The sequence below is a fragment of the Leptosomus discolor genome, chromosome 4 (genome assembly GCF_034619465.1).
Source record: "Leptosomus discolor isolate bLepDis1 chromosome 4, bLepDis1.hap2, whole genome shotgun sequence".
Classification (NCBI taxonomy): Eukaryota; Metazoa; Chordata; class Aves; order Leptosomiformes; family Leptosomidae; genus Leptosomus; species Leptosomus discolor.
Window position 1 is genome coordinate 56,265,870 of NC_141394.1, and position 72,089 is coordinate 56,337,958.

A 72,089-nucleotide genomic window follows, 5' to 3' on the forward strand; every position below is an offset into this window, starting at 1 on the left:
AATATTTGCAAAGCAGACAGCCTAAGGATTACCTTGCTCTCGTATACTTGCTTTCATATATGTTAATATGTTGAGCTGTCAGCTAGAGAACATCTACTTGGATCCTTACCTCGGTGTAGCAACGATGGCTAGAAACAAGAGAAGAGCTTAGCGCATTTAGAAATAGAATATTTCCTGTACTAAGATGCAGTCTTATTGCTGCTAACACCTTGAAAGTAAAGATGCAATACTTGTGTAAATCAGAACGGAGCTGCATTCCTTGTCTGTTCTCAGACTGGCTTAAAAGTTGTATTGCTAGCTGCCTGACACATCTCTTATACCAGAACGCATTATATCCCTGAACTGACTCCTGGGCTTGCCTTAGTAATGTTTTCATTCTGTCACCTTTAGTGCTTCTAGGATGGTTGGAGTGAGCTGAGAAGCCAGACCCAAAACCCTAGCAAAGATGGTAAACCAGGCAGTAAAAACATCATCATCTTGCAAAAAAAGTTTTGGTTTGGTTTTAGTTTTGTTTTTCATGCAAGTTGTTACAAGGAAAATACAGCTGTTATTTCATTGGCTTATAAGGAGAGAAAAAGCTGTTAATTCAGTTGATGACAGGGGAGAAAAGAACTTTTCTAGTAGTGGAAATCCGTCATAGTTTTCTTGAAAAATATATAGTGCCTGAAGAATGCTCTATTTGTGAGCATTATATGTTCCGTGTTTTATTTTGTTATCTTCTAGTCTCCCAGAAAAACTCCTGAAAAAAAGATTCTATAGAATGTGACCTTTTGCTTTCATCTTTTCTCCTTCTAAAAAATAAAATTAAGGAGGTTTTGCCTCATCTTTGCTTGTAGGAGTTAAGTGCCTCTGTCAAGGGTAGTACCTTGGCTTGGACATTCTTGAGGTTTCTTGCCTGACGTCTGGACATAAATCAGGAAAGAAATTATATCTAATGTATTTGTCTCACTCTGAATTGATTTTCTGATTGCCTGAGAGGTGGGAAAACCAGATTCAAACCCTTATACCAGATCAATGAAGAACATTTTCAGTTCACTGAAAATGTTTAACATACTTCAATGAGTTATAGTAATTTGGCCATGTGGTACATCAGTGAAAGAATAAGTGATATGGACCAACTCATCAAGCAAAATATCTTTTCGAGAACGAAGACTGTGGAATTACACTATCACAAACACACCGGTATTTTCTTCAATAGAAGTTTCCCTCAAGGACGAATTTGCTTATGCCATCTTAAGTGTGGTATTCACTACTGTGAATGTGCTCACTCCCTAGATCTATAGCATGTTAACAATTAAAAAAAGTAAGTATTCATACATCAGGAACGCCAACATTCTAAGCATCGGTATTCTGCTTTATGCTCTGTTTCCTTCCCTATCATACCAGTCTGGATTGCAATATTAGCCAGAAATGGACATTACATGACTGTATTAAATAAAACAAGAGAACTGTATTTTCTTTCTTTTCTTCTTACCCATGCAGTAATAAGTTTAGCACATCTGCTATTCAGAATTTTATAGCTGGGGTGCTGCTAAGCATTATGGATGTAGAAAATTTAATCTCTCTTGTTATGCAGAAGATCCAGACACTCCCTCTCAGCCTCATTGTAGAAGCTGTAGGAGCAGTAGGATCTTACAAGCACATTCAAGCCTCCACATTCATAGTATATGCGCAAGTCCCTTAGATTCAAATGTTTGAAAAGATAAGTTAGCCCAACTTGTCCAAGTCTCCAGCACCAGCTACCACCCCTAGACATAGTAAGTGGAATGGAGGTGGAGGAAATATTGTGGTTCGTTGATTCAGGTGAGGGAAATAAGGCATCAGGAAACACAAAAGTTATCAGAAGGGGCTTTTTTGCAAGCCACCTTTTGTGTAGTTGTAGCTATCCTGCTTTATATGCCTCAGCAGTGCTGTGCCCAAAACACTGAAAGGAAAGCTGAGTTTCCCATCATAGACAAATTAAGGAAGGTTGTACAGGGAAGAGGGAAGGGATATGAGGTTCCCCCACCAGCGTAAGCACATCTAGTAAAGCCAACTGCACTTACCTAAACCCAGTCAGCAGAACTCTGCAAGGAATGAGGCAAAGAGCAAAAAGTGACACTACTTAACATTTGCTAAATCAGTTTGGGCAGGATGAAATGCCTACCATGTAAGCCTTTTCTATTCAACACCAATTTCAGCAAGCTGCTAAACCTCTGTATTGTTTGTGCCAGCACAGACTGGCAGCAGGAAGAGGAGGAGGATGTGCAATGTTAACATGAGCAGAAGGTGGTGGCTCACTAAAGTACCCTGTTAAAAAGCACTCTGTGGAAGTGCGTGAATGTTAACACACTTCCAAACTGGAATATATTCAATGTGGAGAGCCCACATTCCATTCAGACTAATTGCTGACTAATTCTTTTGTGCTTATGTTGGGGAAACCCACCAAAAATGACAAAGTTATATACAGTGCTGGAGTTGTCTGGGCATAGTCCAGTGGCCCTCCTGGAGAGAACAGATGTCCTAAAACACTTGTGCCAGGTTAGCCATCAAACCACAATAGTTACAAAGCTGCAAAAGCAGAAATCTCGTCCTCAGTTACTTTATATGTAATCTATATAGCTATCTGGTGTTCTCACTTGATCACTATAAGATCTACTGTGACATGTAGGATCATAAAGCTCTAAGATAGTACAACAATGGTTAACATCTACAGTATTAAATGTTTATGTAACTTTGTCTAACAACATTAATTCAGTATGAAACACAACACAGTACTAAAAGAGAAAGCTGATTCGTGGGACTTTTAAGAAATGTTTCTGTTCTTCTATTGCCACTTAGAACTCAGGCCAGAATTATCCATAGCAACTTTTCAAGGAAGTGTTAAGTGGCACGGTCTTGGGCTAGTCCATATCACAAAATCTTTAGTCTCACTGATCTTGAAAGCAGCAGCTACTCCATAATCTGAAGGTTAAGTTTCATTTTGCTGTAATCTTGAGGGTACGACTCAGAAATACATACTGTTGCTGATGATCCCCTATAGAAAAAAGGACGACTTCACACTCAAAAGGCTGAGAACATGACAGCTTTTGCAGACTACAAATCTCTCTATAAAGTAGAAAAACGCATTTCAGAGTTCATTATACGGTCAGTGACTTAAGTTTAAACAGCTCAAATGATCAAACCAGCAGAAGTATACTACAAATCGATTTTTATTGACTGAATTGGATAAAGAGATTAATTTTTTAAAAATCATATTACAAACTGGTGCAGTACCATAAAATCAGTTTGTACATGTGGAGACGCCATTCTTAGCCTGCACAGCTTCTGCAGCGCTGTAGCCCGTTCTCATTGCAAGCAGTACACTTGAGGGCTTTGAATGAGTCCGTAAAGCAGTTCCGAAAGACAGACATCTTGCTCCCATGGCACGCTGAGCACGGCAGGAAACCAAAACCCCCACAAGAGGGGCACTCATGAGGATGCTGGACTTTCTGCTCAAAGGAGAATGTGAAAAAGACAAAAATGTTACCTCATCAACCACCATAAGCTCTAGGACAACAAGGGCTCCAGGATAGCTGAGAATACTCATTCTGGTTCCCATCTTGAGCAATACCCACTGCCCTATCCCAACGTATACCACCACCATGGAAGACCGCCAGTGCATCTGCCTTTGCCTTTGGTCAGATCCACGTGCAATGGTCAGAGAGGCTCGCTGCAGGTTCGTCAGTCACATAATACCTTAGTGGCCTGTGTTTGTACTTGCCAAAACACCTAGCTAAAGGACAGCTTGCATACATTACTCTGATGTAGTTTAGGTCTAGACCAATTCTAGGAGGTATTGCAATTGATTGAATCTAAACTCCAGACAGCTTATGTTGATGTAATATTTTCTGTGCTGTATGTTAAGATGTTATGACTTTTAGCATTTGCATGCTCATGCTGAACATATTGTTCCTATTACAGTTAGAGTCGATCGTATCAAAAAGAAATTCATAGCTTCTGACAAGTAGTGCTTGAGGAAATAAGTGGTGTATTCAAATTTATGCATGTAGAATGCTGAAGCTTTAAGTGTAAAGAAGAAAGATCATCAATATTTAACAGTCATACCTGGAGAAAAATGCTGCAAGCAAGGCTTGGACTCCCTCAATTATCCTAATCTCTGAGTAAAACATTAATTTTATTCTATTTTGTATTGAGTTGAAGACAATTGAGAACAGAAGAAAAGATTTCAAAGACATTTTTAAGTTTTACTTGCTGAAAATGTTGTTAGTTTGTTTAATGTTTGCCTTAAAGTTCTGTATCAGAGAAATGAAAGGTACACCATGTTGGGTACTTACCACAGCACAGATGTGTGGCTTTAACATTGCACTGTTGAGTAAAGATTTTACAGATCTATTTGCAAAGGAAGACAAAAATCCATACAATTCCTGCTAGTGCTAGTCTGAGGAATTATGCACCACTAAAAGATTACTCACAAATTATTACTAGAGCATATTAAACTATGTAGATAACATAATCCTTGCAGCTTCATCAAGAAAACTGAAGAGATTTTTGCAAAGCCATTAATAATAGCATTCATCTACTGTCAACTCAGATGAACACGCAAAAAAGGCGCTTTTTCTTTTTTTTTCCTGTAGCTCATAAACTCACTGTTCTTCAGAAGAGACAAATAACTCCTATTACTATTAACTTTTCCAAGGGCAATGTCTGGAAGTATTTAATGTAAAATTAGCATTCTTTTTATCTCAGGAGTGTCCACATCTGTCATAATTTACGATGGCAGTTTACTTCATTGAACTGTATTGCAAATAATCTCAAAATTTTAAGATAATAGTATTTTTATCTTTACATTCATTATTGCTTATTAGGCTTATAAATGACTATATTTTCATGTATTTAAGAGAACTAACAAAAAAGAAATGCAAAATTGCTTTAGCTCGTTTGCTTGAACAATGGCCATTTCCTTCTTGAACTGATTACAGTTTCTGCATCTTCAGTAGTGAAGAAACCTGACTGTCCCTTGCAATTGTAGCAAATCCATTTTAAAAAAATAATAATTAAAAAAAAGGCAGTGAAGCAGCAATTGTATTCAGCAAACAGGTATCAGTCTGCCATAGTCTGGCATTGTTTGTCTTACAGATGTACTTTCTGTCCCAAGCTTAGGACATGCACTGGACTGGGTAATGATGTTATAGGTCCCCTCAAAGCAGGATCTGGGGACTTTTCATTCCAAAGCAATGAAAAATGTTAAGGAAGTATGTTAGCTAACCTTTTTAGTCGGACAACAAGAATGCTGCACACTTTAATTATATGCATACTTTTGTTTAATATTTTCTTGTTAGCTATTCAATATGGTTCAATGGCCAACAGGTACTTCTGCACTTTATACAGAAATACACTGAGTCACAAGGCAAGGCGAGTTTTGCAGAGTTAAGGAACAGGCCAGACAAACGGAGAAGGTACCACCTGCACTGAACAGGGGCCAGGTAGTTCATGATTAACTGGATAGTGTTAAATCTACCACCTGAATAAGACAGAGGTGAACAAGCCTTGTCCAGCCTGACTGGAACTTTTGGAGGAGTTCAAGATTGGAGACTGGCTATAAGAAACCAACATGCTTCACAAAAAGAAATACTTGTCTTTTGGTAAACTCAAAGCTGTAATGTTTACAAAGAGTTACTGAGAGCATGTTAGGAAAGCGTATGCTGTAGTTTGGCTAAATGCAGGGAAAGAAAAACCTTGGGGTTAAATCACCTAGATGTAGCTTTCTTTTGCTCTTTCATCAGTGTCTTTTACGAATATCATATCCTCATTATCTATTTTTAATATTGATGCTACATACTTCTGAAGTTTATGTGTTGTCTTAACTTGGTTAGGGGTGATTTCAAAATAACAAGGTGATTAATAGCAATACATTCCTTTTCTAAGGACAGAGCTGTCCATATAACCCAGACATTAATGTCACGTTTCCCCAAAATGTTCTTTGTGGTTGGCTATCAAAGGAAAACAGAAAATGCCTTGAGCAGCCAATAGCACAAGACCAGCAGAAACGTGATGACCAGTGGAGATCCCAGCTTACAGGAAGGGCATGGGAGCAGACCCACACTTCAAGTGTCGTCAAGGGAGCCTACATCAACTGCTCACAGTAAAAGGCGAACTTGTCCCAGAGAACTTCTATGGATAAAGCAGACTAATTGCTGGAGAAAGGCGTGACAACCTGTAGTTTGAAATTTGTGCAAATTGGTGTAATTGGAAACTTCCAGCATTTGCCCAGGTTTTGTAGACGTCCAGCTTTAGGTCTAGCCAGAATGACGATGTGCAGATTCCCAGCACATAGACTGCAGTACACAGAGAAGTGGTGCAGCATCCACACAAGAAGCCTGACTCCCCCAGGGCATGGTGATGGTGAAATACCAAAGATTATGTCAAAAGTCATGGAAAAGTGAAAATGACTTGCCTTTGCTGCTGTGGCAAAATCAAGAGAAAATGGACATTTTGGTTTAGTGTTATCACCATCCACGTTTTCTCAAACTTAATGGGCTGTGATACTATAATACCATTCATTCAAAGAGAAAAACAGAAGAAGTATTTTTGATCAGCAGTTTATAACAGAAGAGAAGGAACTAGTAAAAAAAGAAAATCTACTCAATTACAAATGTTCAATGTATGTTGCTAATATTTATTTGCAGAAGTACAATTACCTCAATTTTGGTTAAGAGATCCTGCAGTTCCCCAGATTCATTCATTAGTAAAATTTTCTCAGCACCCTATTAGTAAGAAGAGGAAAAAGGTCAGCCAGTTTAGCATGAAAAAACAGAGATGATTAGAAGATTTGCTCTTGAAAATTTAAACAGGCTGAGGACAAATTTGACTCGCATTAAGTATTTTGTAATTAGGTCAACCTTAAGAAAGCTAGAAGGAGAGGAGAATCTAATCGTAGTTCTGATAGCAGTGCCTGAAGTTTGCTACCAAGTGTGATATCGCATCGCCTTTTCGTAAAAGATGACACAGCTTGGAAATTCTGATTGTGTTAAAATAAAAAATAAACATACCCTTTATTTTACAGGGTATGTTTCCTGACAGAATAAAAAATATGTCTAGTTACTGTGTCAAAAAATACAGTTATATAAATATACAACACATCAGAGAATGCAGCACAATGAGAGGAGGAAACTGTATTTCAAATATTCTGGCAGCTGAGCATTGAATTAAGACATAATATGCCTAATGTATAACACAAGGAGAAAAAGGGTAATGAAAAGACTGTAACAACATTAAAGTCAGACACAACAATGAATAATAATTTAGCCTGAGTACATTAGGTCTCTGAGGGGTTCTGTGATCTGAACCAAGGCAGTACTGAAGTGTTTTTTTCTTTTTTCCTCCTGGAAGTAAATGCTAAGAGATTATTGCAGGCAAAACTATAGTATCAGAGACGATATAAAACATTTTTTCCCTTTTCTTTCAATTAGAGGGCCACATTTGAGTGCTTACACTTCATTTATGTAACCAAATTCATTGAATACTAAATATTACCAAACACACTTTTAATTAGTGGATCACAAGAAACAAATAAAGGTGAGGAAAGTGAGGCCCAGACAGAGGGAACTGCACGACCTTCACTTGCTGCTAAGGGTGATTGGCCACATCTAGACCAGGTGATGGGTTCATGCCATTGTGCTGCCCCAGTTTGCTAGTCTCTTCATGCCCAGACTGTTAAAATTCATCTTTGGGTTTGACTCTGGCATGAGACAGGAGGTGGGCTGGGATGCTGGTACATGGCTGAGGTGCCATGGGAAGCTGTCACACAGCTGAGGGGGGATGCTGGTAGAAGGCTTAGATATGCCATTATTTTGAGCTGCTCACGGTCAGCCAAAGGGGCTTTCAGCCCCAGGTCCCCACCAGCACTGCTCTCCCTGTTACGAGGAGGTACAGGAAAGGCTCTTGGGGAGCACAGGGAACACATATGGGTCACTAATGTATGTTAGTGTCCTTGCTGAGGACTGCAGAGGCTATAAGTGTGTAGCTCAAAAGCCAACAAAGGGCCACAAAACATTGCAAAGGATTCTATATTACACCCTTTGCCTATAGAAAATCTTTTCACTCTGGCTTTGTACAAAAACCCAAGCACTTTTGACTCTGATGACTTTCATTTCAGTTAAAAACCAAAATATTAATATTTTAGTGGATGTGAGTGCCACTTTTTCAGTGGACACTACTCTTACAGTGCTACAGTTTCAAAGAGATATTTTTTTAAAAGAGAAGTATCTACAAGGTAATTAGTTGTGTTTAATAGTCACAGAAGATGACAGGAGACTCAGATCAGCTAGCCTTACTTGTGCTGACTCTTCTATTGAAGTCTTTTATAGATCATGGGCACAGATTGTACCAGCTTAGACATAATGCATTAGGCTCTCTGTGCCCCCAGCAGAGCAGCTTTTAGCAGCCTGTCAGCCCCTTCCACACTTGCCCTGTAATCTTTTTCTGCTTTCACACAGAACAGACGATAGGATCGATTGGCACAACACAGCAAGGGTTTGCCAAGGTGGCCCACAAAGTATTAGCTCTGGGCCTGAGTACACTGCAGCGGCTTAAGACAAAGCTTGCGCTGCCCATCTAGTGCAGAGACATTAAGGATTTGCAGCTTTATTGATGTAATTGCAGAACTGCAAATTCCCTAAGCTTGACAAGCCCTGGTTTGACCCCGGTTTAGGAAAGGATCTCTTCTCTGCAGCAACAGTTGGCAAAAGCATTCTGCTCCATGTAACAGTGACACTGTATGATAATGCTGACTGGCTTTTACAGCAGTATAATTAAGTCTGACAGGTTTCTCCTTATAGATTCATATTTTAAATGATTTATATTTCAAATTACTTTATGTTGGCCAGCTGTGTTACTTTCAAAGTGGAAAGCCTCATTACTACAATTTTAAAATTAAAAACCAAATGTCCAAATGGCTATCAATATTTTTAAGTGTTTCAGCGAGTCTTTTCTCATTGACTGCCTCAAGTGAAATATGCATAAAAGATACTTTGCAGAGGTTAACCTTCCCTTTGGATCTGTGAATCTTAACACACAGAGTCTGTAATTAATAGAGTAATTAAAGGAGATGTTAAATAACTCAAATAGCTGCTTTCTGACCAGAAATTGATGCCTTTCTTTTTCTTCCTAGATTGTGCTCAGTCCACAATTTATTACCCACAAAGTGATGTGAAACATTGAAAAGTCCATCCTTCCTAAGACTCACATGAGGAGCATGAGGGCCAGTGGCCAAAATGTTTAGAGAAGCAGCAGGGAGAAGTGAGTTTTCAGTTTTGTTAACCAGTTAGATTTCAAAGCACCAGCCTGTGAAACCTTTATCTACTAACTTCAACAGCTCTCTACCATGGTGGAGGAGCCCAGGGACTGTGGTCAGGTCCTTCTTTTGGCAAGGAAATGTCACAGACTTTGCTAAACCACTCTGCAGGTCTTCTAGACCATTTTCATTCTCCAAAATATTTTCCCAATTTTCTCTTTAGAACATCCAGAAATTAACACCGTATTTCAGATATTGTCCCACTAATTGCAGAACTAGGAAAAACCCAAGGTCCACTAAGTTTCCTACTGCCCCATTTCTGTCCTATTCTGTTGCTCCCAGCAACCCATCTGTTGCACACTTATCTTGGATGTAACCCATTGCCATTTTTGCTATGCAATTCTCCATCAAGGACCACACATAGATGTATGGCTCTGCATTTGGCTGTACTAGAACACCTGCAGATTTTGGGAAGCAGCCTCTCTTCCATGTTCTTCCTTATATACAGAGAAAAATGGGCACAGCATTGCAACTTGTCTCTTGTGGACACATCTGCTATGCAGATAAATTGCATCTTTTACTTCCTTAAAAACAAAATTAGCTAAGTTTATGGGTGAGGTCTCTAGCTAAGGCAGCAGAATGCAATCACATGCCTTATCATTACTGGATCTGCTGTGTTTTTTCACTGTGGTTTACTGAGGAGACAGGCTGTATACACCTCTGTCTTTGCATAGAGCTCACATGCTCTTTAGCCTACAACACTACACCTCCCACAAGGAGGTGCTCCCTGGGAGCAGACATGCATGGGGTATGGTTAAATGCCTGGAAAACTGCCCATAAACTGAGAAAATTGACACCGCAGTGTAGTACCAGCACCAGAAATGTTGGATCTGACATGCGAAGAACTGAAAGATTGATGTGTACAGAGCTATCAAATTAATTGAACCCTGCTGTTCCTGAAATGCGAAGTGGCAAAATGGCAGAAACAAGCAGGAAAATGTCAGGTGACTCAATGCAATAATTACGTTGTTTTACTGCCACAGAGCCATTCATATCCACTCCATCAAGTGGACACCAGGAGAACATGTTTAACAAAACATGGAGACAGTTGAGAGCTACTAAACCTATATGGGCACTAGAAAGCAGCAAAAAGGAAACTGTTAATTCTTGTGTAACAAAAAATATGTTACACAGGTATTTTCTAAAAGCCAGTTACAAAAATAGCCTCATCATTCTTGGGAAATAATCATAACCAATGGGTCAAATAAAATAATTTTACTGTAAATCTCATGCTGTGGTGGATTCACTACAGCTGGGAAAACTAAATAGGAAGCAGTTTCTTCAGGAAAAAGAATTATTAAACTCACATATTTGGAAAAGACTCAAGTAGATTTGTATGGCAAGTGAATGCTGGAATTCAATCACTTATTTAAAGTGAAAAATAAATTGTATTTTAAAACTATTATGCAGTGAGCTAACATATTTACTAAGGATGACTCTATTCGCCTTTTTTTATGTGCACCTCTATTCCAGCAGAGTGGGTCTTTGCATAACACAAACCTCTAACAATCCTGAATGTCTTTGTAAAAGAGCAAATGAATGCTCCAATTTTTTTATGTGTGGCTTCCTGTTTTTTGGAAGTAATTTTTTATTCTGCTTTGGTGTCCCAGCAGATGGCATAATTCCATTTCAGATGGAGACAGCCTCAGGTGAAAAGGAGGGATTAGATCAGCTGGTAAAGAGCATGCTGCAGAAAGAACCTGCAATTTCCTGACAGACTGATATTTAGACAGTATGTGTCAAGAAATCAAATGATTCAATCCTGAAAAAAATGAGAAGATTAAAAAAATCTGCTGTACTGCAGCACACAGGACTTTGCTTGACAAGGGCTAAATATGATTTTTCTATTGCTTCTGCCCAAGTCACGGGTTTGTTTCATTCTTCCTGTGCTGGCAATGATAAATTCCACAGCGCTGTGAAGATTTATCCGCACAGCCTGCAGTGCTCTAACAACCCTGTCCGTGCTTCTGAACGGCTTGAATTCTGTATAGTCTGTCAGATGCACATATGTTGTGTTCTGGTGCTTTTGTTACATTTATCTCATTAAAAATAACCTTGTCCTTTTCAAAACTGTTCTTATTTTAATTAGGGGTTGGAGGTTTTTTTCTCTTTATGACTCATTGAAAGGTACGTGGCTCAATATAGATTCTCCTTTGTATTGCTACACGCAATCTCCTTCAGGGAGGGTTTTGCCAGGAAATAAATATTCAAAATTTTAAAAAGAGAGACAGAAAAAGAGAGAGAAAAAATATATCACATGATTAACTTACTGACACACCAGGCTTCTAGATGCCTGTGTTGCATTTGCGTATCAGAAGATAATTATCATAAAAGGCATTATAGAAATGTCCACTGTTACCAACGAGACCAAATTCTGTAACTAATTCTCAATCACATTTTAATGAAACACAAGCCCAGCACAGGTTCCAGCCAACTTACTGCCTTTGGAGTCACTGATGCATTGTCTTCTTAAGGTGTCACATCCACCAGACACTGACATAGCTGTAGGGTAAATATTCCGTTGCCAGACCTTGTCAATATGCAAAGTGCCCCCCTCCTTATTTCTCTTCCTGAATGAATAAATGCCAACCTCTCTTACGTAGCCATATTAAGACAAAGAAATAAAAATGGCCATAAAATAAGGGGTTTTGCCACATTTACCAAACAGAGTGTATAGACACAGGTCCCTTGCCAATGTGAGTGACAGGTTTACCCTGGAGCTCTCCTTTCCCATCACCCTTCCAGCTATGGTTCTTCAGTGGGCAGCCACAGTGGGCTGCCTGAGTTACCTCCGTTCACACTGAAATTGCTTTTCCCATCCTGGTTCATCTCAAATAAGCACATTAGAGAGCAATGCTGCGGCAAGCAGCAGTGACCCCCAGTATGATGAAGATGATTAATGGAGAGCAGTGGAGGGCAGAAACCTGGTCCGTGAGCACAGGCAAGAGGCATGCACCCACACTGGCAGAGCGCCCTGCCTGGCCACAATGCTGCCTGTGAGCAGAGCAGGCATCTCCTGGACTGCTCCCTGCCCACAGAGCAGATTCTGCACAAACAATATTGCTCTTCAGTGGAATAACTTTAATCCTCTCCTGGAGCTAGAGACTGTTCTGTTTAACCTCAGTGTGCCTCATCAATTTAATAAAAAAAAAAAATATTTTTTTAAAAAAAAATAAATTAAAAAAAAAGACAAGAAAGAAAACACCCCTCAAGTCTGATTTTTTCTGGTTTTTAGCAGATCAATATTTTTTCTTTTCTTGTGTAAAACAATGTGAATGTAGTTGCCATGCTGTAATAAATGTCTGTAGACCAGAATACTGAATTCTTTTTTTATTTTTTTACCTACAGGAGGTAAAACCTGCCGACTGCCTGTCAGCAGGTAGTTGGACAGCTGGATTTGTCTCTCCCACAGACAGCTATCTTCCTAATTCACTTGCCTTCTTTCTATACCTCTTCAAAGTATCTCATACAATACTTAAATATTTTTAATAAGATTGTATTGCTTGTTACACTGTTGCTCCTCTGTTAAAAGACAAGTTTCCCATGATCTTCCAAAAAGAAAAGCAGCAGTGAATTAATGGACCATCCATCATAGCAAAATGGCTGTAACCAGGCTTCACCTACAGCTGAGCAAATAATTTATTCAATCCACTTCAGTATTTTAACTGAATTCTTTTGACAAATTGATCACACGCAGACTGAGATTTTCTTGGAGTCGGTCATAACTCACTATTTTTGTTTTTAAAATGATTATTAGGTGAGCGAACCTTAGTCTGAATCCTGTAATTTTAAGCTGTTTTTGAACGAAGTACTTCTGCTCCTGGCTGGCTGGCGAACTCTCTGACTCAGGTTTTTGATACAAGCATCCTCTACGATCAAGTAAATGTCACTGTCTGCTAATATTCTGCACACAGGCAATTTTGCGGTTGCTGTAGTGGTCTGAGCCCTGTGCCAGCAAATGTGTTTGTTACAGTGCTCGAGGAAGCCTGCCTCGTGCAGAGCACACAGAGGGCTAGGAAGGGGATGGGGAGAAAGGGGATTCAAGTGTTTATACAGACTCAATATCAATTATGTCTGATTGTTGATTACATTTAATTTCATTACTTAAATCTTTTGTGAAAATGAAAGTGTTAAGCAATACAAACACAGTAACCCCACTGTGTTTAAATATAGTTTGCCTTCACAAATCACAGTCTCACTGTTGGTGCTAATTGCTAGTTCTTAACCGCGCGAGACAAGTACCTTCTCTGAGCTCTCAAGCTGTTTTCTTTGTGCCACTTTCCAGAATCTTTTTCTTTTAAACTCTGATTTTTTTCAGTTTCTGAGAAATATATTTCAAAAGTACAGGCTGGCCTTAATGAAAAGGTGATTTCAAATATCAACAGGCTTTTAGGCCAAGTACCAGAATAGAAATTTGGATTATAATTTTCCATTTGGAGTTTATGTCTTACAACAAGGAAGAGCTGGGCTGTTTTTCTCTCTTCTACTGATAGACTCTCCTGAAATTAAGTATTAACCAATTCTGTACCTAAAACAATGTACAGTTGATTATAGATCCTGATACAGACTGTATCACATAAAATTCAATCCATGTTTAAGGTCCGATACCTCAAGCTGTTAGTTTCATATTCAGTACAGATATTTCTAAACGACAGGTTTATACTATGTGTGTTCATCTTTCTGGGCCTGTCATACATACTAGTTCCCACGAGGAAAAAAAAACAGTTTCTCCGATTTTCACGGTTTCAGCTACAAAGTTACGCTATTTTTTAAGAAACGTGGGATAGCTTAGGTTGTATTACTGCCTTTTATTCCCTTCCTAATAGCCTCTCCCCGGTTATCTTTTGCATCTTCAGATCAAACCTATCAGTGTGGATCTGTGCAGCACATACCACAAAGGGATCTCTGTCTTTGATTGTTCCCATCATTCCAGCATTGCAAGCAATTTTCTAAAAACCCTCTTTCTCATTCATCAAGATTTTTGTCTGTCCTTCCAGAATGCAGAATAAAACATAGGCTCATGCTTTACTTACCCCAAGATAATGACCATCAATAAACACAACAGGGAGTGAGGGAACTTCACAGACCCTCCTGCATCTTTCGTCTAGTTCTTTTCCATAATCGCTGTTCAGAGCAATGTTTTTTTCTTCAAATTTAACTCTGTGATTTTGAAAGATCTTTCTAACCAGTTCGCATCTTTCAAAGGTGGTTCTCACCACACGAAGGCTGGTAGTATAAATTACTATGCGGCCAAATTCTAGCACTGTGGATACCTGGGAAAAAAAAATAATAGTTCCCATTACATTAGGTAAGGTGTTAAGAGCTTCCAAGTATTGAGTAATTTCATTAAAAATATTACTTAAGCAAAAAAATTGCATCTTGAAAACACAATCCAACTTTCTACTTTTTGTCAAATGTAAAGATGGAAGGGGAGAAATTAAGTTCTTGCAATCACCAACTTAAAGCAATTTAAGCTGTTTAAGTAAGTAAGGTGCAACTTCACTTTTTTTTGAAAGTTTTAGAGGTGGTGAATCAAGTCAAACACTTTCAAGAAACAGATATATTTCAAATCCTGGTGTAATTCCGAATGTGAAAAAATCATCACCAGTTTATTGATATCTAATTCTATTATAACAGTGACTCATGTTTACACAAACGCAGTCTGGTAGTACCAACATCAAGTCTAAACTTGCTAGCTTAGGTATTGTTGACAGCCTCCTTTGAGCAAGGACGGGAGCCTAAGCGTTATCACATCCACATGGGCCAACATTAACTTAGAATACTTTAAGTCTCTTCACATTGAACTAGATTATGACTGCAGAAGGGACAGACGTATTCCTAATTTTTAGTGTAGATCCACATCAAACTATTCTAACATCCGACCAACAATAAAAAAGTTTATTTTGTGTGTATTCAGTATCCAATTCAAAGCCCTCTGCATCTAGGGGACGCAGTGCCCTTGGCTGTAAAAAGGTTTGACTTTTTACCTCACTTCCTCGTGTGTAAAGGTTTATGCTGCATCTTTCCTTTCTGGAATGAAAAACTACAGGGTTTAGTTTACCCCAGAGACTGGTACATTTTCAAATAGCCTGAGAATTGTGGCTCTAAACAAAGATATTATGTTCAGATAAATAGCTAAAATCCTAGCTTTTTGAAAAAGTGGTACAGCTTTTCCAAGCTTTTCAAATTATACATTATGCGAAACATGTAAATGCAAAACAGAAGTCATTACAAAAAGCATATCCTGCTTAGAAAGGTGTTTACAAGGTTTGACATATGGTGAAGAGTTCTCAGGAAAAACACTTATGTTTCACAGATCACTTATAGATCACTGGAAATGTAATTGCAAACATGTGTAATGTAACGGTTTTCCATCTCCTGTTCTGGAAAGGAAGCATGTTGTGATACGTCAATATTTCTTTCTCTTTGAATGGATGTCAGAAATTCAGTTTTAGGAACAAATGTTATAAAAATTAGGCTACTTTTCTCCAGCCTATTTTCTAGGTTGAAAATCTGTTATACTGCTGCCGCAGCATTGACTCTTCTCCAGCATATTTTTCACACATTGCAAGTGAGAGGATTAGCTCTTCCTATACTTAAAAGACGACTACCCTACATAAACACTGCCAAATATTTTAGTTTGGGTTCCTGGAAGGAAGAGGAGTTCATTCTTTTCAGCAGTAACCAAAAGCAGTTCTTAAAATATTCCTTTAAAAGATAATTTCACATACTCATTGTTTCCTCCTCTTTGGAGTGAAAGCACATTTTGAAGCGGAAAACTATTCAACAGGATGGAAATTCTTGTTGCTACATAGCTCTAATCTCTAATGCTGTTTGTTCCCAGACACCAGAGGCTGGCAGTATAGATACAGACAGTCATTATCTAGCAAAGCATCAGGACTGTGGTGTCCCTACAGCATACAAATAAGCAGCTGAAGAGACGGAAAAATGGAAAGTTGTAAAGTGATCTGGAAAGATATCAAGTGGAAGGTGTCTACACAGAGTCACTTTTATGTTTATTCCTTTATTTTTTCCTAATGTGGCAGTGAAGAAATATCCTTGTTTGCCCTTCAAAGATGTATCACGAGCATTGACTAAATAATTCTTTAGGGAAATTTTAGTAAAAACCTTGTTTTCTGTGCCACGAATGCACAGAACTTATCCTTGGCAGGACTCTATCGTTTATCCTTCCTGTCACCTGCATAGAACCACACTGGTGAATAAAAATAGGAGTGAAGACAATTAGAGAGATTTACAGGGTTTTTCTTAATGAGAATCTGTGCTAATTCTTATTTTGCTACCCAATTCAACAGCTACAGCCTGTAATATTTAGTGACTAGAATACGGTCTTGAAGTAAATCAGCAGAATACTGTTTGAACATTGGACACCGTGCTTTTTCTTCCTAGGCTGGAACTGTGGCAAAAACATAATAAATTACAAACAATGTAAACAAACGAATAGAAAGACATTTTAGAAAATGAACTTTTACAACTTTGCCTAAGAAACTTCAAATTAGAATCATCTTATATAACTCATAAATGCACATAAAATTTTAGCTGAAGTCAAACAGAAGGTAATTCTCTGGTTAATGGGCATGACAAAACTTTACTTGGGCTGCAGAAGTTGGGCAGATGAACAAACTTACATGGACCACTTTCTCACACTTCCTGTAAGTTTCTCATTGAAACCTGAAGCTTATGGAAATCATTTGTCCTGAGGTGTCAACTTTTGTGTCAGATTCAGAAAACCCTGTGCATGTGGGCCAAGAGTGTGCTTCAGAGAAAGTGTCCATGTCGAAAGACTTCCAAGGAAGAGATTTAAGGTTTCAGAGGAAAATTTTAAAAGTGTAAAGGTTGTTTTAGTAACAATCCTCTACATGATTTACAGCTTTTAGTTTAACAGGACAGTGCTAACATCTCCCCAAGGGTCCAAAGGCAGTATCTATTTTACTGCATCAGCCTGAAGAACTTGGATTTTGCTTGGGACTGTCAAGCAGGCAGCAACAGCAGTAGCATGACTTGGACCACTTCATAGCACAGACATCACTCCCAGTGACTCAGGAACAGCTGTCCCTTTTTTCTCAGTCTAGAGATAAAAAGTAATTGTTGCACCAGTTCAATCCTTGCTTGAACAAGAGAAAACCAAAAAATCTTTTCCCAGACTTCTTTACTGGGTAGATCATGGCTTTTGCAAATGAGGACTACACTTTGGTGCACAACGAGGGGAAACCTATCCCTCTGCCGTCCCACTGCCATCCATCTGACATAGCTGCAGCTAAATGTAACCATTAACTGAGCAAGTCTTCTGCAAACAGCATGAGGAATCTCATCCCATGAGACTAAATAAATAACCTTAACATCAAGAGAGACCATAGAACAGAGAAAGAAGCTCCTGATGAAAAACAGAAGGCTTAATAGAGCAAGCAGATGAGCAACAAAACGGGGATGCAGGGTACTGAAAAAGGGCTGAAAAAACAGAAATAACCAAAAATAGATAATAAACCAAAACCCAAAATGTCAGGATACTGACAAAGGAAGAGTAGTACAAAACTAAATGTAGAAATAAATACATGAAAAATATGACAGAAAAGACAGACAGAGAAACAAAAGAAGGTAAATGATAAAACAGAGAGAAGGTCACTGAAATATGACCTCCTGAACCTTTTTCAGAAGAAATCCTGGTAGCCAGTGTAAGTGTACAACAACAAATATATTACAGAATATGTGAGTCTCCAAGTTGTTTCAAAATTTTGAGGTATTTTTTTTAGATTTGTGTTACTGGAGCTGCATAAATATGAAATATTTGGGAATCATACTCCTAAAACTGTGTTTGCAAATTTACTTTTTCTGTATAACAGCTGCCATGACAATAATAACAAACTTCTCACTAGCTCTGAAAATATAGTATAACAGTCAGGTGTTTCCATGGTCCTTCTGAAAGCCAGTTAAATATGTATGCCACAGAACTCCCACAGACGTCTCTGGGTTCAGACCTTCCCCACTGTACCCTATCCCTGACTTCTGGACCCAGCTGCAACTGAAGTAGCAGCAAAAAGAGTCTGTGTTTCTCCATTGGTCCCGTAGCTACCCTGGCCCTGACCAGTCCCTCCAAGTCTGAGCAGATATCACTCACGCTCCTATTTGTGAGGGGAATTTATAAAATTAATTACTGAGTAGTAATACTAGATTGTTTCTTCATCATATTTGTCATTAATTGCTTTCTCAAGGCTATGGATTTTCTTTAATGTCTTTTATGGGATTGTTATGTCTGCCTTGCTGACTTTGAGAGGCTTTTTATCTTTGGACCAAAACTCACAACCTGGATATTTTTGCAGCACAGCTAAGAGCTGGCCAAATTCAGAGCAAGTGAAGTGATCCAAGCCAACATTTTTCTACTTGTCATGTAAAGACCACTGATGGACCTTGGGGCACAAAATGATTGCCTGCAAAACAGTGGTAACATTTTCTTTTTGAAAATCTTTGTATATGACCATGTTTGCAAGCAAGTAAACAGAGAAGCCCAGCAGAAAGAGAAATAGTCGTGACTTTAACCTCATTTTTATTTGGTTGCAAATAAAACTGTGACAGCAGCACTACAAAAGTAGTCATGGGATTTATTTTTTTTAATCCTCTTTCTGGACAGAAGATATAAACATGTGTTTTAATGTCATTGATGTGAAAAGAATAGCTATTTACATTCATTTCCATATATAATTTATTTCAGTGGTGGTGTCACCCACAAATTTACACTAGGTTCGATTAAAGTACAAAGTAATTAATGCAAAAAAACCAGCCCACCAAACCCACTCTATACTCCACATTATATGCATTATATGAGCAACTGTGTTCTAGCAAAAGCAGAATATTTTTCTGCTAAGATTAATGAGCTGATATGGAACTTTGGCAAAAGCTGAAGTGTTAATGCCAACCTTTATCACATATGAGAGCTTTAAAGGTTTTTACTACATTCGGATATAACATTCAACTAATGTTATTCATGTGGTAGTGAATTGCTTCTGTGACCTAAATCAATGGCTGATATACCCTTCTCTGTCTCAAAATATCATCTTTCAACATCTCAGAGTGTTCTCCTGAAATATGCACCCCTTAGCTCTGTAATTAGATACTACCCGACTGGCAGAAGTATCTGCTGTCCACTGTCAGCTGAGGCAGGAATCTAGAGCACATTACAAACCCTGTGTCAGAAATGCTCCAGTGAGCAAATGCAGCATCCACGGTCTAAAGAAAAAGTTGAGCAAGAGGAAATGAGTGTGTGTGTATATATATATATATATATATATATATACACATATATATATATATGCATGTAGGCAAGTATGGACATACATATGTATTTTTATGTAAGCTTGCATATCTAGAGGCTTTGAGTTAAGCTGCTAACTTCATAATTGGTATTGCATAGCTTGTACCTTGAATTAGTATCAACAACTGAGTGGCAAGAAGAATTATGGTCTAACACTAATTTTCTGACCACAATCTGTCTTAGACTTTGCAGTTTTATTTTCCACTCAGAAACAGAAGAACAGAAGAAACAGAAGTGAAGAAAAGAGCTACAACTTTCATGTTGAAGAATTTCTGCAGGAAAAAAAAAAATCAATTTAAACGTTTCATTTCTGCAAGACTGAAAAGCTTTTACTAGCTTTTGAGTTTTAAAAGACTTTTAAAATATATACTGAAACAATGAATACTTTCTGAAAGATTTTAAAGTAAAAAGCTGTCACCAAAATGTTTCAAATTTTGTCTACATAACCTTTCATCAGAACATACGTGTTTTCCAAAATGTATAGCATATTTTTCATCATGTCACTGTTTAGACGAAAAAGTGCAACATTCTTTGAGATGGCTGGAGATTGGTGCTCTGTGTTCTAGTGAAAACTATAATATTTGCCATTACAACAACATAGTACAATGGTAATCGACCTGTGAGCCAATCCCTTCTGTCTGTCATTGTTGGTTGCCTGGTTCAAATTAAAGATTTAATGTCATTTTTCAGGAAGAATTGATTCACTGGCCAGAAGACCTCTTTCAACAAACAGACCTCATTGAACAAAGTAAAATGTTTTTCTTTGGCAGGTAAGATCTATTCACTCATACAGGAGGAATTGCAAGCAGTCCCCAGCTGTGGTGTGCACTCTTGATATGAAATCACATTCTCTTCCACTTCACTGTTTGCAGTTCCAACGCTCCATGGGTTCTTACACAGTAAAGCACAGTATGCACTTAAATTTAAATGTAAGCACTCTCTTAAGTGCTTTATTACATTAAGGCTGTAGTCCTGTTGCCATTGTCTTCAAAGACCTGGCACTGTATCAATATTTGGGGAAATACAGAACTTGAACCTTATTAAATTCAGAAAACTGTGTATTTTAGTAAAGCTCAGTAGAATAAAGACTAAATTTCTGCAACAATGCAAGTCATAAACTCAAGTCAATGCATTCTCACAAATACATTGCTTCAAAAACACTACACTTTTTCTTATCCAGTTAATTACAGGGACTGTAACTGTAGGACTTGGAGCCTGTGACCCCTGGGATAGTGGAATGATAAGCCCAGTTATGATTCTTATAACCATCAGCAAGCTGGGAAGGTCTGTCAATACCAATTTAAGAGTGAGGCCATCAAGAGCTGCATTCCTAAACAAGGTAGCCAGAGAGTCTAGGACAATCCCAAATACGGGAGTTTTGCTTTCCCCAAGAAAGTGGTCAGCTCACTGTTTTTCTCAGCTTTCAAAATAGCACAAATACTTGTGTGTCTTTTGTCTGCCCATATTCTGGCACCTGCCTCCCCCACAAACAGCATCCCTAGGAATATATCATTTCTGAAAGCTCTACAGGAGCGCAGGCTCCTCTGCCTAATTGAGTGACCCAACACAGGGTATGAAACATCTCATTTTTTCCTGTTTCAGCTTCATAAGGCTAGATAACTCTGAGGAGCTGTTCAAAGTTATAGAGAAGGGCTGAGATCCAGCAAGAACCTGAATTCTTTGATCTTCTAACTCCTGGGCAAGTGTTGCTGCTCTTATCTACACACCTGCCACATACTGCCAATTGTAAAATAGCACAGTTTTACCTCTTCAAGGTCGGCATCCTCAAAAACGTTCATCAACTGCAGCGTAAAATAGATATAGGAAGTCATTATACCTGAGACATCGGTACAGTATATTTGTATATGTCTGTAGTTCATTTGTGCTTTTCAGGCTGTATATCAGTTTTGAGGATATCAGGTGAAAATAACAAAAGTAATAATAATATTTCATGTAATATTTATACATGAATTTATACATATTCCTTTCATCCTAAAATCACTTGACCAAATACTAAAAAAAATACAAGAGGAGGGCTTTCCATTTTCTGACACCATGCATATGTGTGCTGTTACCCTTTCTGTTCCTCAAATGATACAATATAACACCATACCTTTTTTTTTTCCTGCCACTGCAGGCTTTCCCACGGATCTTCTGGCAGGGGTCACTGTTCAGGGAATGTCAAAGTGTTTTCATTTCAAAGCAGAAAAAAAGTACTTATAATACCACAGCAAAGGAGTACAGGGCATGACACTGCCTCTCCCTGCTCTTTGTAATGCTTCAGCTATCAGCAGGTTCACAAGGTACAAAGGCTACAACTGAGCTCACCTCCCAGTGTCCTTATCACTGCTCAGACAGCACACAACCATACAACCAGGCTACAGACTGCTCTCAGGTCACCAGAGCTCAGATAACAGAACAGGCTATCTCCCTAGGGTTCGTGGTCTCTGCTAGATGGTGATGCCTCTGCTTGTGTAGACTTTCTAAAGTTGAACTGCCTGCTATAAATCTGGCACTGACTCTAGGGAAAAAAGCAGCTCCTCTTCAACAAGACACAGTGATGCTGTGGAAGTCAGCCAGGGAAAAATTTATTATGGTGTTCAAATTAGTCAAAAGAAGATCCATATCTGCCCATGCCTAATTGGATTTTATTTATCAGGCATTGGAAGGTCTATCAGTATTTTCTTATCAGTTTATTTATGCCATTCTGCATATGATAGCAACAAATGAAACCATTGAAATTCAGAAGCAAATTGAACCTAGTCTTCAATTCTCCCAAGAAGAAAAAACACTGTGATATAATACTTGGTTCTCTCATTTGCTTGCTTGCTTCTTATTTATCCCTCTTCATATTTACGAGTTCAACATCTCCAAAAAATTATTCCCAGAGAAAAAAGAGAGAATCTCTGGGAAGACCCTTGGAAATGTTGCATAGCTTTGTAAGAAAGGAGAAGCATTTCTTTGCTGAGCCCATAATGACTGAAGGGGAAGAAGCAAGAGCTACGGAAAATAGTTTTGTCCTCAGCACTTTACATGAGGCACTTGAAGCTGTTTGAAAAAGGAGTGTCCAGCAATATCCTTTCACATCATGCAGTTCTTTGAACTGTTCCTGAATTCAGCAGAAGGGGCCTGAAGCCAGACAAGTTGCACCTAGACTGTGCTGTAACACTGATGAAGCTACTTGTGGTAGTTTGGCATATGGGGCATAGGTTAAGACAGGCAATAGCTGAGCTGTTTACACGAGTTGCGTGTTTCTGTCTTCTGTATCTTAAAGTCCTCATCAAACTAGTAGATCTCATCTTTCCTTTTCTTTCCAAAGGAAATACAGTGACTCTAAAAAAAATGGTAGGGTATTTCTGATCCCTGAAGTATCTTATGCTGCATAGTCAGCACAGTAATATATTTTATACATTTATATAAAATGTAAGCATTTAGAGGATCAAACCACATCTCAGCAAAGTATTATCTCTCACATCCCTTTTTTTGGACTATTGCATCTATTCATGGAGAATAACAGAAGAAATTATTACAGCAAGGACTAATAATGGCCAAAATATTGTTCTGAAAACAACAGATATCACAAAACTGCCAGAATGTGTTTTTATTTTTTCAATTTCTGTGCAAAGCCCTCATATATAATCCTGGTGCATTGCGGAAAACTTTCAAATGATACACTCTTCATCAAATACTGCTTATGTATCTATTAATGTAACTGCCTAAAATGTTGCTTATAAGTGAAACATAATTACAGTGTTAATTGACAAAATTATATTACACTGTCCTTAAAATGCAGTTGAAAAATCTTCCTCAGATAATCTAGTGATGGCAGCAAGAAACACATCATGGATATTTCTTACTTAATTGACTTTATTCATCTTCTTCATTATTTAAAAACCCTTCATTGTTGCAGAGATCTCTGAGTTTGAGATCCCATTTGCTAGCATCCTCTTCCCCTCTCATCAGCCTTATAAAGACACCAAGAAAAATACAATATTAGGAAGCACAAAGCAAATAGCAATAAAATATTAGAGCCAGACAAATGGTCCCACAGGTAATCTTTTTAGAGTTGGCCTGTATAAACTTTGGACTGCCGATAACTTTGAAACTTCCACTACCAGTACAAAGAAAATGTTTATGACTCCATCCATGTCAGAAAAATTCGACATGTAATTCAAGACAGCGCAATTTTTTTAACAGTACTAACCAGAGAAATGGATTTCAGAAAATTTTTGTCAACCAGCACAGTCACCATGCAAAAACAATATGTAATTATTTTTTAGGACAGACAGATTCAGTTCTTTGCCATTTACAGCAGGAAACTCCCAGTGCAATTTTAAGGCAGCAGTCAGGAAATAACTAAACCAAGCTTCAGCAAGGCACATGATAACTTTCCCCTTCATTTGCAAAGCATGCTGTGGTATCTTACACACTGAAATAGAGAGTTGAAACCTGGTATAGTATCTTTCAGCCTTATTATGATCTCACCTACAAAATATGACTCTGGAGCCAAATATTTTCTGGATTAAGAAGCACTTAAAATCAGGATTTGGGTGTTGTCCCATTGCTTTACTTTCTTTGCATATATCAATCATTATAAGCCATTGAAAACATTACTCTGGGATGATTGGTTTATATCCTTAGTTTGACTAATGACAGATACATTTGGAGTTTTTTAGCCAGTTTAAGTTGATTACCAAGATTCAGCCTTGTAAATGTAAACGTGATGGAGGGAATGCTCTGCTATTCACAAGGCATTCACTATATAAAGTGAAAGAAACTGCAATATTTCCTAGAATACACTATATAAAGGGAAAATATTTGTCACTAAGAAGTTTGACTGGAAGTAAATTTCATAGAGTGATTTTCTAGCTCTTGGACCTCAATTCCTTGAGCACACCTCAGTGATGATTCACCTGGATAAAGTTCCATGGGAGTTTCACAGTGTATACATTTTAGCAAATACAATGTTTACTTGTCGGGTGAGCAAAATGGCCTCAAACCACACGGGAAGTACACTTGTTTTTTCTGATATTGATCTTCATCTTCGCTGAGAGCTTGATTGCATCTCAGCCTTCAGTGGCAGGGTCATGGCAGAATCCAGTCTTGTTCTTTCTTCTGTCAGTTCAATAGCTGTAATGTCAGCTGTGAAACGAACTGATCAGAAAGGGGAGAGTAAAGTTAAAATTGCTTTGATGATGCTCATCAAACAGCCTGTCCATCTATTACCCTCCTCGTCCCTCATCAGTTCATTTCAGAGTAACAAGACTTCCTGTAAAAGAGAGAAGGTGCTGGGATTACTTTTGCTTATAAACATAGTATTTGCAAAATGGCTTTTTGGAGTCAGTGAACAACACTAACGTGTAAGACTTTTTTTTTTCCAGCAAAACAAACTCAGTTTTTCAGTGGGGAAATGTTGCAGTTTCTGATAAGTATTTTTCACTTTTTGTAGCTGTTCTACAGTAGATTTAATACAAACATGCTTAATACCCATCTTAACCTATACAGAACACATCATGCAAACTTCAGCCAGCACCTGTCCTAACAATGAATTTTCTTTGGCGATACGTTATTCCATGTTTCCCCTCTGTGCCTACTCTGTGTTGAAAGACTGACTGTAGTGTGCTATAACCTGGCATCCAACCAGGGAAACAATTGTTTTCTACAGGTGCAGTGTTTGTAGGAGAGTTAGAAGCTAGTTTCACTAATGTTTGATTATCTGCTATGTTTGATAAATGACTTTCAGCTGAACAATACAAGTGGTGATATAAACCATTTCTCTCTGTTTGGTGTAATCACTGGATCAGGAAATTGAAACCTATACTTCTGCAAAATTGTGTTACAGTGTTACAGGAGATATAAGCTCTCTGATTGGCTTCTTGGGTCTTTGACTGCATAAAACAAATGCTAATTAGAAATGCTTATTACATTTTAATACCACTTCTTAAGAAGTAGGCTGTGACAGTCAGATACAGATGAGGAGCTAGATTCAGGAAAATTCAATGGTAAAAACTGCAAAAATTTAGTAAAACTTCAAATTCCCTTTCGGTCAGAATTGAAGTGCTGGTGGAAAATTATGCTAGAGTTTGTCCTTCTGGCTAAAACAAAGTTAGGAAGAAAATTCACCACAGATGCAGTTAAAATATAGGTATTTTTAAGTTATAATCAAAAGAATGAACAAAAGGATTATTCTTAACGATGGTCACCAACAGGTGTTGTCTCAGTACAGTGTAAAAAAAAAACAACCTATGTCCTCCAATCCATCTGGCTTTGCTAAACCTTCTGAATTCAAGCTATAATTAAAAACTCATGTTTCTCTAGTCCTTTTTTCTTTCTCTTTACTTCTGAGAACTGACCAGATTGCAGACTAAGCTTCCCTTCCAGCAAGCCTGATTGCTCTTCATCTCTCTTCCAGGTCAAAGTCGTCTCTCAGGACTTTAACAACCAATTTTCCCCAGGCCTCCAGGAGAGATTTGTACTTCCTCCAACACTGTCAGCATACAGAAGTCTTTCTTCTCCTGCCTTTCACTTTCTGCTTTATTCTTTCAAGAATAAAAGTACAGAGTACTTCGCTACCACACTTGACAATTCTGGCAGCTATTGAGGGACGGATTTAAGTGCAGCCCTTACCTTTTCATAAGATTGACGTGAGGTCAAAATTACAAGCCTGTGCTGCAGGCAGTCTGCAAGAATGGCTGGGAGATAGAGATTTCCATGGTGTCAGGTCAGAAGTAGCCTGTACCTCCTTATTACATTTCAGTAGGGTGGAGCATATAATGAATCAGCCAAAACGGGACAGAAGCCCACCAGAGGACTCACACCACTAAGCAGATTGATGTCCCCAAATCAAACCTAGGAGCATTTGTGGTGAACACAGTTTCCAACTTTCTGGCCATGTCTTACTCGCTGAAAGCGTCACATATATCTTACCCTTTCATATTAATATCATCACCATGCATTGCCATGAAGCATGTATATTGACACCATTTCAGATGAACTCTGCCTTTGTGGTGCAAACTAGTGCCACAGGTTAAGCCAGGAAGAGACTGAGCCAAAACCTTCAAAACATTGTATTGGTTGCACTTTATGCCTGAAACATGAGGAATTCAGAGCATTGTTTCCCTCTCTGGTAGGTTTCTTTAGGAATTCTGTGAATGCAATTGAACCTAATCAGCTTAACAAACACTGAAAATACAGGGTTCTCTAATCATTACAGAGCATCTCCACAGCCATCACACAAGTTTTTTAAGCTCCCAAACAACATTTCAAACATTGGCAATCACAGCTCTTCCAATTCCCTCCCAGATGTCTCTGTGAATTCAGATAGCAGAATCTCCAGCATCCCATGGGTAAACTCAGTTTTTCTCCACAAGTATTTGATTTATCACCTGAATGCCCTCTACAATATCAGTCTTCTGATTTTATTCCTCTCTACCCTATCCAATATAGTCACAGACCTTGTGTAACTACCACCTGAGATTTTCTGCAAACTATTTACTTTATCTCAGTATCTGCAACCCAGCCAGTCACATTTGCCATGATCTTGGTTTCCACTAGTTCTTTTGACTCTTGGTTAGCTTCATCTTTTCAAATACCTCTACAGAATAACTTGACAAGGATGCTACATAACTTCATCCTATCTACATTACTCGGAGAGGTTTCTCCAAGGACACTTCAGTTACCTGTATCATCTCAGAGAAGAGAAGGATTTTTGCTTCCCCCACAAATAACCTCTTGTGCTTTACCCATTGACTCCCAATATCCACTCATCATAATTTTCTGTCTTACGTCCTGCATTGCTTGATGCAAGTTGAATTCTTTTAAAAATCATCAAAGTATTTACTGAAGTAATAAGGTATTCGACTATGTGTAAATAATTTGCACTAAAATTCACACCCAGTCCACAAAAAACATGGTAGCTATGAAGCATGATGGCATATAAGTGGTCAAGCTGAAGTTTCCCACTTCTGAAAGATGAATATTATTTCTGGCAGATATGGCTTGTGTTGTGACAGGCCGGAATACAGTTGTGATGTCTACAAAAAAAGTACAACATTATGTTGTTGCGTGAATCATGTGACCATTTGGAGGTTTTTTAATTTAAGTCTAAATGTTGACCTGTACTTTCATTGCATATTGGACTCATTTTCACTCCAGTAGCATGCCTGATCTATGTAAAGCTAAGTGACATAGCTTTTAAAATCATCAAATAGTTACGGTTGGAAGGGACCTTTAAAGGTCCTCTAGTCCAACCACCCTGCAGTGAGCAGGGACATCTTTAGCTGGATCAGGTTGCTCAGAGCCCAGTCCAACCTCTCCTTAATGTTTGCAGGGATGGGGCTTCTACCACCTCACTGGGCAGCCTATTCCTGTGTCTCACCACCCTCATCATAAAAGATTTCCTCCTTATATCTGGTCTAAATCTACCCTCTTTCTGTTTGAAAGCATTAACCTTTGTCCTATCGCAACAGGCCCTGCTAAAAAGACCCTCCCCATCTTTCTTATAAGCACCCTTTAAGTACTGACAGCTGAAATAAGGTGTCCACGCAGTCTTCTCCAGGCTGAACAACCCCAACTCCCTCAGGCTGTCTTCATAGGAAAGGTGCTACAGCCCTTTGATCATTTTCGTGGCCCTCTGGACCTGCTCCAACAGGTCCATGTCTTTCCTGTGCTGAGGATTCCATAGCCTGGCACAGCACTCCAGGTGAGGTCTCACCAGAGCAGAGTAGAGGGAGAGAATCACCTCCCTCAACCTGCTGGCCACGCTTCTTTTGAGGCAGCCTAGGATGCAGTTGGCTGCCTGGGCTGCGAGCGCACATTGCCGGCTCATGTCCAGCTTTTCATCCACCAATACAGCCAAGTCCTTCTTGTCAGGGCTGCTCTCAATCCTTTTATCCCCCAGCCAGTATTGATACCAGGGGTTGCTCCGACCCAGCTGCAGAACCTTGCACTTGGCCTTGTGGAACCTCATGAGGTTCACACAGGCCCACTTCTCGAGATTGTCCAAGTACCTCTAGATGGCATCCCATCCCCTCAATGTGTTAACTGCACCACTCAGCTTGGTGTCATCACTGACGACATCTTCTAGTCAATAAATTACTAAATTAAATTATCCAGGTGTGGGTTTATGATTGTGTTACACCAACAAGAAGGGAAAGGAAAAGAGTTGAATTTCTACTTTGGCTGTTTGCAGCTGTTTATCTGGAGACAGTTTTCTGAAGACCCTACTCACAGAACTGCAGCATAACAGTTTATGCAATGTGCCTTTGGCATGATAAAGATACAGGCATTTAAAAATGTCTGGAAAACTGGGAAGTCAAACAAAATGTGAAAAAAAAAAACATGGTAGATTTACAATTTATCATTCCTACCCATTTCTGGGTCTACTAACAGACCACACGAAGGTGGAGAACAGGCGATTTGGAAAGTCACTGTTACTTCTCCATCATACCTTGCAAACAGAAACTAATTAATGTAAGAGAGTAAAAGAAATTCTACTGTACGTCACAGAAATAAATGCTGCCATCAGTAAATTAAAAATGTATGGCTTGAGCTGCATAGCATCTGCCTGCCTAAAGCTGTCTGTAAATAGCGTGGAAGACCAGAGAACTGAAACAATGGTCACAGACGGGTCACTAAAAGAACGTTAATATTAATTACACAATTCTAAACAATGCGCAAGTGCTGGAAATCTGAGAATACATGTCTCTTCTTAGAAGAAGATTACACCATTTGGTTAGCTATTGCTTAACAGTCATGAGTTACTACTTGGTGATAACAGTTATATGTAGGAGTACAAAAAATAATTATTATTCAACACTTGATAAGTGTTTATTTCATTTCTATCTCTTTATCACTAGCAACAGGGAGAAACAGACTGAATAAAATAAGAATCAAACTTCAATAAAATGGAACTTTTTCTCCAGTTTAAAAGACCTTCAATTTTTCACATTCATTTTTTCTGAGACTTTCTGTTTTCTGGTTCTACTTAAAACAAGAAGGGCCGGAAATAAAAGAAGAGAGCATGTAGGTCAACTTGAAAGCTTTAGTGTCACTTGACTAGCACTTAGCGTTTGGTCACTTGCCCAAAAAAACCCTTTTGAACATACCTAGATTTGCCTATATTTGGGTTTATGTATGAAATACTTGAACAAACGACTGGTTATTTTCCTTGCATGGTTATTTTTCTTACCGTCAGTTCTCATCTGATGGTACTTCGGGGCTTGCTTTTTAATAATATGAGCAGGATTTTTCAAGTATGTTTCATTGTCCTGAGAGGGAATATTTCGTCCTGCTACTTAGACTTTGATGGTAATTCTACTATTTACTTATGTACCTTTTCTCATGATGACTAAAAAATCCACACAATACATTTGTATTAAACAGCACCCTTAGTTGTGGGGCCCAAATCCTATTTTCTCTTGTCATAAGCAGCTTTTTCTTTTGTTTATTACTTATCACACTGTTGAAGATGTTTGAATCTTTAGTTGCCTGTCCGGCGAGGATCATTGGGCTTCTTGTGTCCTATTTGAGAATATTCTGTAATTAAAGATGGCTTTAGCCAGAAATGAACTTGAGTAGGACTTGCTGAGGGTGGGCAGATAAAGACGAAGGTGTTTGATACCTCAGATCATGTGGAAAAGTCAGCAAACAGCATGGTTCCAAGTGAGTCCTGGTTTGAGCACACTGGCCCCATCTGTCTGTAATCACTGCTGCTTCACTCAATAGAAAATTTCATGCTGCAGAGAAACAGACTTGTGCTGATCAGCAGCGAATGGCTGTCATGAAAATTACTGTCTACTTTGGCCCATTTCCTTTTAAGTTGGCAGCAGCTTTGGAAAACCCTGTTCACTGTTCTCTGGCAGGCGGATGAGGTTTTTTTTAAAAAAAAGAAGGTTACTATCCCTTCCCTCTCTCTTTTCTCCTCTCTTTCACCAGTTCCTTACTCATGCTTTCTAAAGTACTTCCTTTGCATCCTTAGACTGCAAGAGAGACTGATAGATGCCAACAATAACATAATAATAATACATACATACATACAAACTTGGTTCTCTGACTCAGTCATTTTACATTTAAACATAGCCAGGTGCAGTTTACTCATGCAGTGATCCCTTTTATAGTTCCCAAATGTCAATTACAGTTTGGTTCATTAAAAGGCATTAGTGGTCTATGAAAAAGTCTGTTGAGCTTTTTACAAATGTGATTCATCATATTTCTGACTGGAGTTTCAAATGGTTAGCTGGTGAGATCCTACTTGTGATATTACATAGCTCTTCCTTCTTTGCCAGGCTATGCTTTGTATGGTGAATGGATCTATGTTCCTAAGACTTGTCATCAATACACCACAATATCATAGGAAGCAGCATAATAGTCCATGACTTCTTTCTTATTTGCCCCAGTGCTGCAACTCGTGATTTTCCTAGTGTTAAAGACAATGAGCAAGTGAAAACCGATATTCAGGAAAGGTTTTATCAGTTAGACTTAGCTCAGTTGAAAATTTACTGCGTTTTCATTGGCAGATGTTTCGGCCTTTCATCATGGATGAAATACACCCTAGAGTCACTCTGTCTTATACAATAGAACTACTTCTGGTCACTCAGAAAACAACCAAAGAAGGTAATACCATTAACGAAATAAGGTGCCATTCTCAGCTGCAATCAGTAGTAGAGAAAATTCAAAATTACAATCCATTCTTCACAATTTACCTTCCTAAGCAGGAAAATCAGATGAAAGAGTTAAATGAAGTCTGGTTTTGATTTAGGATACCCCCCGGATTTTTCATGTTTCACAGATAACAAGCTTTCTGTCAAAAGTTATTTTAACTTTTACTGTATTCCTGTGAATGGAAGGTGGAATGAGATGCACTAAGATCCTGAAACTTTCAAAGGCTGTTGAACAAAACTGGGAAACCATCACCCATGCTTAGCTCTCATTTCCAAACATCTGGCAAAGGATGTATTTTTTCTTTCATGCCGCTTTATACAATTTAAATTCTAGCTGAAAATGTTACGCATCTGGGTTGAGATAAAAACAGGCTATTCTGTAAAAAGTTGAAATTGTCATTTGTACAGCACAGTTAAGGGAAAGTCCAACCATTTTTCAGGTGGACACAGAGCATTCTCTTGCATAGGGTCACAAAGCACTCTGCAACTTGTAACAAATTTTGCACGGGTCTTTGAATGAGGCAAAGAGCAAAGTTAAGCTCTGCTTAGTGCCACAAACTGCCAATGAAGTGCTGATTCAGTCCTTACTCCTCAGTGAGAGAGAGCCTTATCACTCAATATACAGAAGTGATGAAAAGGATTCTCTTGTAGTTATAGAACTACTTTGTTCTGTATTAGCACTGACTGATGAAGGACCTTGTTTCCCTGCTATAACACTTAACCTAATTGGAACTGTGCTCTCAGCTATCTCATTACTTAATAATACCTAGAACTTTGGCACCTTCATCTGCAAACGCTGAGTAAGTTAATCACTAGTTATACACTCAGTCTCCATTTCTTTAAATTAAAGATCCATCTGTATTGCACACATACAGTGCTTCATTCCTTTTCTCATGCAATAGATTCCAAAACCAGCAGCAGAGAGCTAGAGAATTTTATGCAGACAGAGAGAATGCAACTCATAGACAGCATACATAAACCAGCTCTGCCCTAGAATAGCCCATACTGGGGCTGCTAGCCTTGATGTACAGAAGCGGACAAATGATTCATCCATGACTTCTGTGTGAGCAAAATAGAATACAACTCTATGGAGTAGGTTATAGACTTTGTTGCTGAAAAAAATCTAAGCTGTAAGATTTTTTTTTTTTTTGTCTTTTTTAACCAGATAGGTAAAGTGTCTGAAAATCAGAATGTAGCAGGTTCTATTCTTTACAGCAGCTCCCAAACCTGTTAGTCAAAACAGCTGCCAAGTAAGTTATTCCATATATATCACATCTGCGGTTGGAGTAATTTTTTAGCAAGGTCAGTGTGAGCAGCTTTATGCCCTAGTCCGATTCAGGATTTGCCCAGAGATGTGTATTTTTAAAATAAACCAGAAATTGTTATTCTTATAATAATACTTTTCATATAATAATGTTTTTACAACAGGGCTAGAATCTATATCATGTCATAGAGTTAAATGTGTTCTGGTCAAGGAGTATGACTACAAATACAGATGCTGAGATGATTAAATTGGCTATCTGTTTTTCTTTTGGAGCAACATTTCAGTGGCTCCTTTGCATAGATATCATTTAAGCCCCTTCAACCAGAACAATCAGTAAGAACATTTAGTCTAATATCGTATCATGTTTTCAAACAATGCTGAAACTCTATACTGATTACATTTCTGCCAGTTGCATAACTTTCTGCTAAAATGAGAATTCAGACATCATGAAAGACAGGTCAGAAAGCTCACTAGACATCCCTCCTTTCTGACAATCCTTACGCTTATCTTCAAAAGACGACTGCTGGAGCAGCTCAGGCTAAAAGAACCTGGTTGAAGGAACTATACGGTTCAAGGCTGCTCCCAGTCAGTGGCAGCAGAAAAAAAAGATAGTATTAGTCACCTGTATCCAGCTGCAAATATTGGCCTGTAAAAGTGCCCTTCCACCCCACAGTCTCTCACATGAGGATCCACGAGAATTTTGTGCAGTAAGCAGATAGGTTTGCAAAAGTCCTGACCACTCAACAGATGCAAAAATGATAGCTGCCACAGCAAAATTTTGCAGATAGAATTAAGTGTACAGAATCTATTTCCTGAACAAGTCATTTAGAAACTGCTATCTCTTTTAAATCTTTGTGACAGCTTAAGTTTGGACTTGGAAGGACTGAGTTGGTAGTTATATTTTTGGATCATGGTGGGATTTGGAAGAACTGGACTTATCCACTGCATGTTTGGGAATCTGATTGAAAGCGGCAGCCAACACCTGGAAAGAGAAGTTCTCAAAATGCAGATTAAGACCTGTGATAAGTGGGAGGAACTCCAGCAATAACGCTTAAGGGTCTAATTTTTCACTGTGTCTATCAATGTCTCTTACAACATTCTCCACTTGAACAGCAATGAAATGCTTCACAGTTGTCTGTGGGGCTAGGAGGGAAAGTCCTTTCCATTGAGATGTAGTAAACCAAGAGCAGGACATGAGCAGCTGGGCAGGAAAAAAATCACATCATCTTTAAAAAGCTGTAGTTTCAGTTGCAGGTTTGGAAACTGACTGCTTTCAGTCTTACAGAAGTTGTACGGGGAAATAGATTTTTCCTAAATAACAGTGTATGACTGATGTCAATTCTTAACATTTTTAAAGCTTGGTAGATAATTAGCAATCAGTAGTAGTTCAAACCAGGCTACCAGGAGTAAGTGCAAAGAAAAATGTCTTTGCCTTTGCACCAGCACTGACTGATTTGTGGAGGAAGTGGAGGAAGAATGAGTCTGCACGTGGTATTTCTGTGGTACGGAAGACATATTTCTCTGACATTATAGATGGATGGTGTCTCTAGTTCTAGTTCCAAAGCCAAATTGCACCAAGACTGTTAAAATACTTTCCACAATTCATACTAGCAATGAATGATGGTTCTTCTGTCTTCTTTCTTGCCACGTGTGAAATGAATGTCTACGTCACTGACTCCAGCTGCTCGTCTGTGACCATTTCTGTTGCTTTTATGATGGAGGTTGTAAAGAGTTGTGCTGTGGCAGCCTCTCCACAGCATAACTACTGTGTCAAGCAAAACCACAAGATTGCCTGTTTGGATGGAGAGCTGTATTTTTCCAATTCCTTTTCAAAATCAACAGGCTATGGATGCTGTCCTAATTACTATTTATCTTATAAGTTTCGGAAAAATACAGTGAGATTTGAGTTTCATGCTTTGCACTACCTAGTACTGGATGTTGCAGTAATGAGGAAGGTTTTCATGCGTGAAAGTCATACCCTTTTCTCTCTGGCTGCAAATTCCATTCTGAAGCATGTTTTATTGCACTTAAGCTACAAACTTATGATGCTGCCAAACATTGCAGTCACAGGTTAAATCTTCAGCCAAAAAAAAAGGCAGTATCTGTTTGACCATTTCTTTCTTTCAAGCTGTTAACCATGTACCTTGTGTTGGTGTAGTGTGTAATAAACTGCCAACACTAGTAGACAAATGTCAGAGCAGACTGCTGACAGACCAGAGCAGTCTAGCAAGCGTTATCTGCAAACAAGGCATGACTTCATTTCTTCTCTCCCAGAGAAGGAAATCGTTCTCAATGACACCTACATGCCAATTAAATTGGCAGCAGGTGACTCCTGAAATGTGGTTTTGGTCAACTGCTAAAATACAGTTTTCCTGGGTCATTGTAACACCATATTTGTACGGCATGTCTACATTTATATTGGCCTAGCTTGTGTAAGCTTACTAGTGTAAGCATTTGCAAATCCTAGTTCAGAACTGAAAAAGTTATGAGATATGTAAACTAAATGGAATTGTAGCGTAATTAAATTGTTAGAAAGTATTTTTGCTAATGCCTTCTATGGTATGAAATTAAAAGCATTAGTACATGCCTGTAGAATCATATCACTAAGGTAAGAAAAATTCCTCACTCTTTTGAACTTTTTTTTTTAAAAAAGGAGCTGTGTTTCATCCTCATTACCATATTTTTGCAATTCCACAACTGCACAGCTGTGCAATGTGGTAACAAATTGGCCCCGTGTAGCCAAATATTTGTTTCCATGTTTGTAAATTTAACTAAAACACACCTCACCTAAGAAATTCAGGTGCAATGAGGAGGACCATTAAATATTTTGTTGCAGAGTAATTTATTCATATACAAAATTAGGGTCAATGACCAAGAATGATGCTAGTAACTAAGCATATAGGACAGTTCATATTTGTAAGCAATTTTTTTCAGCTTTATGCATTCCACAAAATTTGTTTTCTGTGTCAAAGGCATGCAGATATTCAGGGGCAAGAGGACACAGCAAATGAGCTAACAGGCAGCCTGCTGTACCATGTCAAAGAAAAGGTAATAGCTCCAACTTTTCTTGACAGTCCTGATCTTAAGAATTCTTCAGAAGACATTTTCTCCTAATTGTCCTGTTGAGTTACTGAGTTGAGCTCCACAGCTAGAAAAAGTGAAGAGTTATTTTTACTAATTAATGGTTAAGACAAATCAATTCATCTTTTTCATCTCTGTTGTAAGAGGCCAATTCAGAAAAAGGGGGAAAAAAAAAAAGATTTCGTACTGCTAGAATAAGTAGAAAAAAATTCTGCATTAGCATCTTAAGATTTTTTTTTTGACAGGCTGTTTACGTAACATTACTCTTTTTCAAGTCAGTTTAAAGTAAGATGAAGCGTTTTCCATGTTAATTCAAAGGTTGAGCACCTTGTTGAGCAGTTGAGCACAAAGGCACATTATGTAAGAGTCCCAGAGCAGTATATAGGCTCAGACTCAGTGTTTGTCTAGTATTCCAGGCCATCTACCAGACAAACAATTAAAAGTAGGTCGATGGCAAGCGTATGTGGTATTTCCTCCTAATATTCTCTCATTTTATGACTATTTTCAGCTCAGAGAATGTCCTGAGGACAATAAGATTTAGGAATCCCACTTAGTACAACCAGGAGGCATCTTTTCCCATTTGGCATTCACATTTGTTGCCTGAGAACAAGTACACTGGTTCTTTCTTTGAAAAAGAAAGCAAATGTATTTTTAGATTTAAAGGGAGAGGATGAAAACAAGGTGGCAGAACATGGCTATTCGCAATCTCTTGTGTCTTAGCTACCTGGTTTCAGTCTCCTTTCTACTTTTTGTCCCTAACAAGCAAATCACAGGCTACAAGCTTTTCTAGGACACCTCTCTGCTGAAACAATGTCATCACTGTAACATTTAAGAGTGAGAAAGAAATGAAAGTCAAGCACGATGCTGAAGCATGGTAGTATTTGGTATGGCAAGTTGAGAATCAGCAAGCCTGTGTTCCACTCCTGTTCCAGCAACTTATTCATGCTGTCTTGTGACTGTCTAATTCAAAGTACAACTCCCACCACTGCCTCCTGCAGACACGATTTGTAACAAAGCAGCATCTGCTTATGTACAGTTTGTGTAGGATCTGATCCACTAGGCATGCTCAGAGAACACCTACTGCATCAAGCCCTGCAGGTGAGACAGGCAGAGGAACGCCTATTTTGTGGTTCCCATAGGACATGAGTAGGAGGTAACTGTCATGTCCTATCAATACTGAGATGCTGAGGCACATGGCCAAGGCAGATCATCAGTCAAATTTTCATTAATAAAAGGCTTTTGCTGCCTTTGAGGCAAGTTGGCACCAAAGAGAGGTTTGGAGGATCACAGTTTTGGAGCCTTGATGTCTTCTTCAGAAGCCTACGGGTTTTTTGAGTCTATACCTAAATTCTTGATTCACTCTAGTACTACATACTCTGTAAATGTATGTTCAATGCAGTATCATCATAGCTTCTTTGCTATGCCCTTTGTCATGCAAAGGATATGACCAGGAGATGAGGCTTATTAATAAATCACTCTGTTTGGGAAAGTAGCCACATGCTGTAGACTTCACAGAGGGTGGCGGCTCTGCTTTTTCCTACAGGCTGCGCAATCTGCTTGGACCACGGGCACTTAGACCCTAGCTGGGGTAAGCCTGGGACAAATATATTCAGTACCAGTCAGTTATTAGAAGTTGTTTTCTATCAACAGAAGAGAGAAGGTGATAATGAAGTATAAAATGATCTTCTGCTTACTGCTGCTTCTATCTTGCATTTACCAGAGTCTGGTTCTGCTTGAGACTCCAGGGTGTTTCACAGACGCTTGCTAGGAAGTATGTCAATTCAGTCCCTGTCTCAGGGAAGGCTGATGTGTACAGATTCAAAACCGCACCAATCATGGCACTAATGCCTGACCTCTTCTGCAAAATGCGTAAAGGTTAGTTCTCAGCTGTCTTGAATTTTATGTAGTCATTGCCTCTGCTAGACAGAAAAAAATATTGCAGCCAGTGGGGAAATATTAATTCAGTGTCATAACAATTTTCACTCACCTGCAGATGTAAGTGTGATACAAGAAGCAGTCAAAGTACCTGCTTATTATGTCCTCTGAAGTAGAAACATATGTAATCACAAACCAGAAGTGTTCATTGTCCCAGGGCTTGCCTCTGCTTAGCCCCATACAGTGCATCCAAGTGTCTGAAGAACAGTGACCTCATTTATCAACCTTTTACAAGGATCAAGATACATCACAGCAAGGATAGTTTTGAGGCCATGCGGTTCTCTGGAAGGTTGAACAGATATTTAGTACATGGTGATCAGACTGCCAGCATAAAAATCTAACAACTTTTTTTTTCTTCAATTATTGATTCAGTCTTGAAGGAGGGATAAATGTAACGATGGTTTTGTTGCTAAGCTTCCCAATGCTGAGTGTTTTGAAAAGTCAAGACATCCCTTACTTACATTTCAAAAAAATGAGACAGCTAAGTGTTTTTTAACTCAATGCTTCCATATCACTTTCAGAGGTTTAGATAGTTTAAAGTCTGTTTACTGATCATTTCAAGTCTATGTCAAATATGTATCTCAAGTACAATAGCAGCAAACCCTAAAATATCATGAACTGTCTAATAACGAACTTGTCTGAGCTCAGTGCTTTACAGATGATTTATATGAGAACATGAGAACAATAAATACCAATATCCCAAGTGCTGATGAACCCAAGGCTCCAGTTAAAATCTCACAGACCTGAACATCTTCCTGTTTAAATCAGTGTGGCTATTCAGCCACCAGCTCTGGAAACTACCTGTTTTAATTGTGACTTAATCAGCTGAATCACTGCTCCATGCACTGTGGTCATAGATGAAAGTGGGTACAAAGGTAGAAAGGAAGTGTGAAGGGATGCTATGCCCATTCCAGTTGTCTTTCTAACATTGAATTTTCTGTAACAGAAACTTACTTTTCATAATCACTTGATCCTCTATGTCATGATGATTTTTCCTATTCTTCAGTGGATTTCAGTGCAATATTGTTCAAGAATTGGTCTTCCAAACTTGCTAACACTAGAAACATACGCTGCAACTTTATACCTCGGAGGAGGTACCTACAACTCACTGGGATTTATCTCCATCCATATAAGTGGCATTACCACAGCAAATGCTATGGCTTTAGTTTATCAGCAGGTTTCCCTAACATTACTACTAGTAGGTACAAGCAATCCAGCACGTCTTTTCCTTTTGCAAGCTATGCCCTTTTGGGAGTCACGAGGCAGTGTGTATGGATGAGAATACGAAGGGAAAGTTCAGACCTTTTACAATCTTAGTCCAGTCCTAGCACAGGTCTTTGAGTTCAAAGAATCCAATGATGTTGCAGTCAGCACCAATCATCTGCCAAAGAGGCAAGGAGGACAACATCATGACTTCTCCAGTGAAAGTGCAGACCTTTCTCTCTCTCTTCTCCACAGAGTTTTGGGGATTGTAGTGATATACGCTCCAGGGTCTGGAGTGGTATACAACGTGCCACCCACCCTAAAACCTTTGCTTGTACTGTTGCACCAGAAACTTTCCTTAACAGCACTTTGCAGCATCTACCTTCTTAGGAAGACAGTTGGTTTTGCTGCTACCTTTCATTTTATTTTCTCTATGGCATTAGCTAACCCTACTGGTTTGTAAGCTCTGCATGTCATGCTGTGCATTTAATTTTCCAGGTCACCTACAAGTAAAGAAAGATGAAAGTGAACCTAACCACCTCAGAAGCTCTGCTCTTAACAAACTTCCACATGATTCTTAACTCTTTCCTACCTCTCTCTAAACATTAATAAGCTAGTTCTTTATCAGGCTCAATATTGACTTGCACTTTACAACCTTAAATGTTAGCTCTACCTGAGACACCATCCTGGAAAACATTGTAAAGACCAAGTACACTAAGTCTAACTCTTCACCCATATCCCCTCTGATGCAATGTTCACAAAGGCATTAATCAGGTTTGTTAACCATGTCTGACCTTTCATAATAGACGTCAGCAAGGCCTGCTGAGATCTGTAGCTAATTTAGCAGAAGATGACCTTTCAGAGGAGGCTGGAAGGCCAGTGGAGTGTGCAAGTATGGAAATGTGGGAAAGGACCCATGCTGAAACAGTGAAAATGAGGGGAGACCTGTGTAAAACCTTTGGCTGAGCTCCGTTACATTGCACATTGGGATGGAAACCTGGTCTGGCATGAAATGATCATTGCACTTCTTAGCAATATACCAGACAACCCAAGGATTTTTACTCTGTGTTACCTGAAACCATCATAGGGATGGACTAGTCATAAAAATTGGTCATGTATAGAATTATACTTGTTTCAATGAAACAAGAACCATTTCTCTACTACTTTCTATGGGAAAATATAGGAAATAGTCATACCCATCTGTGTTTTAAGTGTTATAAGTATTAGAAAACAAAATTCTAATAATGTACTGAAACAAGACCACAATTACTTTGGATATGCAGAGAAGGGGCTTATGCTTCTGATGCAATTAGCAGGTCACACCCCCAGCTCTGGACCTGCCAACACCATCAGTTTCAGTGTTTCAGCAGGAGCTAATTTCACTTATACCAAGGAGCTCAACGAACAGGGAGACTCGGAGCTCCAGAGCCTTTCTGTTATTCAGGCTGTTTGGTAGTGCGTGTTTCTCATGAATAAAATGCTCCTGACAGTTTGACAGCTGTATTGCCAGCCATCCAGGAGGCCACCCCGCTGGTCCCAGGTTAGGTTCATGTGGAAGCCGGGTGGACACTGATGACCACTGACTGGCCTCCCATCTTCCCCGCCAAGCAGAGGCTGGGGAGGCATTGCCACGGCAACGCCCTCTCCTACCCGCCTTCCCAGGATGTGGTTGCTATGTCAACACTCCCCCTGTGGCATCCACCCTGGGAGGGAAAGGCTGGAGGGGTAGCCATGGAAACCATGCTCCCCTGAAGCATCAATAGGGCTAGTCTCTTCCCCACCTTTCTGCCTCTAGAATGTCCTGCCATAGATCTGAGATAACCCCACGCCCTGCTCTGTCCACCCTGTCCCCACGGCTGTGCCAGCCCCAGCTGCACACGGCTGCTCCCACTGGGCTCACAGCGGCTTCACCAGTCATGCAGGGTCGACCTGATGGGAGACATTTTACTGTCACAGCGCTGGAGCAGCTCGTGTCCAGGGACATAGGCAGTCATCAGACAGACTAATGTGAAGGACCTAGCTCCTCTTCTCAAGGAACAGTGGAAATGGGAAGTCGCTTGTTGTGCTGGTGATGGAAGTGCTCAGTGCATGGATGTGGGAAGGTGTAGCAGAGGATGCATGTCTACTTGGCAGTAGATATACTTTCTCAAGCCAGGCTTGTATCATATAACAACAACAACCAAAACCACCTTTTCATCTAGAAATATTTCCTGTATTACATCACTCTTAAAATTCCCAAAACCTCCAGAAGGTGTGATTTTTTTCAGATGAGTCTGTTGTGGGAAGGAACTGTCTGAACCAATTCTGTAAAAAGGCTGTAGTTAGAAAAAGTGGAAAAAATATTCAAAACCCCATATATTCCATGGAACATTAAAATACATAGGAGTGCTTTTAGCACAGGCATTTGAACAGAAAACATCAAAGGTCTTGACTGCATGACTTAACAAAGCCCAGTTAATGAATCCCTGCTTATCCTTAGAATACCTGAGCAAAGATTTGTTTTAAAGGATCTCTCCTCTGTCACAGGGAGCATTTGGGGATTTTGGGTAATAGCATAGTAGAGGAGTTTGCAGATATAGTCTGAAGAATCAGAATGCTGACACTGCAGAAAATCTCAAAAAAACCCCTCTAGTTTCAGGGTCACAGGACACTCATACATGGTATTTGGCTTTTTGCCAAATTTTCGTTAGTGCTGCACATTATAGTTAATAAGTGACATATTAAGTACTAAATAAGAAAAGTTTTCATTCAAGAATTTATCAGCGCTCAGGATTTAGGGCTGTCAGAATTTCATGTGCATACTCTGAGATTACAAATACCTGCTTCTACACTGACTGAGAAATGTATAATGAGGTCATCTACTGCTGAATCATCAAAGGGGCACAGATGGGCTCCCCTCAGGGGTAAGGGACATCATATACAACTTAACTATAAGCTGTTGCTTATCTAAGAGAAGTGAAACATGTAACTGCAGATGACCTCACATAATCAAGGAGGGAATTTACAAAAATGCCCAGATCAAGAGATTTTGGATTAAATCTTCTAATAGAGACATCTAATAGATGATAATGTCTAATAAAGACATTTCTATCTTATCTTGTCTTTGAATGAAGAACTCTTGTTGTTCTCTAAGTGGTATTATTGTGCAATTAGTTGTCTGGAACATACTTACAGGAAACTAGAAATCATCCTCTAATCTCATCCTGAAGGTCATTACTTCATTTGTAGTTGGACAGATTTCAATCATATTTCACATTGGGATCAAGCAGTTCCAAATCAGTCTCAAAGCCAATCTCTGTGCTTTGCCTTCTTCTGTGTTCACCATGTGGCATAGAAAATTGGCTCACAGTATGACATAAAAGATATGCAAACCACCATTCTTCTTTCCTAGACTTCAAGCTTTATCTCTGGCGAAATGACAACTTGTTTGCTAAGAAACCTCAAATCATTATAGTCTCTGGATTATTGAATATATGTCTTTGATCCAGTAGATGTTTATGGTAAGAATACACAGCTATTTCTGGAAATCAGTCATCTAGGCCTGCCTAAGCAGAAGCTGCTCTGTTCCCCGTATATTTCCTATATGCTTTCAAAACCTGCTTATTCTTTTGGTCTTTACAATGAGTGCAGTTTACAATTTAAGCATTAAATTTAATTACGTGCTGCATGAAAAAGTTTTTAGTTTGTTTTCAATTGATAATTTAATTTTTCCGCTTTCTTCTGCTGAAAAATACTGTCAATACAAGATCCCTATCACCTTTTAAACTATTCATTATTTTACAGGATTTAGTTATGGACTTCTGTGGTAGACTTGGCTACATATCATTTTCTGAAGTTATCAGATAAACATGCCTCATCTCAAGCATTACTTTCTTCCAGCAAAACACCTCATAGAAATAGTATGCACTGGTCCTAGCTATAACTCTGCTATCAATAAAAGAAACTTCACTGCAACTGATTTCAGTCCATGAACCTTTCCTGAAGAACTTCTGACCTAAAGCTGGAGATAGAAAAAGCAAGATGACAGGGACACTAGTTAAGGTACATACATCTTCAAATGGGTCAGTTTATTTAGCTAATTCAAATTTCTTAGCTTGCTGTCACTGATGCAGCAGAAGAAATCTTTTAGGAGGGAATGAGGCTATAGAGGTGAAATGGTGTGCTCCACGTAGCACAACAACGCAGAACAGTATTTGGAATCAAGGTTGGAAAAGAACCCAGACATGTCCCAGTTAACACTTCCTAACTCATACCTACTTGGAAAAAGTGCGATTGTTACAAATTTTATCAGAATAAAGAACTCAAGCACAAACTCCTCAGTGAGCGACTTAAAAGAAAGAAAGCTACTTGAGTGCTATGAGATGTAAAAAAGAAAAATGAACAGCTAATTCATCTTTGAAACATCCAGCTTCCACAGGAACGTCAACATTGACAAAAAGACTATTTTAATTTTGGTACAACATAGAGAATAAATTCATATTCAGAAGCAAGAGAATGTTGATATATAGCCATTTCTAAATGTATTATGAAATGACCTAGTTTCAAAGTAAGAAAGAAGATTTCATTTCAATACAAAATAGCCGTTACTAGCATCAAATTCCCCATGCTTTAAAACCACATAAATGCTTTTAAAACAGCGTCCTGAAACCAATTATCAGTTAATTTAAGTGACAATTGTAATTCTGGATTATAACTTTAGAAAGAGTTTTATTGCGTACTTGTTGCTCTTTTGTTTGAATATTAATGATTTCAAGGCTTGAATAGTGTATATAGATAAATTATATATATGAGCTAAATTTTTTAGAACTTTTATCTTGATTTTTCTGAGGCCTGTATTTCTCTGCCTAAGGCATGTGTGGCATATACTGTTTCAAATACAGATATTCTGTTCCTTCCACAAAATAGATGGAAAACAGACGTTAATAAAAGAGACCTCCGACTAAGATTGCATTCCTCTGAAATTTTCATGTGGGAAAACCACTATTGCTGCCAGCCTGCACCTAATTTGATCTACTTTACAGATTAAACACAATGGAATTTGCAAGTATACATATTTACATGTAGGGGACAATAGATAATATCTTAAACTCATTGGAACTAATACAACAGGAGTGGAAACAGGACTCATTCCTGTACAGTGGATCTGTGCAGATCTCCAGTAATTCCTCTGTTACATTTCTTTCCTGGGCCATACATGGGAAGCACAACATACACATTTCTACTCAGCAAACTTTAGGTCAATTTTGAAAGAAAAAATTCATAGTCAATTTGGAGTGTGGAAATGCTGTACACCAGAAAGAGCAATAAGCCCTCCTGTGCAACAGAAGCAAGTGGATAGCAAAGGGAATGAGAAAGAATGTTGAGAAATCATAAATGAGAGAGGTTTGGACAAAGGGAAGAATAATGTGGAGAGTTAAAAGGGACAGACACAGGATTTACAGCCAGCAGAATCATGTGACCTACCTGAAACACTTTTGCCAAATTGTCAAAGAGAGCTTGACCAGCACTGACTTTATGCTTGACTCCTCTGACTGTGCCATTTTTGCTGAGGATGTTGACTCGCTTTGTACCAAACCCCCTCTCTTTGGTGGCTCTGACTAAAATGAGCAAGTCGTCCTGCTCATTCTCGTTTTCATCGCACTCGGACCCTACATGTCCATTCTGCTGCCCATCCACTTCACTCAGGCGGCTGGTTTGGTCAGTCTCTGAGCTACTGGCGTACTCAGAGTCCAGAGAGTCAGCAGCCTCCCCATCAGCATACACCTCCTTCAGCACCCTCCCGCTGTGTGAGGACGCAACACGGAATCGAACCTTCCTTGACAGCCTCCCACTGTCCACCTTCACCTCATTTTTAAGCGTTGCCTCTTCCATTGATATAAGCAGTTTGCATTGTTCCAGCGTGGTGCCCATTGCATTTGCCAGTTGGTCACACTTAACAACAATATCAGCACTGTTTTCTGTTGACAGGGGTTCTCATATTAAACCAAAGAGGGTTCCCAAGAAGCTACACTGCCGTACTGCAGTTAATAATGGATGCATTTGTGCTATGGTTACCTTTAAACTAAAACCTGTAAAATGATCTCATCAATTAAATATTAAAACACCATTGTGTATTTTTTAGCACTAAGGAAGAAAGCAAGAAAGGGAGAAATTATATTCAACGATTAAAATAAAAATTCAAACCCACAAATGATAAATCCAACAACAGAAATTACACAAGTTTATATGAATGCAGTTTTTCTTTGCTGAGAAAGACAAAGAGGACGAGTTTTTCACAAGATCTACAGAGTCAAAGTCGTTCATGTACATTACATCTGATGGGAAAATCTCAAAGTTCATAACTGAAGAGGAGTCAAGGATGGGCACGTTTCTTTCATCAAAACACTTCATTCCCCTACCAGTCAGACTTCATTCACCAAAGTTTGCCTTTTATATACGCTTACAGAGATTCGGCAGGGAGCTCTGTCATGGTGCTTTGCAATGCTGGCCTTTTCACAGACTGACAGAGCAGTGGAGAAGCAATTAGTCACAATTTGTTGCACAAAGTAATACAGTGTTATTAAATAAAACCGAGCCACAGCTAGTACCACACAGTAACCACAGCCTCTGTTCTGTTTTGTCTACTATTCAAGGGATAAGGCCAAGGGTATCTGAACAAGGAATAGGAGAAAGCTAATTAATTGGGGTCACAAGGATCAAACAGAGTAGGGTAAGGTGAATGCAACTGCAGGGGAAGCAAATTCCCTTACTCCAGCAGTTCACAAGTAGAGGCTGGCACAGTGTTAGGCACCCAGCTCTAGATGAAAAATAACAAACCCACACTTGAGGTTTCTGGCTATGTCTACTCAATATCATGTAGTAGCACCTTAGACCCCCAAGCTGTTTCTGAGTTTGTATGATGATCCTGGTTTACAGTGCTATTTCTGTGTGTTCTTTATTTAATGTAAAATGCAAAGCATTCGTTAGAGCAGCATCGAGAACTCCATCCCCTTCTCACTTTCCTGTCAAACATTCCCTACACACTCTCTACAGCGTCATTTTCTCTCCAGACTCATGAATACTGAATTGCTTCTGGAAGCTGTGACACCCCGACAGGTGTAGGCATGAAACGAGTCCCTCAGTGCTCAGCCAACCCAGAATGGTAATGCCTGCAGTCACAAGCAGCTGCAGAGCTTCAAGCACCTGAGGAGGCATTCTGGCCAAGATTTTAGAATGGTAGGCTCAAATCTTTCAGCAATCAGATGGTGGTTACCGCAACTTTCTTTTGAACAAGAGGCACGAAAATACTGCTCTTCAGCCCAAGTAAAATCACAGCTCTTGTGACTAAACTCTAAAGTTACTTATTTTGCATCTACAAAATTGAAACAGAAATTATTAGTGGCATTTCACACCACTAGTCGTTGCCACACTTCTTTCTAAAATGAGATGATTCACAGTATTACCAACTACTACTCTTCACAGAAAAAAAAAATCTAATAAAAACAGTAAGTTACAGGAGTTAAAATGCATTGGTACTCATCTTTCAGAGAAGAAAAACAGCTTGTAGCAAAGTCTTAATTTATATTGAATACATTTATAAGACATCTTGTGAAATTCATTGGGAGGGGGCATGTGAATCACACTGACTGTGATATAGCCACTTGCCCACAGGAGTTTCGACAACAATTACAGTTCATTAGCACCAAAAACTGACTTAGAACTAAGAATGTTCTGTAGAGAATGAATATTTCAAAATATCTTTTATGGAATTATCCAAACAGAGCTGCAAGATACCTGGGGAAATCACTTAGCCTGTTACCTATCCCAAAGTTAATTCAATCATAGTGATTGATCATGTATCACAGTGATAGTGTCATGATTATCTGATCGATCTGCTCTTAGAAACCTGCAGTAATTAACTTTGTTAGATTTCTTTTTTTAATAAATAATAAAACCTAAGTGCTTTGCAATGAATTGTCACTGATTAAAAAATCTGAGCTTCTACAACAGAAATATTTTGCTCCACACTTTCATAATTTTTATCTCCTCCAACTAATGCTATATATTTTTTAACATGGAAACCATTTTACTACTATTGTAGGGAATGGGAAAGTTTGTATTGTCAGTAGTGCAAAGGATTTGATGCTAAGAGATTTTGAAAGTTAATGTAGTGTTGAGTAAATGCAGAATTAATCAGTACCACATTTTAAAAACACTCCAAACACTGTTAGCATCTTGTTCTCTGTTAGTAGAAAATTAGATCATCACTAAGTTTCATGGGAATTCCATTATTCACTGGGAAATATTTTATGTCTGGTTGTGAGAAGTGAAGAACTGTACGCACAGTTTTCTCTGCACAAAACCAGTTAAGCACGGTGGAGCATGCCCCTTGACAGAGGTGTTTTACAGACAAAAGATTTCATCTTGATGAAATCCAGCTGTGGACCTGCTCTGAGCAAACATGTGACTTTGAAAGTAAGTGCTCATAGCCAGCAGGAAACAGATTACAGACTCTAAAGTGGTTGTATTAATGACATAAGACATTTGAGAGTTCAAAATCTGAAATGGACATATTTGTACGATCTGCTGGGTGCATGTTCTCAACACAGGTGAATAGGACAGAACTCAACTAAGCATCTCTGTCCCTCCTGTAGAATAAAAATTGTGGTAAATGCTGACACTAACTCCACTTACCCAGTTTGATGCTGCACCCTGCCAGCTGTTATATTTGTGTTTACCATTTTCTAGCTTCTCTAGACAAACTTGTTTTCATTCAAAGAGTTATTTCATTTAATGAGCAATATCCATTAAAAAATAATGGGAGGGGCATTTTGAAGTAATGAGATCTTTCCTACCAGTAATTATGACTGTTCCTGCATCATTTGGCTATTGTTAGTTTTTGCTTCTGTTTGGTTCTAGCTTCTACCATTGATTAATTTGAGGCCAGGGGGTCCAGCAAGCATAAAGTCAAAGCACACAGAGAAAAAAAGTTGTCACTACAGACATCTCTCCTGAATAGAGAAGCACTCTGTAAAAAACCACCTGGAAAGAATATATTACATCCATTGCCTCTTCTTTGACTCTGTCTCATCTCACAAGGAACAGGACCAACCCATTACATTGACATTGTGTTAAATAATATGGTTTTCATTAACATTCTCATATTTTATCACATGCAAATTTATCACTGATTTGAAAGGATCAAAGAAGATGATGCTTCTGCTAGTTGTTGACTTCTGATGCTTCTTGACACAGAGTCAAGATAACAGTACTGGGTGAAGCTCAGGGCACAGATGCTGTACAGTGCAAGCTGAAAAACAAACGTCTGCTCTGAGACAGACAACTGAGAATCTTCCACACTACATGCAAGAAGGTGCCTGCAGACGGCAATTCATCACCTTTCTTCCACGACAGAGAAAACAGAGAAAGTCTAACTAATAAGCTTAGTCTGAATAATTACCTTTTAAAGGACTGAAATCAGGTCAGGTGAGCCAAACTCTTTAATACTTTTAAGCTGAAAGGTTTGAACTAAGCTAAAGTAGCAATCACATTATGACAAGTGAGACCTTTCTAGCTGTACCAGAAAGGAAAAAAAAAGAGCAGAAGATAATAGAAGAAAATTCTAATCTCATTTATAATCCTCGCACAATTTCTTTAATATGTAGGTGAAATCTAGCTCTCAGAGTTCATCATACATATATATATACGTAGATATATATATCTCAATTTCAGCATCTTAGACAAGTAGAAAAATCTGTCCTGGGCACTCCATTTCTGTAAATTTGAGGCACTACGAGATTCACCTAGGGAAAGGACAACAAATCAATAACATTAAACTGTAAAAAAATGCTTGAAAAGGTACCTAGCCATATGTATTAAGCAGCTAAGATTTTTTGCGTTTTCCTGCAGAAATATAGAGTGTGCTATTTGAAACTACTGTAAAAATGGACCTCATGACATTCCCACTGATCAGAGGTATAAAGAACTGTTCGAATTCTAGAATTTAATACTGGTAGTATTAAAACGGCAACAAAATGAAACCTGAATCATGAAAATGAGACTTTTGGAAGAAACCAAATGTTCAAAAAAGAAATAAACTAGTCTGAAATCAAAAAACACCTTCTCCATTTTTGAACATGTGATTATTTTAATAGAGCAGTTTACCCTATGACAAAGCATTATACTCTCTGTTTTGATGCACAGTGTAAGCGGGGCCATTTTGCCTCATGTATTTGCAGGTTACTAAGTATATATAGCAAATTTGTAGGCTGACTTGATACCATTCACACTGTTGTCATTCATCATTAGACAGATGGTATGAATTCACAGAGACATGTCTTGTGATACTAATTTTTCTTCACTACAAAGTCTGTTTGCAGCCTCCTCTGACTTCATTACACTGGTAGTAATCAGAAGCATATTCTGTAATTTCTAATTGTTAATGCACAATTAGCAGAGCAATCATCAGGACCCAGATAATCAAGAGCCCTAGATTTCCCATCTGTTGTTGGGAAGAAGGTATTTTGGTTTGTAAAAGCACATGCGGAAAGGTGAGTTTGTTTATTCTGTTACAAGTAAGTAAAGTATGTGAACAACATGCTCTATGCTTTAGTGATTACACAAGCAGATGATTCGAACAGTGAATGCTAAAATTGTTTCTAGCTGAGACAGATTTAGTGCATTTCCCACTTGCTCAGAGAAGGAATATTCCCATTTGCTAAGCTGGCAAAACATCTGTCTACTTTTCTGTAGGTCCAGAATAATATTTTAACTGTAGTAAAGTTCAGGAGGACACACAGAGCATGTTCAGGTACCCATCAGGGAACTCTTGCATCTGGCAGTTGTTTGTCAGGTATAACAGCTGCTAAACAGAAATACTACAGACAAGAACAGATCAAGCATGCTGTTGCTATTACAGTGTGTAATTACTCATATGACAAGTGCTTTACACTTCCATTTCATTTGCAGACTTCATTTAAATTCTGTTAAATAGTTGCTAGACGGAATGGCAGGGTTTCTGTGTTTATCCCTCTGTTTAGATTAGTGAGTTGGGTGCGTTGATTGTTCAGTTTATATAATGAAGGAGTTAAATGAACGAGGAAAACAACACATGTATCTGGGCCATGCACACAAGCACACAAGGAGGTAAGAGGACACATGGGATCTTTCTGCTACCCTTTTTGCCAGGGGCAGCAGAAAGACTCCATTTCCAGGCTCTTTAGGGAGAAATGCTCTATATCGTATCTGGAAAGGTAGTCAACAACTACCATTAACTTGAAATTCACAGCCATTTCAGCATAGTTCTTTCATTTCAGCTTTTTCTACAGTAGGTTTCCATAGGAGCCAAGCTGCTGAGCTAAACGCAGAAGCAGCCGTTCACAAAGACCTTCTGTCTTTACGCTGTAGTTCAGCTTCCACTGAAAACTTATTTACTCTGAACGAAGTAAAAGGTCAGCTCTCAAACATGTTAAATATCTGAGTTATATGAGGCACAGACCAGTTTTCCTTCTTCAGGAGAGCCTGTCAAATACTTCTAGCCTACTGACTACAGTAGTAATAATAGTGGCTGGAAACTGATACCTGTCAGATGGCTGATAAGAGGCATAATCATTTATTTCTTCTCTTACACAGCCAGTCTCAAAATTCATTCTTTGTAACTCCATTTTTTCTGGTCATGTAAGTGGTCATCATAGGATGTGTGTGTTAGCTGTCTCTCCAGAAGATTTATCCAGTGTGGGTTAGGGTTAGGGTATAGGGTTAGGGGTTAGAGTTATGGTTATGGTTAAAATTAAGTGGCCACAAATTTTAGAGTCTAGAATAGGACTGAATTTATATGCTGATCCCCATTAAGTTCTTCAGTTTATATTCTCCTGTTTTACAGCTGAACAGGTAAAGGTAGTGAGAGGAAAAAATTTCCATTATAGCTGCAATTTATGAGGAAAGAACAACTGTGTTATGAAAAAAGATTGTATAGATATGATGCATCAGGAAAAAAGAACCTCCAGTTCAGCAGTGAATAAAAAAGCATGTCAGAAGAGGTACTTGCTCAGCAGACTATTTCCTCTTATAATGCACTGGCTAGATATTAACCTAGACGTTAAGTTCTGTCTACCCAAGTAACACCGCAGTGAATTGTGAACTTACCAGTTTGTGGGGCCACATATGCAGGTCCAGAGATGTCCTACTCAGTGCGGGATTAAAAACAGAATGTGCACCTCTCCACCAAGCCACCTCACAACTGCGCACGACAAGTGAGTCCCAGGGAAGGAGGTATGGATGCCAGAATCTGGCATAGAACACATCTGAGGGTAACTGTCAACTAAAGGGTTGTTAGGCAATATAACAAAAATGTTGTTTTCTGTCTGACCATTCCACAATGGCTCTGCTTGAATCCATCTTAGATTTGGTTTACTGTTGTTAATACTGGAAAATATAGGTGAGGCTGTGTTACAAAATCAAAAAATGGAGAGAAGACATCAATGGTAAAGAAAAATATTTGTAACATGTTTCTTGTAACTTCTGCTTAAGCTTCCTTAATGTGAAAATGTGCTCTCATCTGTTTTGGTGTAGTTTATAACTGGCCTAAAATCTGATAGTCCTTCGCCATCGAATATCACAATCCAAATACTACTGAAGAACTGGAAGAAGAACCTGCTACAGGAAGCTCTAATTCACTAGGCAGAATATCCTCTCCTGTACCCATGCTGCATTTATCATTGTTTCAATGACAAAGGAACAACCAGGAACACTTAAAAGACATTATTCATTACTTGGAAAGAAAATGATGCTCAGACTCATGATAGTTTTCAAGGCTCATTTTCAGGGATTGCAAACAGTCCCTCTTCACTGTGAATAAAGATGAAAAAATCAACATGAAAGCTTCAGAGCATCACTTCCATTCTCAGAGCTCTACATGACACAGCCTCAGCAGCAGCAGAGGTACCTGAGATTCCTCACACATCTACTTCTCTTAGCTCCCACTGGAGCACGGGCCATCTTTCTGTGTTGGGCCTGTTGTTGAAAAATGAAAATAACAGAAGCATAAGGATTAAATGTATCTGGCATTCCATTACATTGGAATAAAATTGGTGGAAAGAATTAACACTCTAGTGAAATTCAATTTAGTACTGCTCTTCCTCATGAGATTCATTACCATTTGTTAAGTACCCCAAGTATACTTTCCAGGATACATACACATGTTCACAGATAGCACCTCTGGGTACTATCACCTGAATAAAATTTAAAACAAAGTCTATCAAACTTCTTATACACATATGTATATGTATATATACTTCTTATCAAACTACTTATACTCATGTGTATACCAGACACATAATCCTTATAACCCTTTTTATAAAGTAGATATGTTTGACCTACATGTTGCTCTCAATATTTTGGACAAATTTCAACTAGATCATTGAATGTCGCATTGTTCAGTTTTGGATGTGGTCTTCTTCCTCTTGCGTTGCTATATTCTGTTAAACAGCTGCTGAATCCAACTGCTGAGCTGTCAACACTTCTTTAGTGAGTAACCTTATTTAAACACATTTCTTAAATGGAAACAAGAAAGATTTAATTATACAGTTTTACTGGAACTACTCTGAAACTCTTACAAAGAAATGAAAAGGATTTATAAGTACTGTAAGTAGGCTTATGGTTTTTTAAATTTTATTCTTAGATTATGAAAACACTTTTCAGGTCAGCTTATATCCAAGATGAGGTTTTCAGCAGGTAATATGTCTTTCAGGACTTAAATTCTAAGGGAATCAATGCTAACAACAGGTAAGCAGCCCTTTTTGGTCAGATTTATCCTTCTGTGAGAGTACATACAAGTTACCGCTTGCAGACTGTGTGGAAATTCTGCTGCTGAGCATGTAAATATCTACCAAAATCCTAAATATGACTTGAAGAACAGATCTTGCACTCCTCTGAAACTTTCCACTATGCGGTATTTTTGACATATTTTTGAGCCAAAAATAAGACTACTAGTGATTTAGAATAATTTTTTTTGCATCTCTGGCTTTCACAGGAGAAAATCATATTCAGTGTCTTCTTCCTATCATTTTTTTTCCCCTTAGAGAACCACATCATTCTTGTGATTTTTAGACAGTAGATACTCTAGAGATAACAACACATAATAATGCAGCTTGGCTCTCATTTCGCATGTGGGAACAAGAGTAATGAAAATAAGATAAAGGACTTTCATTTAGTTCCATTGTTACTAGCTTATGTTACTGCTAATACTCTTTTTGTGGTTCTCTTTTATTCAAAACTTGATAAATCCTTATATGTTGTTTGTTCTCCATACCTTAAGATCATTGCTGAGAAAAGAAAGACTCCAAAATCTTGTGAAGTTGGGTGTTTTCCAACTGCTGTTCATGTAGACTGACTTCTGTATAAGGAAGATGAGCTGCATAGACTGTGATTTCTCATACAGCCCCTAGCTGATAAGAAAAGTCATCCAATCCCTGGACTGCTGTGCTATTTTTAATTTAAGATAGGATGGGTAAGTTTTGGTGAAGGAAATATTTATGTATACACAAATGTATTAAATCCTAGATGGAAAGGAAAGGACAGCATTTCACGCAGCCTTCAGGATAAGAGAAACATACCAGCTTTATCTTGTGTGCCCCTGAGGACAGTTAACAGCTATGAGGTAAATCTTCATGAGACCTGAAGGCAGAAGGGCTATCCATAGGCACAGACGAGACTGGTTTGATTTTTCCACGACAGTAACTTGAGCCTAGAGGTGAACAGAGAAAGACCAGGCAGAGGGCAGGGGATTAGGGGATTGGTCAGTTTAATGGCTGAGCTAATTGCAAGAGGGATGAATCATTAAATCATTCAGGCTCGTTGGATCTCAGCCACTGAATTGGGAATCACCTCACTCAGTTCGATTTAGACAAACCCTTACTGTGAGCAGGGAAATAGTGTTGACAGATACTTGTCTGGACTGACTGATAAAACCATGCTGACGCTGGATGAAATCGCTGCCTCATACCAACAGAAATTCAGAGGTTCGTCAGTGCAAATGGAGGAGCCTGGACTGGTGATTCACCTGTGGGTGCAGGGATGTCACATACTGTTTGAGCCGGTCTCTGGGAAGGCTGGCACACAGCAGTCCCAGGCAGGTGCAGAGCCGACTAGAGAGGAACCACCAACAGAGGACAGAGGCCTTCCTTTTCTATTTGCTAACAGAAAAACAGGTACTTTTTGATCTATAGAGGAAGTAAAAGTTTAGGATGACAGATTACACTTTCTTATTTTAGCACTGATTGTTTCAAAATCATTGGGAACAACAGATGCAGCGCTGTCCGGCTTTTTCCCCAACTTCAGTGCACCGTTGTTATCATAAATCCAGTTATTCGCGGCTCTAATTTGCAGTCACTTCCCTGGGCCACTCATTTGCTATTTAAGAAAAGAGATGCCACACATTGTCCAAAAGTACATGAACATACCATAGCATTGGGGAAAAATGAAAAATACGATGCCTTCTGCTTTAGCTACCCTTAATCTCTTCAAAACACTGGGAAACACTGACTCACAAGCTGAGTACCCAGCACTCTGATATTTGAAAACTGTTTAATAGATTGGTTTGTACATTATAATGAATCATATATCTTCAGTCACTTATTCTTTTGTCATTATTATTATTATTCCAGTCTTACTGCATTCCTTAGGAAACCAAAGGCACCAAAACAAGTGTAGTCTCCATATGCTATTCTAATCTTGTTTTCTTTTCATTTCAGCTTGGATTTGGAGCACTTAGGCTGAGCTAATTCAATTTACAGGCTCATTAACCAGACTGCAAATGAAAGGGGAAGACAGCATGTCTCCACAGGAATCGTCAATGTCAGGACAGTCCCCGGGTTTTAAAACCTCACGAGCTCCTGGTGCAGCATCAGTCTGCTTTCTCATACCTGCGATCCAAAATAGGATCCAACAGGTAAAGAAAGTGGTGAAGAAACTGAAAGGAAAACGGTAATGCTTTCTTCTCCGGTAAATATTAAATTGTATATGCATTTCTCTATAGGCTTCGTGGTCAAACCTTTACAAATCATGACTGACTTGCCAACAGGCTTTTATGCTAAATCACATTTGTTTCCTGACTAATCTTAAAGCTGTTTCAAAAGAAAAGAAACATTTCTTTCTCTCTCTGTATCTCTCTCTTTCTAGCTCTACCTCTGTTTGTCACAGCTGGGGGACAAGGACAGTATTCAACACTGTTTCCAGCAGACATGTCTGAAGGCTGTGTGCTGGGCCTGCCTGTCAGAGATTTTCAGTGCCCCCAGCCCCATAATGTTATTACTGACCACATGCCAGTTCCACTTTTTAGTTACAAGAGTCTTCTCATGAACGCAAGATTCCTTAATTTATAAAATGGTTTCCTGGTCAGAATACCTTTTGGAGGGGCTTCTTGTTTTGTTTTGACTTGTTTTGGTTTGATTAGTTTTACTGTAACTGTTCACTTACTATTTCTTATTTCTTTGCTCCCTGGAGCTGAAGAGACTGCTGAGTTACATTAGTTCCGAAAGGATGCAGCCTTCAGCTGAACGCTCATATATAAATGACTATTTCCTTTGTGGTGCAGATTCATCAGAGGAAATTCAAATGCACATTCTCATTTTATTAGATTCTTTTATCTGAAATACGTATTCACAAAGGCAAGATTTCAAACCAAATCTTTGGCGAGGTTCAGTGGCAGTCCTAACTCTTAAGTACACTCACAGGAAATCAGACCTCCCCATCACCCCCCCCCCACCCCCATCAATGATGTTGAGCCCAAGATATTCACTGAGCTGCAGCATACTTAATTTAAAAGTTTACCCTTAGTCTCCTGTTGATAACACACACATGCACTCTCTTCCTTCAAACAAACCCCTTTCACAAGCAGCGGCCTTTATGCCTGGCAGCTAAATGCCTGGTGACTAAATGTCACCTCTTTGAATGCAAAAGCTATTTCATTGTCCAGAACTGTTCCTGGAACACTGAGCAGCATAATGATTCCTGATAAAATAGTCACCTGGGATGTCTGCTACTGCAGTGACTTTTCATAGATATGCACTGTCACTAGAATCCCATTTTATTGTGGTCTCCAAAGACCTGCATTTATTGGACTGAAAATCTGCCTTCTGCTGGCACTTCGATTCCAGGCCAAGTAATTTGTGATGTTTCCCTCACATATATTTCTTCATCTTACATTTTGTGGGGCAGTCTCATTTTTCTGCAGCAGCCTTCATCTGTTTCAAGAACAAAAACCCAGACGAAAGCTAAATCAGATGGGCAGGTGAAGATTCCATTTAAATAAGTGAAGCATTTTTGGTGGTTTAGCTGTAGCACAGATATCAGATTATTTAAGGCTGTCCTAGCGAGTGACCTGAATGAATCTTAGTCACCAATGATATTTCCTAAATGTTCAAAAATCATTAGTCATGTCCCCTAAAGTCTTCGGAGTGGGTAAATATTGTACAATTTTTAAATGCGCATATTTCTTTTCTCTTTGATCTTGATCCTGTTATGGCACTCCTGTGATATTTTCAAACCTTCCCCTGCAACAGCATAGAGAGCAATCACTTTTTTCATGGAAGCTGAGATCTTCATGCTGTCCTTTTACTTCAGTAGTTATAAATTTGCCCAGGACCATGTCCAGTCAGGTTTTGAGTATCTCCACATTTTTCACTCTTTTGCTGAAGATCGCCAGTTATTGTGATACTCACAGCAAAATCGTAAGGATTGTAGAATCTAGTCTCTTAGTGTGAGGTGCAACAGGGTGGATACAGAACCTTGCATCTCTCTTGAACATTCTCAGTTCAATCCATCATGTAAGGTACAAGCTAGCAAAAGATCTGGTCATTAATTCATGCATTAAAAATATTGTTCTTTGCAGTGAAACAAGACCTCAAAACCTGGCATCTGCTAATCCATCAGCCACCTGCTTACATGGATTTCTACTGGCAGTTCTTACTGGGTCTCTATTACCGCAGCATGTAAGCAGCTAATCTTTTTGTAGAATATCTTCACAATGAGGTACAAAATTATTCAAAAGTCCTCTGCATTGCTTAACATGGAAGCAGCTGGGAAGCAATTTGTCCTCCCTTGCTGTGGGAGGACTTGTGATTTGGAGTCACCTCTGGGGTGAATTTCTTCATAGGTGCTGGATACGGCACCATCTATAGTTCACACGGCCTTAATTGTCTTACCTGGCATTTTAGTGATAGCATTTTGAGTTTTCATTACAGACCAGGTCAATATAGACCTTTCTCACAGGGATGTCCATGTTGCCTGCTACAAAGGCAGATGAGACTTGTAAAGCTCAGTGTAAACACAATACGGATTCCAGAAGCCAAAGGCAGAAGCACTCTGATCTTTGAAGTAACCATATAAGTTATGCCATCACCGAGACCCTCAACAATATTTGGGCACTTCACTCCTACTGGACAGACCTAAATCTCATAATAGGAGCTGAAGTTTCTGAGAAGCTCAAAGACAGACTACACAGCGAATGCGGTAATGTATGGCATTGACCTGAACTGGCCCACTGTTAGTGCTCAGATGGCTGTCCCAGTATTTCTTGATGAAAAAAATGAACTCCAGACTATCTGTCAAATTTTATTTTTGTTGTCTCAGTTCTTCTTTCTTTTAAAAATATCAGAAGCACACAGTAAGCCACAAGGTTAACGCCACACTAAGAAAAGAGAGGGTCAAGTGGTAAAGTGGGGTTTTCTTCTGCTCTCTCCCTCTTGCAGGTCAACAGTGGAGGGCAACACAGAGTGCAGCAGGGAAGTGAGTTATCATTCGCATGAGCAGATTTATAAAGTTCATGTCAGAAACACTAAAGGCAAGGGTTTTTTGGCTTTGGAAACCCAGCTACAGCTTTAACAGTGTATTTGCTTAGAGATAACATTAAAATACTGCTTTATAAAAAACATTGCTCAAATTTGGAGCAAAAATGAAGAAATTCTCACAGAATGCCTTTCTATGTTTTTTCAAGATCTCTGTTACCATTATTTGTCCACGTAATACAGATTGATTGTTTTTTCAAGACTCAAAGATGACAATTTTCATGTTAATAATGTCCACAATCATACAGAGAATACTTTAAGCAAACACTGTAGCTGAAAAGATCAGAAATTTGTACACCTTTGAGTACATATATTTCTGTTACTTAGGACATTCTCTATTATATAATATGGTTCGTAGGTCTGAAAAAATGTTCATTGTGGTATAAAAGTAAGCATATAGCATGATGATATAGCTTACAAGAACACGATGATTGTATTACTGAAAACACATGTACTGTAAAATTACTGCTTTATACTGGTAAATACTTACTGGAACAACAATGAACTTTAAGTTCAAGTTTTGGTTGTCCATGAGTTGGCGTACCCACATGCACACTCATTGGAATGAAATACCTGAATGCGTCATGTTATTTTCCTTTTTGGAAGAAAAGGAAGATTGTTTCCTCCCTGTTGGTGCATACTTATAATCCTTATTTCGTAAGACTGCACTAGCCAGCATACAGGACAGGACTGATTTCAAGAGCTGGTAGGTTTCTTTGGTGCACAGTGACAAAATTTGGTGTCATCAGCTGCAGTCAAAAGAGTCTCACTTTACTACAGCGTAAACTAAAAATGCCAGTGATCTTATTTAAAAAAAAACTACTTATTGGTGTGTTTCATGTGTATCTCGCAACTTCTTCGGCATATGTTCTTCAATTTGACAAACTATTTGTATGTATGTTGGTGCCTCTGTTTCAGGGTCATATTTGCTGCCCTTGAACCTCTTTTTCTCTGTCTATACTTCTCCCAACTTGAAACATTTTCCTCTATCTTTCAGGCACCATTAACTAGAAAATAAACCAGAGTGAGAAAGATATTAATTTGTATAATAATTGAGAAATATATTAATTTGTATAATAATTTGCTTTAGTTTCATATGTAATGATTTCATTAGGAGCAAATATTTTGTTATGAGCAATTTTCCAAAAATCTCCTAATCTAATTCAAAATTCGTGGCAAATAGAGTAGTCAGAGCAGAAACATTTGTGTACCAAGAAAAGCTCCTGCAGTGCTGGTTTTGATTTTCTCCATTTCTGATCCTCTGCTTGGGCTGCTTCCCCCACCCCTCAGCCTTGCCGCTTCACCTGCCTTCTATGTCTGACCTCCTTCTTGGATCCTTCCTGGGAGGATTTGAATCTCTACATTACTTTTTACAGTAAAATAAAATTATTATTTAGAATGTCTAGCTTGTAAACTTCCAGCTATGTAAGTATTTGTATTCAGTAAAGTCCTGGTTTATTAGCTGTATACAAGAAGTATGTAGTTCCTCTGACTGGAACAAGATAGATTACAGTCAGGTCATTTCCCAGCAAATTATCAAACTATGCAATCTGCTGTTTCATGATCAATAGATGGTGTAATGCAAGAAGTGATTTCATACCTCTCTGGCTCCTGTAATGAAATCATTATATTATACCAGAATTATATGCATTATCGTCAAACTAACTGTACAGCTGAATGTGTTATCTGGGGAAACATACATAATCCTAAAGTGAACTGGCTGATGCCTTAACTGTGCTTTCTTTTCCAACTTGTTGACCTGAGAATGCAATCTGTCTTCAGTGTTTCTAAGAAGCTAGTACTTCAAGGGAAGAAGTGTAGTGTTTAATTTGATCTGGGAATTTCAATTATTATTTCCTTTGCTAGAATCAAGAAAGAACCAAAATTTATGCAGGAAAAGAAATTAAAAGATCTTTTCAAATAGAGCTTCATCTAAGGCAATGACCACAATTCCCATTGAGTAAACTAATTTCTTGTTTAAATATTGAAACAATCTGACAAGGCAGAAAGCAATTTTTCTGCCTAAAGTCAAACACTGCAAAGTAAGAGTTGATATTTACATCTTTGCTGGGCTAAGTCTGTTCTCCTTTGGACATTGTTGCTTCAAGAGTCTAACTCACACCCTCTAACTTGCAGGCTTGAAATATTACTCATCTAAGAGACTACAAGGATTAAGCATTTACTGATTAAGCAATTCACTACTAAGAAAGTAATTGCCTAATAATATTATTAAATAATTAGCATAATATCACTACTACTGATTTAGTTACTTCATTTTGCATAATTATTTCATACAATTATAAAGCTATTATCACTTAAGTATCATGAAACACACACAACTACTACTGAATTTCATCTCAATCACCCTTTCCTCCCCCCACCACTTAGTACTTGGCTGTAAGACCATCTGTCTTTACTGTACCCCACACCAAGGCTTTCAGACACAGACCTGATGGAAAGATCTAAGAGAGGTCCCTCCAGCACCCCAGAAGATGGACCAGCATCCCAGTCCACAGGATAGCTTCGTTAGTGATTGTAGACATCTATGCTCCTAGTGTCAGAAGATGCAGCCCCCTCCTGTGTTCCTTACTGATTTTATTCCAAATTTACTCTACTTCCAGACCCACCTTTTTGCCATTCCTGCACCTCCTTTCCTCTGACCAAACTCTTCCTTATAGAGCAGAGGTGGACCAGACCATTTGCCTGAAGGCACATCTGTTTGCTCTTCACCTTTGAGTGTAGCAGACTTATTTTGTACTTGTAAGCCTATAGATGGCTTACCTTCCTCTTGCTGATAGAAGTCACCAGCTTCCATCCTTCCCCTTCAACAGAGACTGCACATACCTTAAGACTAGGTGAAGACACTGCCTGCTTCTCTACTGCAGTTAGAGTCCAGGGCTATTCAACCTGCTGCATCTCAAAGATCCCATCTTCTCCAATGCTGCACAGACTGCTCTCTTCCTTCTGTAACTCTTCCACTTGGTGGCACAACTCCTTCAGGACAGAAGGCCATCTCTCCTGGCATCAGAGAGAGGCCCAAGGCACTCCCTGCAGCTTGGGAGCTGTAGGACTGCATCTGCCGTCTGAATCTCAGCCTGTGCCAAAGCCTCTGCTCTAGCCGGGACAGCTACCCAAACACCTCCTGGGAAAAGTGCTCTACCATGTGTCACCACTACAACTAAGCACCTAGCTCTTATATAGGCCTGTCCCAAGCACCAGCTAAAAGAGTGCTTGATCCTCTCTAACTGGTGGCAGCTGCAACAAAGGCTTCAGTCACTCTGGGTCAAGGGTAGCTGTTCATGCTACCCACGTTAGAAGCTGCTAGAGCTTCCTTGGGATCTTATCCTTGTATCTCCCCTTACTTTGTCTTTACCTGGCAGTAGCAGGCACCCTTAAGTTTCTCAGAGGTTTCCCATGCATTTGCCAGTGATCCTGAACCTTGTCCGCAGAAGGCCCAGAAGCTCCCAAAGCAGAACCCAGAGACTGACACACAAACTCCTGCATCTGTGGCTGCCTCTATTAGCTGTGCTCACAAGCGTCCCCATAACAGGAATTACTGAAACTGAATCCCAGAATCACTGAATGGTAGGGATTTTAAGAGACCTCTGGAGATCATCTAGTCTAACACCCTTGCTAAAGCAGGTTCACCTACAGCAGGTCACACAAGATTGTGTCCAGGTGCATTTTGAATATCTCCAGAGTAGGAGATTCCACAACATCTCCGGGCACCTTGTCCCAGTGCTCTGTCACCCTCAATGTAAAAGAGTTTTTCCTCATGTTCAGGTGGAACTTCACGTGCTCCAGTTTGTGCCTGTTGCCTCTTATCCTGTCACTGAGAACCACTGAAAAGAGCCTGACTTCATCCTCTTGACACTCACCTTTTGGATATTTATAGGTGTTGATAAGATCCCCTCTCAGTCTTCACTTCTTCAGGCTAAACAGATCGAGGTCTCTCAGCCTTTCCTTGTAGGAGAGATGCTCCAGCCCCCTCATCATCTTTGTGGCCCTCCACTGGACTCTCTCAAGTAGTTCCTTGTCCCTTTTGAACTGCGGAGCCCACAACTGAACACGGGACTCCAGATGTGGCCTCACTAGGGCAGAGTAGAGGGGGAGCATCCCCTCCCTTGACCTGCTGGCCACACTCTTCTTAATGCACCCTAGGATACCATTGGCCTTCTTGGCCACAAGAGCCCATTGCTGGCTCATGGTCAACTTGCTGTCTATCACAACTCCCAGGTCCTTCTCTGCAGAGCTGCTCACGAGCCAGTCGACCCCCAACCTGTACTGGTGCATGGGGTTATTCCTCCCCAGGTGCAGGACCCTACACTTGCCCTTGTTGAACTTCATTAGATTCCTCTCTGCCCAACTCTCCAGCCTGTCCAGACCTTGCTGAATGGCAGCACAGCCCTCTGGCATATCAGCCACTCCTCCCAGTTTAGTATCATCAGCAGACTTGCTGAGGGTGCACTCTGTCCCTTCATCCAGGTCATTGATGAATATGTTGAACAAGACTGGATCCAGTGCTGACACCTGGCGAACACCACCAGCCACAGACTCCAGCTGGACTCTGCGCCACTGATCACAATCCTCTGAGCTCTGTCCTTCAGCCAGTTCTCAATCCACCTCACTGTCCACTCATCTGTCCCACACTTTCTAAGCTTACCTATGAGGATGTGATGGGAGACAGTGTCAAAAGCCCTGCTGAAATCAAGGTAGACAACACCCATTTCTCTCCCCTCATCTACCCAGCCAGTCATGCCATCATAGAAGTCTATCAGATTGGACAAGCATGATTACCCCTTGGTGAATCCATGATGACTACTCCTGATAATCTTCTTTTCCTCCACATGCTTAGAGACGACATCCAGAATGAGCTGTTCCATCACTTTTCCAGGGATGGAGGTGAGGTTGACTGGCCTGTAGTTTCCCAGGTCCTCCTTCTTGCCCTTTTTGAAGTTTGGAGTGACATTGACTTTCCTCTAGTCCTCAGGCAACTCTCCTGTCCTCCATGACCTTTCAAAGATGATGGAGAGCAGCTTAACAACAGCATCTGCAGCTCCCTCAGTACTTGCGGGTACATCCCATCAGGGCCCATGGATTTGTGAGTGTCTAGTTTGCCTAAAAATTCCCCACAGAGAAGACAGAAAAAACTGGAGCCCCACCAGCCTGGACTAGCTCAGAGACAAACAATTCCCATGAAGTTAGGTAGAAGTGAGATATCAATTAGATAACCTCAAATACCTGGAAAAGCCTGTGCAAGCTCTGTATAGGCAAGCTCTGAATTTGGAGGGGAAACGTTTGCTATTCTGGTTTCTCATGGCTGTTTTCCTAGACCAACCACACTGCAAATCTGAATTTAAACTCTGAATGGGGGATATACTAAATTAAAAGGGTGTTTCTTAGGTGAATGTGTTGGCAATCCTATGATACTGGTAGCAGAAGTAGGGCACAAAAGCCCTTGCCCAAATCCTGACCTACTTGTTGTGTTAACCTGATGATGTAGGTTATCTGGTTGTGGACTGCCACTCAGGACAGCCAGAATTTTTGGACTATGGTGTGCATCTCTGTGACACACTATCCCGGAGACTTTGCTTTGTGGCCTCTCATTTTGTTGTATCCCCTGATGGTAAAGTTATAGTTTGGTACTTACTACATGTGCAGACCTGGAGTTCATCTATTTATTTGCTTTTCAGGCTGTATGATGGAAGATTTTGCAGACACCAAACTAACCTATTGACCACTGAAAGAGAAAGCAGCCGTGAGACCAGGCACAGATCTATAAGAAAGCCTTGTCTCTAAAACTGAGTGGCCTCAAACTTCACTGTCTTTAAGCTTTACATTTTTTTAAAATCCCAGTGATTGCATGTACACTGCTACGTGGAGCATCCTATAGGTCAGGCTTAAAATCTGAATAGATGTTTGATTACACTGCTGCACTGTAGGATGTCCCCACAATCCACAAAGTGTTGAGTTTTTAAGCTAAAGGGAAATCTTGGGTATAGACAGTGCTTAAAGTGTCCCACAGCTTATTTGCCCTGTGGACAGATCAGGCATGTTTCTGTCCAACATAACCTCAGGATAGCCATGACAGATGATACAAAAATTGCTGGTATAGTGCAAGTGAAGCATTTGCAGTCAAGATGTCCAGCAGCAGAGTTTTCTTGCATGCTTGTTTGCCGTTCATTCATTAGGATCTTTGCACAGATGGGAGAAAATTAAACAATAAAGTCTGAAGAATGTAAATATGCTCAGGGCAAACAGAAACCTGTGGAGACCTATAAAGGGAAATCACTAAATTCTCAGCCTCCATTTTATCAATGTTTTGTTTACTATACAAACGTAGGAGAGGCAGAGGTGATGGGGCATTTGCTCAGGAATTATTCAGCACCATCTGGCATCTTGAAGTAATTAGTCTGCACTGTACCTCCTTTGGAAACCATAGCAACTCTACAATAACTTAATTGTGTTCTCTGATGATAGCATAATAAATAATAAGTGCCACTGCTGTAATATACTAATTAATGCATTCTCAACTGCCCAGCTGCTCTATACAAATGTACTGTCTGTTGTGGTTTTCTTGGTAAGAAGTGTTTGCAAAACAGAAAAATGAAAAGGTTCAAAAAGAGCATAATTTTGCGCGACATTCGTCCTAGATAAAATCCAGGAGAAGCTGGTACATAATTTAATTGATTAAGAATTGCAGGTATCTTATGAATGTCAGTCAACATGGTTTTATGGAAAATAGATCAGTTTTGTCAAATAAATCTAATTGCATTCTTTAAGGGCATGAGTTTTGTTGATTTAAAATAACTAAGCAGATGTAATCCACACAACTCTGCAAGGTATTTGATGTACTGCAACATGACAAAATATGACTACAAGTTAGTATTACACAGTATCTACAGAGTGCATGTTAAAAAAGATTAAGAAATGGCTAACAAATCGGAGGGGGGTGGGGTAGAGCCAAATCTCAAAATCACAGTTCAACTCAGCAAAATGTAGGTTTTTACATCTAGAAAGAATGAATACAAACTATACAGCCAAAACAAATTAATCAGAAAAGTAGTGAATCTGAAAAACACCTCTGAGTGATATTAGATTCAGAAATTCATCTAGATTGTTGGAAAAAGAATACAAGCTAGTGGATCTGGTATTAATAAATCTGGTGTTAGTATGGTAATAAAGTTCAGGTGTATGCTTGCATGTAGTGTAGGCAAGAGGGAAAGAAACGATTCAGGACTGGAGAAAATACTCTAGAGCAGAAAACTGTGGACATGCTGCAGCACTGGCCAAGATACTAGCCAGTGTTTGCCAAGCTAGCAGTGGAAAGTCATACAGCCACAGCAGTGCAGTGCAAACAAGCCCAGCTGAGCGACAAGGGTAATTTGCTCCCTGTGCCATCTTCTTCTTGATTGCTTCCAGAACTTGTGCTCACGCTTCAGCATAAGGCTGCCCTACATTGTAAACACATGACAGCTTGCTCAAAACTAGCACAGGGATCTGTAAGCAGGCACACCATCATGTTATTTAGACATGACATCACGGAATATGAGAAACTGAAGTCAAATGCACATTAATGTCCTAAAATCAAGTTGGATATCTTTCAGGAACACGCAAGGGACTGGGCTCAGTCTGGGAGTAGATGGAAGAAATATAATGGCCTGTGACACATTCAGGATGTTACAAGAAATGATCACATGGCACCAATCAGTGAAGATGGATGCATAATTTCATACAAATATACAGTCACCCCATTCCCAGTCTGTGATTACTACTATTACGTTGTCACACTGTGAAAAAAACAGCAGTGAGATCATCCAGTCCTGGAACAGAACAAAATTTGTAAATATTGTGTTTTCATTAAGCATGAATTTAATTAGTCAGACATATTTTAAAATCAGGTATTTGTCAGTAAAATAGCTCCAGTAAAACCTGGATTCTTTAATAATAGCAAACCGAATTCTGAAATTTGTATAGGAAAAAAGTGACATTTCTCCAACAGAACATTATTTAGTGAGAGTTAAGTAAGAGTGACATTGCCATGCATTAAGAATACCATGATAAAGCTCTCTTTGGTGACAGCCGTACTTATTTTGTAAAACACTGGCACAAAACATCATGTTTATCCTTCTCTCATTCACTCCCCAGGCCTGTTGGTCATGTCAGTTTTGACCCACCCTTTTTTCCTAATGCAGATATAACTGCATTGTTTTCCCAGGTCCCTAAGAAGGAATGCATACTACAAAATCCAGTGCAAGTAAATAGACTTGTATTCAAAGTGGTGACTGAAATATTTTGTAAATTTAATGTTACAATGCCCATGCCCATGCTAGCTTAGGCCTAAACTGTGCCTTGATCCCTCACAATAGACCTAGCATGCTTTTATGGCAGTATAAATGGTGCTTTATGAACAGTTGCAAAACAAAGGCATTGAAGATATTATCATATACAGTAAAGAAAAATGTTTGTGGTTCAAAAATGTAACGACAGGTTAAAATATATTGATATACCACAAAAAAAAAATTAGCCAAACTTATAGACAGGGCTTTCAGAAAGAGCAAATAAACACAAGACAATCAGAAATTATGCTTCTATCCGTTATGATTCGTATTTGACTCATACGGTAAGTGAAATTAATTTGAGTCACCAGCATAAGTGTGAATAGTTTTTCCTGTCGGAAGCTAAGAGTTGTTTTGATTCGTTATTAGTACTGACCCAGATGACCATTCCCAAATATCTGGGTAAAGACAGTAACCTGTGAGGCCTAATTCTGCTGAACTCATCCCCATTCAGGCTCACGGAAAGAAATAGGAAAGTGATTGAGCAGTTTCTTCCCTTTCTCTGGCACCCGACCTTTCCTTTAGATACATGTCATAACTTCTACTTACGTTAAATTTTTCCACAGTATTGGCAAAGGTCTTTGGAAACTTTCCAATCCTCTTTTTCCATGTCGATGCAATACATGTAGTCTGCCACACGAGGGTATGCATCCCAGCAAATAAACGCACCGAAGTGGCTACTCCATCATCCATCATATGCCACACCTTTCCCTGACCAGAATGAACTCGATGGCACTACAAGCTTGGAATATTTTCTGAGGGCAGCAATATCTCACTCCCACCAGCTCTGTGTCAGCACGACACACAGCAACATCACAGTCAAGAACTCTTGGGAAAAACAAATTTTCATCATTCACAAGGTGACCATGATTATTTGACAGGCTCGGACAAAAATCTATAGCTTTACATCTACTTCTGTAAAAAGCAGATGACAGTGCAATAATATCATGCCATCAAACCAATAGAAATTTGTTAAATCAATTTCTGTATTTTCTAATACTGAAAAAGCTAAAGGGCTACTGTTACCTTCAGTTGAACCAGTTTCAGCCTAGAGCTGAGGAATAGGCTTCCCCATACAGCCTATAGACCTGTGTAACTGAAGCAGGATTCAACGATGCGTGTATTTTTTCCTGATTCCATGATATGAGCATACTTCATTGTTCATTTTCAGATATACTGGGAGTTAAGCATAAAAATAACAGTAACTGTGTCTATGTAACGTGCAGAGTGGGAGGAAAAGGGGGACTTAGAAACAATTTCAGTATTAATAATGGTGTGCTATTCTAAGCACTGCTATTTTATACTAACTTCACAGAAAGTTCAAAATTGTTTAAATGTTTTTTGTCAGATGAGCAATACTAACTGCACAAAGTACCTCATGTTATTTGCAGAAGGAGGGAAGGGCATTGCTCCATTTCCCTCCCTTTCCTCTTCTTTCCCAACCCTCTCCTTTCCTTCCTTCTTTCCCACATTTCTGCGACTTGCATTTTCATGCAGCTTTTACCTTCACAACATCAGTATCACTAATAGCCAGCAATCTAGTGATCACAGAGCAGTCAGCTGGGGCTTTGTCCTTACTAAACACATATGAGTATGTGCTGAACACTAAAGGTTTGCTCCAGATGAAACACAGCCTGAACAATTAAATGGATCTCACCCCTATTAATAAGCCTAAGTGAGATACTTCAGCAGCTTGACTTGACAGCCATCACAATCACAACACAGAAAGTAGTTCAGATCATTTACTGCTTAGACAAGTTTAGAACTTCCTCTATGACTCTAGTTAATCCACAGCAACAGTTAGGTAAACTTAGCTTCATTTCCAAGAATAGATGGATATATGCTGGTTGCCCTGGCTCAGACATTTTTCCAGGCAGCTTAAAAATAGATCTAGAAAATCTAAAAGTTCAGATGGAATTTTGTTGGGAAATCTCCCACCAAAGACATTGTTGCCCAAAGACTATCAAGATAAAATAAGGATTAAGACCTTATGCTTCATGGCAGAAATTCACTTTTGTAAGATGTCACATTCCCAGGCTGTTTTCATTCTCTCCCTCTGTTTCCAGTCTAGATAAAACACTGACTAACAAGCTAATCATGTTTGCTTCTTTCCCCTTTGACACATCAGATACCATAGCTAGTGCCATTGGGAAATGCTCTCTAAAAAATACCAAAGAGGCATTCCAAAACTTTTTGTTGGTCACAAAGTAAATATAAGAAACTACAGCTTACAACATGAGCAAGAAAGCAATGACATGTCAATAGTTCCATTTCTAGTTGTAAACAGGTCAATTTTTCTCCAGTTTGGGTTTAAGCACACTGCCAAAATGAGAGCCCTTAAGCCTCATCTATACAGCCTTCGCTAATTCAGTGTCCTCCCAGTAATCAGAGAGTAAAGGCTTGAATATGTTATGCGAACAATATCTTTTTAATAAATGACCTAATTAAAACTAATGGCCCTGGAATTCCTATGATATAGGAAGACATGTAACTGTTACAACCTGGTTTTATCCATGCCATGGATTTCATCTGCTAATCACTGACACCTCCTCAGAGGCTGCTGCCACATTACAATGTAGCTGATGAAGACAAAGACAGTACATGGCAGAAAAAAATACTCCTTTCAAGCAAGCTTAACTTTGTCCTACCATGTTTCTGCCATTTCTTCTCATCAGGAATAGAAGGCACTCAACCCTAAAATGAGTGGGTGCTCTTAAAGTTAACTGGAAACTCTGAGGAACACCCCAAAAAGGGAAAATATTCAGGCATGATTAAGGCAGAGGTGTTCTAACAAAAACAACTTCTCATCTCGATCTGCAAGGAAAGTGTGCAGTGTCAGAATTTTCATGGCTTCCACCCTGAGGACTCTCATGCTCTATAAGACAGCCTTGGCTCTCCAGCTCCCTCAGAGAACCTGCTATGCTTGCTCTCCTCCTCTTGCCTCCCACAAGTTAACATCTGCTAGCACTAGTTAATGCCAGTTAGCAATAGCTGACATTCTCTAGAAAAGCACTAGCTTCTTGAAAGGTTTCAGCCCAGCACCTCAGCAGTCTGCAGAGGTCTGCCTGCAGACAGAACTGCCATTCACCTGCTCCCATACTCCCCAGATTTCAGTCCTGCATCATGCTTGCTGAGGTCCTGCCACAGCCTCCCTAGGAACAAACTGCATCTCTCACAGCCTACCTAGACTACAGCATGTCGTCACCCTGTGCTCCTATGGAGGAGTTGGTCTGGGCCAGGCACCACGTTGTGCAATCTGCAGGATTGCTTTGATATAGAGCAGTGAGAAAATTCCGTTAGACCACATTTCAGGGCTTCTTTCTAATCTTTGGTTTTGCTACACTAAAATCACAAGCAATTTCCATAACCCCATTAGGCAAGGTATTTCAGAAAACACTGACAACCTACATTATATGATTATTGTAATAATGAGGTCTTTCATCAGGGAAGTCTATGAATAATTAATTCTAATTAAGTAGCTGATAGATACAGTAAATCATTCATCAGTGCTTCAGTCCTGCACATTACAGACTGTAATAATTTTTCTGTTAGCGTAAATGCTGAGCAAGAGAGTGTAATCAATGAAAACATTATTAAAGATTTGTGTCACTGCTAGGAAACAAATTGGAAAACTTCTTCTCTGCCTTTGTTTTCCTTATTTGCCTGTGCACTATTAGGCGGTAGTTGTCCTTGGCCAATGACTCATTCTTACTGCAGCATTATTTCAAAAATAGGAGTGAAGCAGTAAGTATAACAGTAGGAAGAATAAGGAAAAGAAGAAGAAAGATGGGCTATAGACAGAATGTCATTTCTCTATTAAGAAAAGTGATGAGGAAAATATTTCTAGAAAGTGCTGAGCCAGAGAGAGATAATAGACACAAAGTTTATTTTGGAGAGCTTTACATTCTGTGGACTATTATCACATTTACTGCATATAAACATGTGGATTTACAAGGTGGCACGTTATGCCTAATTCTAGGATCAGATAGCCCTGAATTGTTCAAGTTCTATTAGTAAATTCTGCAAAAACATATGCATATTTGAAAAGTAATGGCAAAACCCATGTAATAGATGTGGTTGTGATTACATATAGAACCATAATATGAGAAACTGTAAATATTAACATAGGATTCATATAACTCAAAGCCTGAATATATATATATATATATATCCCCATTATCTATGTCAGTTGGACAGAGTTCTCCTTAGACTTGAGTACTCACACCCTGCACAAGAGAGGGAACCAGAGCACACAAAGAATTCTGGCAACATTACAGGCAAGGAGATAATACGGAGAAGTAGTGGCTGGGCCACTATCTCTTTGATAAATGCTTGATCCTTTAGACAGGTTGGCTTAAAATTTATGAGTTAAAATGCTGTTGAAGTTTTTGTCTTTGACTTGTGAATTCTGGTGTTTTCATAGTCCAAATTTCTTTTTCTTTCCAGAAAGAGAATAATTATCTAACTCCTGGAAGGAAAGTTTTATTGAGATTCTCCAAGTATCAGGAGACTCCATATAAAGCCATGAGAGAAAGAAACTTTTGTAGTAGCTTAGATGTTTAGAATTCAATTAACGATCCAGGTCTTAATGTGCTTGGGATATGAGATAATAAAAGCAGGCTTTCACTGTTACATCCAATGTGAATAAAATGGAGACAGTGTAAGTCAGACTATATAATATAATTTTTAGAGAAAAATCATAATTACAAAAGACAATAGCAGCAAATGTAAGAAGTAATTTTAAATAATGTATTGAGAACATTAAGGATGATTCAAAAGAATTTAAATTGCCAAGTCTGTGAAGAAAAAACATGTAAAATGAATGCCCATAAAGGAAAAATATGAAGGTGGTAATGCAACTATAGGACAAGTATTTCCTCAACAATTTTCCTATTTTTCATGAGTTCTCAATTTTTGCTGATAGCAATAATTAAAAATACAGGAATTTGGACAGATGCCTACCAAGAAACCAGAACTTAAAAAATGGGAACAAAGATGAAAAAAAAGCAAACCTATAAACAAAAGTCTCAGATTTTATGACAACATTCCTCCAACAGGATATTTGCCTATTTTGTACTCTCACAGCACTGCAGTACTCACTGCCACAGGAGACACTGAACACTCCATACCTATGTTTTTTCACTACTGTGAATTGTGTTTATTGTCAGAAACATATCTTTTTATGTGAAGCAGAAAATAAAAACCTTGATAGCATGCAAGTGCCTACTTGCTCAGACCTGTAAGTGCAAGGGGAGTCCCACCTACTGCAAAAAAACAAATGACATTTGCATCTGTCTTTGTAGAATCAAGGATGGAAGTTGGCATTGACGTAGAAGAAAAGAAGATTTATATGGCAGCTGGAAGAAACGATAAATCTCACAGCATATTTCTCTGTCATGAAATTGCAATAAACATTGTACCTTTGTTTCCTTCCCTTTCAGTGAGTATATACTTTGCTATCTCTAGTTATACATCAACATAAACTTGGAGATTTTTTTTTAAATTTTCAAATGTGCTCACACACCATTAAGGAGGCTATCGGTTGTCTGCAATACCTGGGCATAGCTCAAGGTGGAACTTTCTTATTTTCCTTCATCTTGACAAAAAAAAGAAAATAGCAATAGTGACGTGTTTTCAGTAATGTGAATAAACATATCGAAGTTCATATATATCTCAATAGCATTTTCTTAACTGAAAAACAATTTATTTCCCAAGAAGCAGAAAGTAAGGCCAGGGAAAATCGTGTTTTAAACCCGATTTACTTGATAAAAACAGTTTTCCCTGTTTTGAGACCAAGTGGAATGATCCAGCAAAAAGAGATAATAAAGCTCTGAGCCAAATCCATGGTAGTTAATGGAAAGCATCTCACTTTTTCAATGAATATTACGGTGTATTGAATATTACATTCAACATCCAATGAATATTGAATTCCATCATTGTCAATATGAGCCAGATTAATCCTAGTTTAGTTCTCTTAACATCAATTTACTGGCTAAAATGTATCATTTTTCCCTTGAGAGATTTCACTGTAGTTTTTTTTTAAATGTCTCTGTCAAGAGAAGGCAGGGTAATGTCAGTATGACAGAGCTGAAGAGTCTGCATGTGCCCTACGGTGTTTCAGTCAGAAT

General features: G+C 39.0%; 1 protein-coding gene across 1 annotated transcript; it reads right to left on the bottom strand.

Annotated features, from left to right (window-relative positions):
• Window positions 1-3,290: 3,290 nt before the first annotated feature.
• Window positions 3,291-60,437, bottom strand: GRXCR1 (glutaredoxin and cysteine rich domain containing 1). Its single transcript, XM_009954041.2, has 7 exons — window positions 60,250-60,437; window positions 59,223-59,233; window positions 44,265-44,758; window positions 42,398-42,400; window positions 14,368-14,607; window positions 6,681-6,746; window positions 3,291-3,470 (listed from the first exon to the last, which is right to left on the bottom strand). Exons 1-7 carry the CDS (start codon window positions 60,435-60,437, stop codon window positions 3,291-3,293), a joined length of 1,182 nt encoding a protein of 393 aa, XP_009952343.2.
• Window positions 60,438-72,089: the final 11,652 nt, after the last annotated feature.

Coding starts and splice junctions, on each gene's coding strand:
- GRXCR1 (XM_009954041.2), bottom strand. CDS start 60,437: ATGGAAGCTGGTGACTTCTATCAGCAAGAGGAAGGTAAGCCATCTATA. Junction 6,747..14,367: donor TTGATGGTCATTATCTTGGG/GTAAGTAAAGCA, acceptor TCTTACTAATAG/GGTGCTGAGAAAATTTTACT. Junction 3,471..6,680: donor ATCTCTTAACCAAAATTGAG/GTAATTGTACTT, acceptor TCCTTTGAGCAG/AAAGTCCAGCATCCTCATGA.